The 59,939-nt window shown below is 41.9% G+C and overlaps 2 protein-coding genes across 2 annotated transcripts in view; both read right to left on the minus strand.

The window, feature by feature from the left end:
• The window catches only part of LOC120036108 (NACHT, LRR and PYD domains-containing protein 1 homolog), a 13,278-nt gene extending 4,599 nt beyond the window's left edge, over nt 1-8,679 (minus strand). The window contains exons 1-6 of the mRNA XM_038982583.1: nt 8,119-8,679; nt 7,446-7,483; nt 6,831-6,895; nt 6,487-6,701; nt 6,040-6,302; nt 5,751-5,882 (exon numbers count right to left, since the gene is read on the minus strand). Of these exons, the coding sequence (XP_038838511.1) occupies nt 5,751-5,882; nt 6,040-6,302; nt 6,487-6,701; nt 6,831-6,838 (618 nt within the window). The 5' untranslated portion in view covers nt 6,839-6,895; nt 7,446-7,483; nt 8,119-8,679. The remainder of the gene's footprint in view (nt 1-5,750; nt 5,883-6,039; nt 6,303-6,486; nt 6,702-6,830; nt 6,896-7,445; nt 7,484-8,118) is intronic.
• A 2,539-nt stretch (nt 8,680-11,218) lies between these two features.
• Nucleotides 11,219-45,359, minus strand: LOC120036114 (NACHT, LRR and PYD domains-containing protein 12-like; the record flags this gene model as incomplete). The annotated part of the gene is made up of 8 exons (XM_038982589.1): nt 11,219-11,802; nt 11,939-11,985; nt 15,134-15,307; nt 15,571-15,744; nt 15,824-15,997; nt 42,888-43,061; nt 43,333-43,506; nt 43,588-45,359. Coding segments are annotated over 8 exons (3,273 nt in total), but the record flags the coding sequence as incomplete, so codon positions are not given.
• Nucleotides 45,360-59,939: the final 14,580 nt, after the last annotated feature.

The raw sequence follows: 59,939 nt of genomic DNA on the forward strand, positions 1-59,939 counted from the left end.
TAACTACTACAGTAGAGCTCAGATACATACAACCTGTCTAACCTTGCTTCACCGACACCACCTTCATTAACTACTACAGTAGAGCTCAGATACATACAACCTGTCTGACCTTGCTGCACTGACACCACCTTCATTAACTACTACAGTAGAGCTCAGATACATACAACCTGTCTGACCTTGCTGCACCGACACCACCTTCATTAACTACTACAGTAGTGATCAGATACATACAACCTGTCTAACCTTGCTGCACCGACACCACCTTCATTAACTACTACAGTAGTGATCAGATACATACAACCTGTCTAACCTTGCTGCACCGACACCACCTTCATTAACTACTACAGTAGTGATCAGATACATACAACCTGTCTAACCTTGCTGCACCGACACCACCTTCATTAACTACTACAGTAGAGCTCAGATACATACAACCTGTCTAACCTTGCTGCACCGACACCACCTTCATTAACTACTACAGTAGTGATCAGATACATACAACCTGTCTAACCTTGCTGCACCGACACCACCTTCATTAACTACTACAGTAGTGATCAGATACATATAACCTGTCTAACCTTGCTGCACCGACACCACCTTCATTAACTTCTTGGAACTATAGGGGGTGCTGTTCCGCATTAGCATATTTGGGTCTCCAAATTAAACTGCCTCGTGCTAAATTCTTGATCGTACAATATGCATATTATTGTTATTATTGGATAGAAAACACCTTCTAGTTTCTATAGAAGTTGGAATTTTGTCTCTGAGTGGTACAGAACAATATCTACAGCACTTTTCATGACAGGGGTCAGATTTCAGAAATTTTTACCCCTGATCTGGAGTCTGTTTTTAAGGCGACAGTGAATGCTATGAAGAAACCGACACTGCCTACGTCTTCCTCTGGGTGTCTGTACGTCATCACGTTTTGAATGGAATCGATTGCACAATCACAGCCATTATAAAACCACAAAATGTATAGGGACCTCCCTTTCTCGTCGCGCGCCTGAAGCGTGAAGGACATCGGACTTGCCTCATTCCAAATCGTTGTCTAACCAGCAATATTTCTCCGGTCATGTTTTCAGTCGTTATAGTTGTTAAAAACATCATAATGTAGTTAATTTGAACCGTTTTATAGCAATTTATATCCGTTTAGTGCGATTTTGAGGAATTTCTTTGTTGTGCACTCTGAAACTTTGGACACGTTTTGTGGTCCCGTTCGATCGTTAGTGGATATTTCCAAGGACAGAGGACATCTATCGACCAAAAGACGTTTATAACATAGAAAGGATACATTGCCCAAGAATCTGATGCAAGAACAGCTCAAAGTAAGCAATATTTAATATGATAAATCGTTGTTCTGTCGAAATATTTTAAACGCATATTTCGCCATTTTGTTTGGTATAGCTTCACTTGGCGAACCCTGTATTGAAAAGTAAGGATAATTTTAAAAATGTAAATCAGCGGTTGCATTAAGAACTAATTTGTCTTTCGATTCCTGTCAACCCTGTATTTTTTAGTCAAGTATATGATTAGCTTTCGATTAAACTAGATCACTCTGAAAGCTGACGTTCCTCATTTTGAGGCTTGAGTTGTGACTATTTCCATTGTATAACCACGGTTTTGTATGGCTAAATATGCACCTTTTCGAACAAACTGTATATGTATGTTGTAAAATGATGTTACAGGAGTGTCATCGGAAGAATTCTGAGAAGGTTAGTGAAAAAAATAATATATTTTGGCGGTGATTACGTTATAGCGCTCTTTGGCTGGAATCGATGCTCTGGTAACGTTTTCACATGTGGTATGCTAACTTATCGATTTATTGTGTTTTCGCTGTAAAACGCTTAGAAAATCTGAAATATTGTCTGGAATCACAAGATCTGGGTCTTTCCATTGCTATGCTTTGTCTATTTTTATGAAATGTTTTATGATGAGTAAATTGGTCATACACGTTGCTCTATCTAGTAATTCTAGTCGATTTGTGATGGTCGGTGCAATTGTAAACTGTGATTTCTACCTGAAATATGCACTTTTTTCTAACAACACCTATCCTATACCATAAATATGTTATCAGACTGTCATCTGATGAGTTTTTTTCTTGGTTTGTGGCTATCAATATCTTAGATTAGCCGAATTGGTGATAGCACCTGAAGTAGTAAGAAACTGATGGAGTTAGAAAAGTGGTGTATTTTGCTAACGTGTTTAGCTAATAGATTTACATATTTTGTCTTCCCTGTAAAACATTTTAAAAATCTGAAATGGTGGCTTTATTCACAAGATCTGTATCTTTCATCTGGTGTCTTGGACTTGTGATTTAATGATATTTAGATGCTACTATCTACTTGTGAAGCTATGCTAGCTATGCTAATCAGTGTGTGGGGGGGGGTGGGGGGTGATCCCGGACCCGGGGTAGAGGCTCGTGAAAGGTTAACTTCTTAGCACTAGGGGTCAGATTTTATTTTTTCTTAAAATAACGTTCCCAAGGTAAACGGACATTTTCTCAGTCCAAGATCGTAGAATATGCATATAATTTACAGATTAGTACAGGAAACACTCCAAAGTTTCCAAAACTGTCAAAATATTGTCTGTGAGTATAACAAAACTGATTCTGCGAAAACCTGAGGAAATCTAACCCAGAAGTGATTATTATAATTTTTTTAAATCTGTGCTTCCTGGCCCGTCTTTCTTCCATTTAAAGGGGTATTAACCAGATTCATTTTCCAATGGCTTCTTCAGGCTGTGACCAGGCTTTAGACATAGTTTCAGGCTTTTATTTTGAAAATTTAGCGAGATTTTTCAAAACTAGTCAGGTGTCCTCTGATTAGTTCCTGCGCGCGAGAGGGGTAGCTCTCCATTTTCTTTCTCTCTTTTATTGAATAGGTTACGGTCCGATTGAAATATTATCGATTATGTTTGTTAAAAACAACCTGAGGATTGATTATAAAGAACATTTGACATGTTTCTACGAACATTACGGATACTTTTTGGTATTTTCGTCAAACGGAACGAGGCTTTGGTTTTCTGAACATAACGCGCAACCCAAATGGCGTTTTTTTGTTATAAAAGTAATATTTATCGAACAAAAATAACATTTATTGTATAACTGGGAGTCTCGTGAGTGCAAACATCCAAAGATTATCAAAGGTAAGCGATTCATTTTATTGCTTTTCTGACTTTCGTGACCATGCTAATTTGGGGCTAGCTGTTGTAGCATTGATTGATAAACTCACAAAAGCTTGGATTGCTTTCGCTGCAAAGCATATTTTCAAAATCTGACACGATAGGTGGATTAACAACAAGCTAAGCTGTGTATTGGTATATTTCACTTGTGATTGCATGATTATAAATATTTTTTGTAATATTTTTGAATTTGGCGCCCTGCAATTCAGCGGTTGTTTGGGAAAATGATCCCGCTAATGGGGATCCGTAGCGCAGAGAAGTTAACTACTACAGTAGTGATCAGATATATACAACCTGTCTAACCTTGCTGCACTGACACCACCTTCATTAACTACTACAGTAGAGCTCAGATACATATAACCTGTCTAACCTTGCTGCACTGACACCACCTTCATTAACTACTACAGTAGTGATCAGATACATATAACCTGTCTAACCTTGCTGCACCGACACCACCTTCATTAACTACTACAGTAGTGATCAGATACATACAACCTGTCTAACCTTGCTGCACTGACACCACCTTCATTAACTTTTAACCATGTGTAGTGACTAATTTCTGCATTCCTTACTCTCCACACACCAGAAAGCTCAAAACCTCAGTTAGTAGACCAGACAGACAAGTAGCTGACCGCATGTGAGGTTCTTCAGCAGTGTGATCAACAGTAAAATCCAGTGTACCGTTCCAGTCCCCCCCTAAAACGTTACACCCCTCTTGGTCACACTGTCTTAAGGTTTCTTTTATTTGATCAAATACAGCAATACGCTCTGTACCCTCATTAGGAACATTACAAAAAAACATTGACCAATAAAACCCAACCCTTGACAATCTCTGTTGTGAATACCACAGTGACCCTTAAGCCTGAGGAAAACAAAATTGCCATCCCAGCACTGAAGGTAGTACTATGACTGAGTATATGCTGCCCCTCCCACCATATTCCCCAGTCAACTTCATTAGCCTCATCACTATGTATCTCCTGTTGAAAAACTCCATGAAGCCTTTTCTGTTTTATTAATTCTAATACCCAAGCCAATTTAACAGATTTCCCAAAAGTCTGGTCCAGAAACCCATTTACCTCACCTAGATTGTAAATTGAGTCATCGCCAGCTGCTATCATATCAACAAGGATATCATAAATATCCATATCCTTCTCCTGATACTCCTCAACTGAGGCTACAGACCCCTGACTCCCCTCTGCCACATCCCTCTCAACACTCGTACCACATCACTAGTACCGGGCATCTCCACTACCTGGGAGACTAGCTCCACCTGAACCCCCCTCCTGTACCCCATTACTCGTAGTGGGCATCTCCACTACCTGGGAGACTAGCTCCACCTGAACCCCCTCCTGTACCCATCACTCGTAGTGGGCATCTTCTCACCAGTCTGGGAAAATGGCTCCCCTGATCCATCCTGAGCTCCTACAACAATATGTTTCTGCTGCACATCAGACTGCACATCCCATCTGGTACAAGCTGCAACTCAGTACCCTCAACACAAACAACTTGTTCCTCAGCAACAGGTGCTTGTGGCTGCTCTACCACTGTCAGCCCACCTCTCCCTACATCAGTGAGCCCAGGCGTTACGAGGACCACCTGCAAGCATGTCGCTTATGGCCAACATCCCCACACTCAAAACACCGTTGACTACCCGTACTAGCATAAGCCATATACAGTCTGTTGTCATACTTGACATTAAACGATAACTCCAAAGTCTGCTCCGGTGAGTCCAAAAACATAAACACCTGTCGCCGAAACAACAACCTTTTTCAGAGCCGAGTGTTTGAAACCCAACTTCCCAAACCGCAATAACTCGCGTTCCAATCGCTTATTTGCAACAAAAGGCGATACATTCAAAATCGTAACCTTTGTTGACGGAGAAAAAGCGGCATAACTTTTTCATAGCCTACCTTCTCTCCTACTGCGACCAGTGACAGTAGCTCCAGTACCACACCTCAAGCCGTGCCCAAGTGGCAGGGACGCCGACCCCATGTGGGTCGCCATCCCCACCAAAACCAGGACAATTCAACAAGAAATACAATATATCTAATTCTACCACTGAAAAAAACCTGAATCAGCAGAAAAAGGAAAACCACCAAGAAAAGTAAACAAGAAAGAAACCACAGGCGATCTAACTCCAGACAACACTCACACTCATACAATACCCAGCATGCACCAAACACTCCCAACACTCACTCGCTCATACAATACCCAGCATGCACCAAACACTGCCAACACTCACACTCGCTCATACAATACCCAGCATGCACCAAACACTCCCAACACTCACTCGCTCATACAATACCCAGCATGCACCAAACACTCCCAACACTCACACTCGCTCATACAATACCCAGCATGCACCAAACACTCCCAACACCCATTGCTCATACAATACCCAGCATGCACCAAACACTGCCAACACTCACACTCATACAATACCCAGCATGCACCAAACACTCCCAACATGCACAGAGACAGTGACACACAGAGAGAGAGACAGAGACAGAGAGAGATGTGACTTGTGACTTAAATGTCAGATTCATGTTCTTAGTCTACCGAAACTGTACCTGTGGAGTGATGGAGGAACAGGGAATGTTAATGTTCAGTCTGAAGTAATTATTCAGTTTGAAGGACTGCTCTGGTCTTGTGATGGGAAACCTTTTAGACCCTTGAAACTTTGATTCCTGTTGTTCCACAGCCTGCGAAACGAGGCACGGAATACACAGCCAGTCAATGTATAGTCTTATTCAAACATTATTCAGAAAACTAGCAACACACGTATCTTCATTTAATGAGTGTCAACATAAACTGCACCACTGGTTAGTTAAGGTCATCTCTAAAATAATGGTCCCTCACCTGTATTTGGCCGGGGTTACTGGGGAACAGGTATAGGCGTGGAATTAGTTTATTTATGTCCTTAATCACTGTCAGATAGAGCATCAGCTCACAGTGGACATGTACGTTCCAAGACAGTAATCTCAGTATCAGAGAGATAGCTGAGAACTTGGGATGGAGAATCTTAGCATGGAATCTGGTGACCTCATGCACTTCCTCTAAAGACACTCCATGTTCCTCTACATGAAGAATCTTCATCTCATTCCTTAGGGAAGGGTTGGTCCCTGAACAACACAGTACAAAGGAGACAGAAAGACAAATATTGTATTATTCATCCTACTAAAACACAAATAATGTGCAGTACCAGATCACAGTAAACTCAAACTCCCAGAATAGTTAATTAATTCAGGAAGTGAAACTCAGTTACATGGAAATGTCTTTCTGAATACTACTTCTATGTGGTTTTACCTAAACAGACAAAGTGTGGCAGATGAACTTCCTCCAGTTCACCTAACTCCATAGTGATGTCCAGCAATGGACCACCTTGTGTGTACTGCATGTCTTTCAGAAGTTGACTGTAGGGTTCCCAGTTCCTGAAGTGATAATTCAGAATGACATCTCTCTCACACAGCCAGCGGAGACCAGACACTGTGCACTCATAACTCCCTTTGGGTGTCCTGTGTCTGAGGGCAACAACAAGATATGGTAGAGAGGGTCAATGGTCAAATGGAGAGGTTGGATTAGAAGACTATTCCCAAAGGTAATGGGGAAATACACTGGCAAGTGGAATGAAATGTTAAAAGTTATTTTACCTGAACATTGTCACTCCCTGGACAGTGGAAGTCAAGGGTTCAATCTGAAGCCAGTGTGTAGAGTCCTGAACAAGGACAAGCATGTCAGTAATACATATGGGGCCTGTTTCCTGGACACAGATTGAGTCTAGTGCTGGACTAAAAAACCTCTATTGAAGTTTCAATAGAAAGTTCTTTAAGGTCCAGGACTAGACTTAATCTGTGTCTGGGAACCTGGCCCATTAACCAAAGTAAATAATCTAATGTATTTATTCAATGTTACATGGAATGCTTGGGGATTTATGAATTAAACTGTCTAATGGCAAAACAGCTAAAATCCTGCATGCCTACAAGCAGAACACAGGACTGTCTATATCCCAGTATGAATGGTTGGTCAGTACACACCTGGCTTTGAGACTGTGTTTATATTACTAAAGCAGAACACAGGACTGTCTATATCCCAGTATGAATGGTTGGTCAGTACACACCTGGCTTTGAGACTGTGTTTATATTACTAAAGCAGAACACAGGACTGTCTATATCCCAGTATGAATGGTTGGTCAGTACACACCTGGCTTTGAGACTGTGCCGGACTCCTACATGTATGTAAAAGTAAGAATTGACATTATGACTTACCTTAACATGGTCACAAGTCTTACAGCTCTGAGGAATCCCTGAAGTTAAAAGTAGTTGTAATTTAAAATGGGCAATCTCATGTAATAATTAATTAATAATTATTAAATAGACTTTTAATAAAAATGAATATAAATGATCAACAGTCTCAGAATGTACACTCAATAGCATACCATAATCTGACATTAGTGTTATATTAATTAATGTTTGTGGAAGCAGGAAACAACATCGTTCTGGTCCATGTTTTGTAGATGTTGGGGGCCTGATTTCTGGTAAATCCTAGGATGAGAGCTTAAAGGTAGAGTCAGCTAAATGATGATGTACGAGCAGCACCACAGATATTGTGATGAGCAAGATGCCTGACTTCTCTCTCACACAGTCACACACAGTATCTGCCCATGTGCAAGGGTTCTCTTCACTCTCTTACAGAGTGTTAGTCACTGGACCAAAACAGCAGAGAAGTTTAGCCTTGTGCTCCACCACTCTTAGTTGTTGTAGAAATTGACCCACTACGCTGTTTACTTTGTGCATCTACGTCATATCGCTGACTCTACCTTTAAGTTTGTTTTGACCAAATAGATCATGATTGTGTTCCTTGCCTGGGACTAAACTAAAATGAACGCTTTTATCGTATTTTGATTTTCAAACAATTATCAGTTAATCAATTAACACTCACATTTCTCAGGTCCAGACTTGATCCAACACTCTCCACCATGGTCTCTGGTGTTGGTAAAGCAGAAGGAAAAACTGATTAAACTAAATATAACTTATAAAGGCTTTATATAGCATACATACAGTCTTCATAAGACATACAACAAGTTTATAAGGGGTGAGAGAACAACCCCCTACATAGGACGTATGTCAACTTTCATAGAGGCAATACCAACAGGTGACATTGCATATCTTGAGGAAATCCATTAGAGATGTGAAGTCACCAGGTAGTGAATATAGAGAGAATGACATTACAGAGAGGCTGTTCTATTTAACAGGTTCTGATGCCCTCTAGTGGTTAGAGAGAGAATGACATTACAGAGAGGCTGTTCTATTTAACAGGTTCTGATGCCCTCTAGTGGTTAGAGAGAGAATGACATTACAGAGAGGCTGTTCTATTTAACAGGTTCTGATGCCCTCTAGTGGTTAGAGAGAGAATGACATTACAGAGAGGCTGTTCTATTTAACAGGTTCTGATGCCCTCTAGTGGTTAGAGAGAGAATGACATTACAGAGAGGCTGTTCTATTTAACATTTAATTTGATGCCCTCTAGTGGTTAGAGAGAGAATTACATTACAGAGAGGTTGTTCTATTTAACTGGTTCTGATGCCCTCTAGTGGTTAGAGAGAGAATGACATTACAGAGAGGCTGTTCTATTTAACAGGTTCTGATACCCTCTAGTGGTTAGAGAGAGACTGACACATCGATCGAGGCTGTTATATTTAACAGACTGAAAATAAATAGAGGACAGGAATCTACTAATACATTAAAACACGCCACTACTACTAATCTAATTGTCTGTAGGTCCAACAGAACACATTAAAACACGCCACTACTACTAATCTAACTGGCTGTAGGTCCAACAGAACACATTAAAACACATGACTACTACTAATCTAACTGTCTGTAGGTCCAACAGAACACATTAAAACACACATCTACTACTAATCTAACTATCTGTAGGTCCAACAGAACACATTAAAACACACCACTACTACTAATCTAACTGTCTGTAGGTCCAACAGAACACATTAAAACACACCACTACTACTAATCTAACTGTCTGTAGGTCCAACAGAACACATTAAAACACACCACTACTACTAATCTACTGTCTGTAGGTCCAACAGAACACATTAAAACACACCACTACTACTAATCTAACTGTCTGTAGGTCCAACAGAACACATTAAAACACACCATTACTACTAATCTAACTGTCTGTAGGTTCAACAGAACACATTAAAACACACCACTACTACTAATCTACTGTCTGTAGGTCCAACAGAACACATTAAAACACACCACTACTACTAATCTAACTGTCTGTAGGTCCAACAGAACACATTAAAACACACCACTACTACTAATCTAACTGTCTGTAGGTCCAACAGAACACATTAAAACACACCACTACTACTAATCTAACTGTCTGTAGGTCCAACAGAACACATTAAAACACACCACTACTACTAATCTAACTGTCTGTAGGTCCAACAGAACACATTAAAACACACCACTACTACTAATCTAACTGTCTGTAGGTCCAACAGAACACATTAAAACACACCACTACTACTAATCTAACTGTCTGTAGGTCCAACAGAACACATTAAAACACACCACTACTACTAATCTAACTGTATGTAGGTCCAACAGAACCCATTAAAACACACCACTACTACTAATCTAACTGTCTGTAGGTTCAACAGAACCCATTAAAACACACCACTACTACTAATCTAACTGTCTGTAGGTCCAACAGAACACATTAAAACACACCACTACTACTAATCTAACTGTCTGTAGGTCCAATAGAACACATTAAAACACACCACTACTACTAATCTAACTGTCTGTAGGTCCAACAGAACACATTAAAACACACCACTACTACTAATCTAACTGTCTGTAGGTCCAATAGAACACATTAAAACACACCACTACTACTAATATACTGTCTGTAGGTCCAATAGAACACATTAAAACACACCACTACTACTAATCTAACTGTCTGTAGGTCCAACAGAACATAATAAAACACACCACTACTACTAATCTAACTGTCTGTAGGTCCAACAGAACACATTAAAACACACCACTACTACTAATCTACCTGTCTGTAGGTCCAACAGAACACATTAAAACACACCACTACTACTAATCTAACTGTCTGTAGGTCCAACAGAACACATTAAAACACACCACTACTACTAATCTAACTGTCTGTAGGTCCAACAGAACACATTAAAACACACCACTACTACTAATCTAACTGTCTGTAGGTCCAACAGAACACATTAAAACACACCACTACTACTAATCTAACTGTCTGTAGGTCCAACAGAACACATTAAAACACACCACTACTACTAATCTAACTGTATGTAGGTCCAACAGAACCCATTAAAACACACCACTACTACTAATCTAACTGTCTGTAGGTCCAACAGAACACATTAAAACACACCACTACTACTAATCTAACTGTCTGTAGGTCCAACAGAACACATTAAAACACACCACTACTACTAATCTAACTGTCTGTAGGTCCACTAGAACACATTAAAACACACCACTACTACTAATATACTGTCTGTAGGTCCAACAGAACACATTAAAACACACCACTACTACTAATCTAACTGTCTGTAGGTCCAACAGAACATAATAAAACACACCACTACTACTAATCTAACTGTCTGTAGGTCCAACAGAACACATTAAAACACACCACTACTACTAATCTACCTGTCTGTAGGTCCAACAGAACACATTAAAACACACCACTACTACTAATCTACCTGTCTGTAGGTCCAACAGAACACATTAAAACACACCACTACTACCAATCTAACTGTCTGTAGGTCCAACAGAACACATTAAAACACACCACTACTACTAATCTAACTGTCTGTAGGTCCAACAGAACACATTAAAACACACCACTACTACTAATCTACCTGTCTGTAGGTCCAACAGAACACATTAAAACACACCACTACTACTAATCTAACTGTAGGAATGATTCCAGAGGGAAACAAATGATAAAACATTGCTATGACTCACCTTTGAATGTGTTGGTCATTTATCTGACACAGGGTCACTGAGGATGAGGATGAGAAGGAGTAAACCCCAAACCCAAACACAGGATAAAGGGGTTCAGTGAACGTGGTGTGTTCTGTGTAGAGGTGTGTCAGTGTACCAGAGGAGGACACACTATAGAAGGACAAAGTACCAGCTGACCAGTCCAGATACACTCCAACTCGCTTAGATTGAGGACGAGGGATGGATCTCGTACGGACTCCAGCATGGTAAAAGTGATAACCTTTATCATAGCAGAATAAACACCAGGACTTCCTATTGAATCCAATCCAACATTCACTGTCCTGTCCCTTCCTCTTCATTCCTTTGTACACCACACCAATGAAAGCCACGTCACCATCCCTGTCACCATCCCTCTCCACCTCCCAGTAATAACGACCTCCAGATAAGCCTTCTCTGCAGAGAACTTGGTGACAACAGTCAAATCTGTCTGGATGGTCTTCATAATGCTGCTTCTCTTCCACCCGTGTCACCTTCCTGTTCCCCTCAGACAGTATCAGGAATGGGTGTGCTGTATTTGGGTCCAGGTTGAGATGACAGGCATCTGTAGATAAAAGGAGAGTTCAATCAAACCACATCTTCATATAAAATGTTGTTTTGTAGGTACAGAACAAGTATTGATTAGTTACTATGTTACTATAATTCTGAATATGCAGTTAATTAGGATTAAAGAGACTTACATTTCCTCAGCCCTGATTTCAGCCTGCACTCTCCACCATGATCCACACTGTAGGAGAAACAGGTTATTGACTGACAAAGACCTAATAAAGCAGTCAACATTTAAACCATATTGTTGTGTTCTGGTGCACTATCCAAGTTCATTACTAGAGACATACAGGTATTCTATCCTACCTACTGCATACAGAACGGAGTACAATTCATTACAAGAGACATACAGGTATTCTATCCTACCTACTGCATACAGAATGGAGTACAATTCATTACTAGAGACATACAGGTATTCTATCCTACCTACTGCATACAGAACGGAGTACAATTCATTACTAGAGACATACAGGTATTCTATCCTACCTACTGCATACAGAACAGAGTACATTTCATTACTAGAGACATACAGGTATTCTATCCTACCTACTGCATACAGAACGGAGTACAATTCATTACTAGAGACATGCAGGTATTCTATCCTACCTACTGCATACAGAACAGAGTACAATTCATTACTAGAGACAAAAAGGTACTCTATCCTACCTACTGCATACAGAACGGAGTACAATTCATTACTATAGACATACAGGTATTCTATCCTACCAACTGCATACAGAACAGAATACAATTCCAACAGGATATTAGAGATGCAGAAGAAGAGTATTCATGTGGTGATATACAGTTGAATTCGGGAAGTTTACATACTCCTTAGCCAAATACATTTAAACTCAGTTTCACAATTCCTGACATTTAATGCTAGCAAAAATACCCTATTTCAGTTAGGTCAGTTAGGATCACCACTTTATTTTAAGAATGTGAAATGTCAGAATAATAGTAGAGAGAATGATTTATTTCAGCTTTTATTTCTTTCATCACATTCCCAGTGGGTCAGAAGTTTACATACACTCAATTATTATTTGGTAGCATTGCCTTTAAATTGTTTAACTTGGGTCAAACGTTTTGGGTAGCCTTCCACAAGCTTCCCACAATAGGTTGGGTGAATTTTGGCCCATTCCTCCTGACAGAGCTGGTGTAACTGAGTCAGGTTTGGAGGCCTCCTTGCTCGCACACGCTTTTTCAGTTCTGCCCACAAATATTCTTTCAGATTGAGGTCAGGGCTTTGTGATGGCAAATCCAAAACCTTGACTTTGTTGTCCTTAAACCATTTTGCCACAACTTTGGAAGTATGGTTGGGATCATTGTGCATTTGGAAGATCCATTTGCGACCAAGCTTTAACTTCCTGACTGATGTCTTGAGATGTTGCTTCAATATATCCACATAATTTCCCTCCTCATGATGCTATCTATTTTGTGAAGTGTGTCGTAGCAGAATCAGAATTAGTTAGGTAACATTGATAAATAAGATGTTTTATTTACATAATAATGCTTATGTGAGATATTTGTCATTAGAATGTCTTCTTTTGGATAATACTGTTGGCAGTTGCATTTTCCTCTTTCTTCTCCAGGGAAAAGTCACTTGGGGCCCAGAGAGGGGAGAGGCTTGTCTTTTATGGTTATTTTATGGTAATATGCAGAATATCAGAAAGGGAAGTCAGAATTGAACAGTGTCTTCCAATGTATCTGTTAAACCATGTGAAGGGCTCCACAATGTCTGTGTGCCAGTCACTCCCCTCTGTGAGTTTATCAAGAAGGGGGTGTACTTGAGATGGGAGTATCTAGAATTGACAATTGATATATGCCATTGGATGAGGTAATGTTTTGGTAGACAGTGAAGTACCAAGAACGAGATAAGAACTTCGTTTAGGAGACCAAACTGAACAATAATTTATAGCTAATGCTGTCTGGCTATGGGATACTCCTCTCTCAAGTAAAAGTCTTCCTTTGTGCAGTTTTCCTAAGACATGTGGTTCGTCATTGTGAGCTGGGAGGGGTGGATCTTTGCTATAAAAGATCTCAGTTGCCATTTTGTAAGCACTCTCAGAATTCATTTATAGACACTGAATTGATCTGAGAGTCAAAGGGCTATGGTGAAGCTCATATTATTAAAAGATGGAGTTTAAAGTATAACTCTGACTTGTGTATGGTTTGTAAACTCTCCTTTCACTTAGTAATACAGGAAATACCACGACAAGTGCATCAGACCCTCCTGCAGCAAAGCACCGCCACAACATGATGCTGCCACCCCCGTGCCTCACGGTTGGGATGGTGTTCTTTGGCTTGCAAGCCTCCCCCTTTTTCCTCCAAACATAACAATGGTCATTATGGCCAAACAGTTCTATTTTTGTTTCATCGGACCAAAGGACATTTCTCCCAAAAGTACGATCTCTGTCCCCATGTACAGTTGCAAACCGTAGTCTGGCTTTTTTATGATGGTTTTGGAGCAGTGGCTTCTTCCTTGCTGAGCGGCCTTTCAGGTTATGTCGATATAGGACTCGTTTTACTGTGGATATAGATACTTTTGTACCTGTTTCCTCCAGCATCTTCATAAAGTCCTTTGCTGTTGTTCTGGGATTGATTTGCACTTTTTGCACCAAAGTACGTTCATCTCTAGGAGACAGAACGCGTCTCCTTCCTGAGTGGTATGACGGCTGCGTGGTTCCATGGTGTTTATACTTGCGTACTATTGTTTTTACAGATGAATGTGGTACCTTCAGGCATTTGGAAATTGCTCCCAAGGATGAACCAGACTTGTGGAGGTCCACAATCTTTTTCTGAGGTCTTGGCTGATTTCTTTTGATTTTCCCATGATGTCAAGCAAAGAGGCACTGAGTTTGAAGGTAGGCCTTGAAATATATCCACAGGTACACCTCCAATTGACTCAAATGATGTCTATCAGAAGCCATGACATCATTTTCTGGAATTTTCCAAGCTGTGGCACAGTCAACTTAGTGTATGTAAACTTCTGACCCACTGGAATTGTGATAGTGAATTATAAGTGAAATAATCTGGCTGTAAACAATTATTGGAAAAATGACTTGTCATGCACAAAGTAAATTTCCTAACCGACTTGCCAAAACTATAGCATGTTAACAAGAAATTTGTGGAGTGGTTGAAAAACGAGTTTTAATGACTCCAACCTAAGTGTATATAAACTTTCGACTTCAACTGTATGCTGTGTTGGAGTGCCTCGCCTGCTGAGTAAACTTCCCCTTAATTCTACCATCATGTGCTCATGTTACTGACCCTACTACACTACATATGACACAACCGCTGCTCACACTATTAGGACATCTATTCTGACTTACTTCAGCTTCATCAGTTTATATGTGGGATCCACCAGAGCAGCTGAAAGCAGTCCCCCTGCAGAGTCTCCTGGGTGATTGTAGCTCAGGTCCAGCTCTTTCAGGTGGGAGGGGTTTGACCTCAGAGCTGAAGACAGAGCAGCACAGCCCACCTCTGTGACCAGACAGCCAGACAGCCTACAGAGAGACACAAAACATCTGTCTAGGTTGGTGTACTGGTGTCAATCATCTTGTAGGACACCCATCCATTTGTCCATGACACAAACATTGTGATGAAATATTAGATTTTCAGAGTATTCGTTTTACTCAGCTCAGTACCGACCTGACTGAAACAGCTGTACTTACCCCAGTTTGTGTAGTTTACAGTCTGGATCCTCCAGTCCAGCAGACAGCAGTGTAACTCAGCTCAGTACAGACCTGACTGAAACAGCTGTACTTACCCCAGTGTGTGTAGTTTACAGTCTGGATCCTCCAGTCCAGCAGACAGCAGTGTAACTCCTGAGTCCTGCAGGTCATTGTCTCTCAGCTCCAGTTGTTTCAGTTGTGAGTTGGGTGAACTCAGGACTGAGGCCAGATGTGAACAGCAACCCTCTGTCAGACCACACTGACCTAGACTAGAGGGCAGAAGAGCACATGATTAACACATGTTTAAAACATCCACATAATAACTCATACTGAAGAAAGTTAACTCACACTAGTGTCTGTATGTTGCAGAGTGGACTGGTTAGTCCAACACAGAGCAGCTCCACTCCTCTGTCTCTCAGGTTATTGTAGCTGAGGTCCAGTTCTCTCAGGGGGGAGTTTGGTGTCTGCAGAGCTGAGGCCAGAGTCCCAAAGGATTCATATGTGAGGTAACAGCCATCCAGTCTGGAGAGAGGAGATATGTTGATATACTGTTAAATATGCAAAGTTTTAAGAATACAAGCTTTAAGAAGACAATAACAGAAGGACATGCTTATTATTATAGACATTATTATGCAGCGAACTGAAAAGAGGAGCGACCCAGGGATGTGTGTGCTTTGGGGACCTTTAACAGAATGTGACTGGCAGAACGGGTGTTGTATGTGGAGGATGAGTGCTGCAGTAGATATCTCAGATAGGGGGGAGTGAGGCCTAACAGGGTTTTATAAATAAGCATCAACCAGTGGGTCTTGCGACGGGTCTAAGGAGATGACCAGTTTACAGAGGAGTATAGAGTGCAGTGATGTGTCCTATTGATAATGGAATTTGTTTAAATTAATGATTAGAATATAATATGAAATTGATTAGAATCATGAAATTATAATCTGATGATGGTCTAGATTTAACATGCCTGATGGAGGAAACCAGGTCTAGATTTAACAGGTACAGGCCTGATGGAGGAAACCAGGTCTAGATTTAACAGGCCTGATGGAGGAAACCAGGTCTAGATTTAACAGGTACAGGCCTGATGGAGGAAACCAGGTCTAGATTTACCAGGCCTGATGGAGGTAACCTGGTCTAGATTTAACAGGCCTGATGGAGGAAACCAGGTTTAGATTTAACAGGCCTGATGGAGGAAACCAGGTCTAGATTTAACAGGTACAGGCCTGATGGAGGAAACCAGGTCTAGATTTAACAGGTACAGGCCTGATGGAGGAAACATGGTCTAGATTTAACAGGTACAGGCCTGATAGAGGAAACCAGGTCTAGATTTAACAGGCCTGATGGAGGAAAACAGGTCTAGATTTACCAGGCCTGATGGAGGTAACCTGGTCTAGATTTAACAGGCCTGATGGAGGAAACCAGGTTTAGATTTAACAGGCCTGATGGAGGAAACCAGGTCTAGATTTAACAGGTACAGGCCTGATGGAGGAAACCTGGTCTAGATTTAACAGGTACAGGCCTGATAGAGGAAACCAGGTCTAGATTTAACAGGCCTGATGGAGGAAAACAGGTCTAGATTTACCAGGCCTGATGGAGGTAACCTGGTCTAGATTTAACAGGTCTGATGGAGGAAACCAGGTTTAGATTTAACAGGCCTGATGGAGGAAACCAGGTCTAGATTTAACAGGTACAGGCCTGATGGAGGAAACCTGGTCTAGATTTAACAGGTACAGGCCTGATAGAGGAAACCAGGTCTAGATTTAACAGGCCTGATGGAGGAAAACAGGTCTAGATTTACCAGGCCTGATGGAGGAAACCAGGTTTAGATTTAACAGGTACAGGCCTGATGGAGGAAACCAGGTCTAGATTTAACAGGTACAGGCCTGATGGAGGAAACCTGGTCTAGATTTAACAGGTACAGGCCTGATAGAGGAAACCAGGTCTAGATTTAACAGGCCTGATGGAGGAAAACAGGTCTAGATTTACCAGGCCTGATGGAGGTAACCTGGTCTAGATTTAACAGCCCTGATGGAGGAAACCAGGTTTAGATTTAACAGGCCTGATGGAGGAAACCAGGTCTAGATTTAACAGGTACAGGCCTGATGGAGGAAACCAGGTCTAGATTTAACAGGTACAGGCCTGATGGAGGAAACCTGGTCTAGATTTAACAGGTACAGGCCTGATAGAGGAAACCAGGTCTAGATTTAACAGGCCTGATGGAGGAAAACAGGTCTAGATTTAACAGGCCTGACGGAGGAAACCTGGTCTAGATTTAACAGGCCTGATGGAGGAAACCAGGTTTAGATTTAACAGGCCTGATGGAGGAAACCAGGTCTAGATCTAACAGGTACAGGCCTGATAGAGGAAACCTGGTCTAGATTTAACAGGTACAGGCCTGATGGAGGAAACCTGGTCTAGATTTAACAGGTACAGGTCTGATAGAGGAAACCAGGTCTAGATTTAACAGGCCTGATGGAGGAAACCAGGTTTAGATTTAACAGGCCTGATGGAGGAAACCAGGTCTAGATTTAACAGGTACAGGCCTGATGGAGGAAACCAGGTCTAGATTTAACAGGAACAGGCCTGATGGAGGAAACCTGGTCTAGATTTAACAGGCCTGATAGAGGAAACCAGGTCTAGATTTAACAAGCCTGATGGAGGACACCTGGTCTAGATTTAACAGGTACAGGCCTGATGGAGGAAACCTGGTCTAGATTTAACAGGTACAGGCCTGATAGAGGAAACCAGGTCTAGATTTAACAGGCCTGATGGAGGAAACCAGGTCTAGATTTAACAGGCCTGACGGAGGAAACCTGGTCTAGATTTAACAGGCCTGATGGAGGAAACCAGGTTTAGATTTAACAGCCCTGATGGAGGAAACCAGGTCTAGATTTAACAGGTACAGGCCTGATGGAGGAAACCTGGTCTAGATTTAACAGGTACAGGTCTGATAGAGGAAACCAGGTCTAGATTTAACAGGCCTGATAGAGGAAATCAGGTCTAGATTTAACAGGCCTGATAGAGGAACCCTGGTCTAGATTTAACAGGTCTGACGGAGGAAACCAGGTCTAGATTTAACAGGTACAGGTCTGATAGAGGAAACCAGGTCTAGATTTAACAGGCCTGATGGAGGTAACGTGGTCTAGATTTAACAGGCCTGATGGAGGAAACCTGGTCTAGATTTAACAGGCCTGATGGAGGAAAACAGGTCTAGATTTAACAGGCCTGATGGAGGAAACCTGGTCTAGATTTAACAGGCCTAATGGAGGAAAACAGGTCTAGATTTAACAGGCCTGACGGAGGAAACCTGGTCTAGAGTTAACAGGCCTGATGGAGGAAACCAGGTCTAGATTTAACAGGCCTGACGGAGGAAACCAGGTCTAGATTTAACAGGCCTGATGGAGGAAACCTGGTCTAGATTTAACAGGTACAGGCCTGATGGAGGAAACCAGGTCTAGATTTAACAGGTACAGGCCTGATAGAGGAAACAAGGTCTAGATTTAACAAGTACAGGCCTGATAGAGGAAACCAGGTCTAGATTTAACAGGCCTGATAGAGAAAACCAGGTCTAGATTTAACAGGCCTGATGGAGGAAACCAGGTCTAGATTTAACAGGTACAGGCCTGATGGAGGAAACCAGGTCTAGATTTAACAGGCCTGATAGAGGAAACCAGGTCTGGATTTAACAGGTACAGGCCTGATGGAGGAAACCAGCTCTAGATTTAACAGGACTGATAAAGGAAACCAGGTCTAGATTTAACAGGCCTGATGGAGGAAACCAGGTCTAGATTTAACAGGTACAGGCCTGATAGAGGAAACCAGGTCTAGATTTAACAGGTACAGGCCTGATGGAGGAAACCAGGTCTAGATTTAACAGGTGTCGTGGAAAATCACTTCAAATATAACTCTTACAAGAACGTTGTGAACTCAAATATGATTTTTAATACAAATTGTATCGCAATCTGGAATGTCCGCGGAACACACACCGCTTCCCAACCCCGGTTCCAACATTTATACATAAATAGCATATGGGTCCACCCCATATGCAAATAAGCATACTTCCCCTAATTCTTCCTGCCATCATTATCTTTTTAGTTCAGGCTTCCTGCTTGTTCACGCCTACTAACGCCCATTATCTGCTTTCAGTTAAATTATAATAGTGGCCAGACCCATGCTTGTCTTAAAAATAATATATGTCCATCTATCCTCTAGGCCTATGACTCAACCCTGTATTTAATTCAATACCCCAGCATGTTCTCTGGTATGTCCTTATTGGAATTGGCAGACTCTATGTCTCTTCTTATCATTAGTGTCCAGTTGCCTTAGGCATATTTCTCTGGTATGTGTGCTTTTAGTGGAATGTGTAGACTATAAGTCTAGTGTGTCCAATTGTTTTAGGTGCCCATGTGTCTGGTCAGTCTGTCAGCACAATGGAGAAAATAAGAGGGCCAGAACGTCCCTTAGTATATCTCCATTACCACAGTCTCATGATCAACGTGAACATGTGGTTCGTTACTTTAATGTTCAGCTGTCTTATGTCTTTATATGTTATCCATGTGTCTTATGTTACTACTACAATCCCCCCTCTGGGGCTATTTAGCCACATAAATGATACAAATAAGACTTTGGGATAGTAAAAGAAAATACCTATGATAAACAAGAAAATACAAAAAATAAAAACAAAGTGAAGCATATAAACCAACTAGACCAAACATCTCCAATGTGAAATAGGAGTAAAAGATCCAATCAGAAACATTAAAGAAAACCAACTAGACCAAACATCTCCAATATTCATAAGAGTAAAAGATCAAATTTGGTATAAAAATATAAAGATAAAATATTACATATTTGATGAAGCATGAGCGTGTAGGTACTTAGCCTTGCCTGAGGTTATCTCAGTTATGTGAAAATTAAAAATTTAAACAATACAATGAGTATAATAATAAATGAATAATCAAAAAAAATCAAAGACCTACATGCAGTTACAAAAGAAAATTGACACAACATCATTCTAAATTTAAGCATTTCAACATGATCCTCCCTCGCAGACACCTCTCTAATAAAGTGATATCAATGATACCAACCTTTGTTTAGAAGATTAAGGACATGGTCCATAGACACTTGTAACCGGAATACCCTCTGTTACCTAACATGTTTTTGAAATTAACCTAGTTTTTAGAAGGCATAACTAGCTTTAATTAAAGGAAACCATATATATATTCATTGATATACATATCTAAAAATTCAACCAAACATACAAAAACACAAGGCCTTAAACAAAAATAGATATACTAAAATCCTTACATAGGAGCACAGTCCTCATCCTGACAGATTCTACAATCACCTCTTTGACATTTTGCGCAAAACACAGGGTCTCCGTGATGGTCATGGCCTTCCACATTAAATTTTGTGCACCACTTGCACTTACGGCGCAAATGACACTCTTTGTGGACATGTACCAGTAGACATTCGTCTGAATTTGGGAATACAGCATATACAGGTAGACCATCCTTACTGAAATCATGGCAAGCATAACCACCTCCCGGCATCACTCCATAGAGACAGTTTGGATTGCCAAAGGGGCAGTCCAGAGGTCCACCAACCGCATTGCAAAGCTTTCCATATTTATTGGTATAATGGCCTGGGCTCCCAGGTACAGGATTAATTATCACTGGAGGGTCAGCACTCCTTACAGACATCTGTTTAACTGTTGTCTGGACCACAAGTGATTTTACCAAGGGTAAAACACAACAAAATACAATACCCAGAGCCAATAACCCTCCTCCCAACACAATAGCCATCCTAGCAAACATAGCTCCCCACTTTCCTAATGTTAGATCCAACCAATCCCAAACATGAGAGTCAAACCCAGCATTTGCCTTAACCTCTGCTCGTAAACCTTTAAGTTTAGCCATAGCGATTGCGAAGGATCCATTAGGCGCAGTGTTATTGGGAATAAAAGTGCAACAATCATCTCCAAACATAACACAAACTCCACCCTTCTCCGCTAATAGCCAATTAAGAGCCTGTCTGTTTTGCCAAGTCATTTTACTGGTAGCCTGTACCTGTTCCCCCAATGCTGTTAGAGCCGAGTCGGTATAGTTAATGAATCTCTGTTGATTATAGTAAATATAATTAATCCACTCTAAATTCTTATTAGGTGTTATCCACAAAAAGATTGATTCAAATCCTGATTTAATCTCATCTCTTGCTTTGTACTCGTTAGGAACACCTCTAGGTTGGCCTATTGCATCCAAATAGACCTTGGGGTCAGACTCATATTCTCTTTTTACTCTATTTTTAGTATTTTGTTGCCTAGCATCACTAGGATCCCATTCAGTGATAGTTATCTGTTGAATCAACCTAACTCTTGCACAGAGGCCTGTCCATCCCTTTGGCAATGTTACCCTTAATCTCTTTCCCCCACATATCCAGAAGAAATCTGCAACTACCTTGGTCTGTTCTTCATACGGTGCAATTAAGGGTAGTGCTAGAGTTTGATTTTGACAACTATCATGAATGACTATTTTTCCCACCCAACTTCCAGCTGCTTGATAAGTAGCCCTTCTTGGAGTGTCTGCATTCCATGTGGTATCCGTAGTTAAGTGCCATGTGATCTCGCATTGACCTTTAAACTTCCCCATCCCATTCTGTCCTTTTGTGCTGTTAAAACATTCATATGTTTGTTGATAATCTATCCGATATTTATGTGGGACCTCTAGCTTCTGTACTTCCATCCTTATATCCAATTCTTTACACCACTTTCCCCAACCAGTTTGATTGTAATACTGATGATAATATGGATTACCCAAATATGACAAACATTCAGCTGGGCAATAAGGCCTTTCTGGTCTACTTAAATGACAAAAGTTCTTATTAAAATCAGCACAGTCCTTATAATCATAAGGACTTGGTACCACCACTAATTCTGTCAGCGGAGAGGGTGCACATAGTAAGCAATTTGTCAGTTTTAATTTCATTGCTGTATATTGAGCCCATTCATACCATTCATTTCCTACTAATTTCTTCAATGATTTGTCCTTGTATAGTTCTGGGGTTAAAGCATCAGTTGGAGTCACATTGTCCTTTTCTCGAGGCAGATTGTTAGTGTTTTTCAGAAAGTTCCAAATGTCAGTAAAAAACCCTTTTGGTTCTGATGCCTCAGGTTTCTTTGTGGGTACATTGGACTGCTTGTTAATAGCAATGGATGGTACCTTGGTAGTAACCGCTATAATCCTTGCAGCAGTTTCCACTGTTGTTGTCGTTTTAGTTATCACCGGCTCTTCCTGTTTAGGTATTGGCGTAGGACCAATTCTAATGACTGTGGTGCTACTCCCTTCGGTCAATCTGGTTCTCGTTATTTCAACTATTAATTCTTCACCTTCAACTGGTTCAATCGGATTCATGGTGAGCACCCACTCATCTACTTCTTTGGTTATTTTCAGGTCACATCCTTTTGGGTCCCAAATGACTTCTCCCTTTGTTTGGTGATGTGTCCATCCACAGAATGCAATCTCAGGTAGAGGCTTAATCTTTTTGATTGAGATTGTCTTCTGTTCTCCTGTTTCAGTTATGAGTTGAGGTGGAACAGAGATTCTAACCTTGTCAGTCTTTTTTAATTGTTCGGCTGATGCCTCTCTTCTCTTCCTGCTTCCCCCATACTTCTTGATTGTGTGTGAGTCTGTTGTTTCTGTACTAGTGTTCATTATTACTTTTGCTATGTCAATGTCTTTCTTCTGCCATTCTAACTTCAATTGTTTGTTAGGGGGACCCTTCAAGAGTTGAAAAGTCAATTGTGGGGAAATCCCCTTCCCTCTCTTGTGAGGCTTCTCTTCCTCTTTCTTCCCCTGAGGCTCCCTCCTCAGGCCGGACTGGGCTTTCATCTGGAAGGGTATCAATTTCAGGGAAGAGATGTTCCCATTCTGCAGGTGGTACTTCGGGATCCCATTGTGGAGGGCTTCTATCAAAGAGGTCTGCCACAGCAGGTATGTCATCAGGAGTAGCAGGCATGTTACTCCCCCCCATTTCTGGGCTCTCTGACCATACCTGAGGAAGCTTTGGTTGTTTTTCCCTTTCCTGTTTAGACTTTTTTCCCCTGGTACTTCTTCTGAGAGCTTTAGTTGATGCACTCGTCGTATCTTGGCTTGAATCTGGTCTGCCATTTTCTTGACTCCTCCCTGGTGTTTTGATCGTTTCCTCTGCTCCTGCTCCCTCCGGGCTCCCGCCTGGTATATCAGCATCCTCTGTGTTCTCATCTCTATGTGGTTGTATCCTTTTCTCTGTTGGGACTCGTGTGCAGTGGTTTAGATGATACCACGTCTTGCTTCCTTTCACCTGGACTGCTGTTTTTGTGGCTGTTGCCACCTCGTAGGGTCCTTCTCTCCTCGGCTGATCCCACTTCCTTCGGAACACTCGAACGTAGACCAGATCTCCTGGTATCACTGGGAGAGGTCCTTCAGGTCCAGGCTCCGGCACCGTCTTTTTCTCCTGTGAATATATAGCTTTGTGTATTTTGGTTAGATACATCACATACGATTTTAATTCACTTTGCAATATATCCAAGGAGGGACCTTTATACAGTCCTCCTAACATTGGTATAGGCATGGGTCGACCCGTAAGCATTTCATGCGGCGATAGATGCGTGTTTCTGTTAGTTTCCATGCGGCAACTCATTAGTGCAAGCGGTAAAGCATCCACCCAATTAAGCCCTGTAGATCTACAAATCTTTGTTATCTTGTTTTTCAGAAAACCGTTAACTCTCTCAACCATCCCCTGCGATTGGGGATGATAGACACATCCCAGCCTTTGTTTCATCCTTAGCTGCTGTATTATTGTTTTTACAACTTTTTGTATAAACGCTGAACCATTGTCTGAGCTAATTTCAGACGGAATCCCGAATCTGGGAATTACTTCTGTTGATAAGAATTTTATCACTGTTCCTGACCCCTGATCCACTGATGGTACTGCTTCTACCCATCTGCTGAACCTGTCTATGATAACTAACATGTACCTTTTACCCCTTATAGGTTTTATCATGTCTACATAGTCCATCACAATATGTCTAAACGGGCCTTCTGGAACCGGTATGTGACCTATAGGCGTAGCTATACCTTTACGTATGTTGTTTTTTGCACATATTTCACATTTTGACAAAATCTCATCTACTGTTGCCTGTAGATAAGGTGACCAAAAACCTTGTTTTTTGATTTTTCTTATCACCTCCCCCCTTGCACAATGATCAATATCATGTGCATCATTAATAAGTAGCGTCAGTAGAGTGGTGGTGGCTAATATGGCACCATCATGTGTTCTCCATATCCCATGTCTATCTACAGAGGCCCCCCTCTGTAGCCAGGTATTCTGTTCAGTAATTCCAGCACGAGCCTGAATTTGAATTAGCTCAGCCGGAGATGTAATAGGTGCAATAGCAACCATGTCCATTAATGGTGCAATGAGAATTGGAACAATGCATTTGGATGCTCTTTTGGCAGCTTCATCCGCTGCATTATTGCCCCTAATTACAAAATCATTACCTTTTTTGTGCGCCTGACACTTGATTATTGCTAATTTCCGAGGATACATTAATGCTGTCATTAATTTAACAATTTGAGCATGATGTTGGATGGGAGTTCCATCACTCTTTCGAAATCCTCTCTGTTTCCAGACAGCACCAAACAAATGACATACGCCGTGTGCGTAAGCGGAATCAGTATAGATATTAACTGTTTTACCTCTTCCTAGCCCACATGCTGCAGTCAGAGCCTGTAATTCAGCTAGCTGGGCAGAACAAGGCTGAGGACAATGCTCTAATATTTCCTCAGTGAAAGCTTTCCCCTTTTGCTTAACTACTGCAAACCCTGCATGATTACCTGTATAATCTTTAAAACAAGAACCATCTACAAAGTAACTTTCCAGGTCATATCCCTCTTGACCTATTAATGGAATTGATTCTAAGTCTGGACGTAGTTTGGTAAATGTTAAAGCCTCGGCTACACAATCATGTGCTTCTCCTTCAAAATCAAATGGAATCCTTTCTGCTGGATTCACAGTGTTACATCTTTTAATGAGAACGTCTGGATACGTGAGTAAGCTCATATAATCCATCGTCCTTGCATTAGTTAACACAAATTTACCCTGTTCTATCAACTCCACTATTTTATGATGAGTGCTGATAATTACCGGATACCCCATGGTTATAGTTGATGCTTTGTCATATGCATAATGCAATGCTGCTAATCCCTGATAACACGGTGGGTATCCCTGAGCTACCGGATCCAATTTAGAGCTATAATAAGCAATAGGTTGTTTCTTCCTACCACTACACGTTTCTTGCATAAGAACAGCTGCTGCATAATTGTTGCACCTGTTTGCGACGTATAACAAGAATGGTTTAGTGTAATCTGGGGTGGCTAGAGCTGGTGCTGTTTGCATTTCTGTTTTAAGTGTTTCAAATGCAACCAACGCATCAGTGTTCCAATCTAGTCTTGCTCTTAGATTAAGCTGTCCAGCTTCTTTCATCATATCTCTCAGAGGAGCTGTTTTAACTACATACTCTTCAATCCAATCAGAACTAAATCCAGTCATTCCCAAAAAGGTCATCATTTGAGCTACCGTTTGTGGTAACGGTGCTTTGCTAATACCCTCTAGCTGTCCAGGAGCTATTGCTTTAGTTCCATGAGCTATTGTTCTGCCTAAGTACTCAACCTGAGGTTGACAGTACTGTAGTTTTGTTTTAGAGACTTTGTGTCCTCCTTCTGCTAAGCGTTGCAGTACTTTTAGTGAGTCAGAATGACATTGTTCCAAAGTTGAGGCACAGATCAACAGGTCATCCACATATTGGATCAGTGTGCCATCTAACATTAATTCTTCCAGGTCTGCTCTCAATATCTGATTGAAAAAATGTGGACTATCCTTAAAACCCTGTGGGGTCCTAGTATAAGACAGAGTTTTGCCCCTATATCTAAATGCAAACAAATGTCTGCACTCCTCCGCCAGGGGTATACTAAAAAACGCTCCACATAGGTCAATAACCGTGAAGTATTTGGCCTCCGGGGGAACATTGGTCAGCAGTGTGTGAGGGTTTGGGACTTCAGCAGGACAATCCTGCACTATATCGTTAACAGCTCTTAGATCATGGACCAGTCTCCATTTTTTACCATCGGCTTTAAGAACAGGTAGCAAGGGTGTATTGCAATCACTGGGCATCTCTATCAATACTCCTGCCCTGAGCAGTCCTTCTATAGTCAATCTAATTCCTTCTTCAGCCTCAGGCTTCATAGGATACTGGGTTTTCCATGGAAGTATGGCATTAGGTTTTATTTTGACAGAAACGGGACTAGCAGATTTAACTAGTCCTACGTCTGTATCGTGTTGCGACCATACCTCAGTTGGTATGGTTTTCTCCATTTCTGCTCTAAGTTCACTGATTAATCCTATTCCTTCACCTAACACTACCTGCTGGCCTGCACTAACCTCTACCTCCCTTGGATCACCAATCAACATAGTAGTGGTAACTATTTTGATGAATGATTTATCCTTTGAATGAAAGATTAGTGGATTGTCAGTTTTATCCCACTTCTGTTTCCCAACTTCCTTCATCATCGATCCTAGATCTTTAGATGTATAACCCTGATTTACCAGTAAAGTAATGTGAGGAACAGAGTCAGAGACATTGAACCATGTCTGCACAAAGTCAGACCCGTCTCCATCCATCACATCCATTGCGGCTCCCTGCTTTCCAATAACTATAATTTGAGACATTATTGGCGCTTTCCTTCCATATGCCCCCATAACCCAAAGTTGTTCAAGCAATGGGTCCTGATGTGGGTCAAATTGCATTGTGCAATGATATTCAGATTTAGCTCTAACTGCTTTAGGTATTTGGGCCTGGATGAATTTACCCCATTTCCTGACAGTTCTATCCACATCTGCTTCAATGCCTCCTAGCCAATATACATTAGCCGTTCCTTCTGTACCCATCACCGGTAATTGTAATCCTGTTTTTTCAATTATTACTCCATCAGGAGAACATTTAATTTGTAAGCCCAACTTGCATAGTGCGTCTCTTCCTAATAGATTAACTGGTGTGTGATCTGACACTAAAATTGGAATTGTGACTGATTTACCATCAGTCGTTAGCCGAACTGGAGCGGTCATTGGAATTAACTGCGTATTTCCCGAGAATCCTATTGTTTTGGCATATTTACCAGACATGGGGAGATGAGAGGCATAATTTGGACTCACACATGTGTAAGTAGCTCCAGTATCTATCATCATGGGTGTACCTCTGTTTTCTATTTGAACCTGCAGTATAGGTTCTTGATCAGCCCTTGTTGTTATTATTGGAAACTGACCCTCCCCTTTGGGATTCCCTGGGCATCCCTAGTTTTGTTGATTAGGCCCTGACCATGTGTTCACAGGACCTGAAGGTTGGTTAGGGTTGCCTCGCCAATCATTATTTTGATTCCAACCATTCTGATTTTGTTGGAAGTTTGGGGTATTATTCGTCGGTGGCGATCTACTATTTCTATTTCCCTCAGTCCGATTCTGCCATGGGCGTGTAGGGCACTCTCGCCTGTTGTGTCCTGTTTGCCTACATCCCCAACAGGTGCCTGGTGGCCCTCGAGAGTCTACAGATCCCTTGCTTTTATCAAATTGTACAGTTTTCTGTTGTTTTTTCCCCCCATTCCAAATCGGGGGCTGTGTGTACACATTTACTACTGGCGGTGCAGGTAACACTTGAGCCCGACCAGGGCCGAACAGCTGTGGCTCTCCTGGGGAGACAGCAGCCATTGTTCCCATCTCTGGCCCAGGGGTAGTGACGACAGCCTGGACTTTCTTTTTCCCTTTGTTGGTTAGTTCATCCAACTGCAGCAGGGTCAGTCTTCTCTGAATGTCTTTGCCTTGATCTATCTGTCTCTGTTCATCTTTTCTGTGTTTCTCTACTGCATGGACCACGTAGTCACAGAATTCCCTGTAAGGTTTTGATGTAAGTCCCACCACATCCTCCAGCCTTCTCCTTACTGGCTGGGGCATGGCTTCTATTATTGAATTTCGGAACATAGTTGTCATTAGTTCATTGCCCTCAGGGTCTTGCTCTGTTTCCATCCTCCACCTTTTCAACTGTCCATGTAGGTAGGTAGCTGGGTTTTCTGTGTCCCCGATAATTCCACCTCTTAGTGCTTTGGGATCCACTTTTGTTGGATATGTTTCTCTTAAAGCACGCCAGATGGCTGGTCTGTATCTGTCGAACAGTAATCCATCATTTATCACTCCCCCATCTGTACCATCGATGCCACCGTCCTGCATGATCTCTCCCATAGTATGCATGCTCGTCACCCTGGCCAGTAGTGCCCTTATGTCCCCCACCGCCAGCAATTTCCCCACTGTATGTTCTTCAAATGTTCTGATCCATTTACCTGCCCCCTCATGTAAATCAGGTAGACGGACAACCAAACCCTCCAAATCCTGTGTAGCCCATGGCGTATAATGTCCCTGATCGCCTTTTATCAGAATCGGACATTGTTTTCCATAAAAGCCAGATTCTTTTCTTGACCCTTCTCTACGAGCCCTGGGGTAGTTTTCCACCAACTCATCAGTTAAGTCCTTATTGGTGCTGCGGGCCCGAGCTTTTTCTTGTTTTTCTAGTCTTCTCTTACTTTCTTCTAGGTTTGACTTTAATAGTCCCAATTCCTTATCTATTTTTTGTCCAAGTAATTGACCCTCTTCTTCTAGTCTGTCCCTATATTGTCTATCACTATCTTCCTCTTCTTCTTCTGATAACTCCTTATCTACTCTTGCTGTTTCTAATGCTGCCAGAGCCTTTCTTAAACCCCCATAACAATTGAAGCCATCTCCCTCAATCCTAGAATCTTTTGTAGTCTTTCTCTGGTCCTTTTCTGTTGAATAATATGATGCACATGCTGCTTCAGGCTCAGCCCTTTCTTCTCCATCAGTTAAGTCTATTTCGCCTTGTATATCCAAATGACCCTTTATCATTGGAAATTGTCCATTGAAATAAGGTGGGGGGTTAGGCATCCATTCTTTTTTCCTTTTCATTGTTTTGTCATCTTTCTTCAGCATTTCTCTTGCCGTTTTCATGCTTTTTAACAAACCAGATCCTTCTTCTTTGAACATTTTTAGTATTTCATTCTCTCTTTCTCGTTTATTTCTTCTTTTTTGTTTCTTGTCATTTGGTTTGTGGTTCTTTATTAGTGTCTCCATTTCCTCACACACCGAGACATCCAACGTTCCCACCGCTGGCCATTTGGTATTTAGTTTTCTTGTGCGTTTCTCCCATTTTATTGAAGTTTTTATTATTTCTTTTTTACTCAAGGGATGCCTTGCCCCTAAGATCTCTACTGGTGTTCTATTCATTTTATTATAGTTCTAATCAATTTTATGATTTCTTTTTAATACCTTATCTTTATCTTTATTTATTTATATTGTTTATACTTTCTTACCTCTACTTCATGTTCCTTATTGCTTGATCCTATATTCAATTGATTAGTGTATCAAGCCTCCCCTTGTCTCCTTTTTATCCTGGCCACTCGATTTTGCACCGCTGTCTACTCATCAGGCTATTTTTAGACCGTAGCTTCTGTAGACACAGAGTGTCTGACGGCCTGTTTTTTCCTCTTTCTTTGTTACACCGTACGCGAATTCTTAATGTGTCCTGGATTCCACTATTTATCTTAACCAACCTAGATTCATTATTAACTTTATAGTATAATTTCAATTTATTGGCGCTCCTACTTTCTGTTTTGTTTCACACTTTTCTATCCGTATTTATACTATTCGGTTAACGCCTTTTTAAGTATTTTTATTTATTCTTTGTTTTGACACCTTTTTTTAGTAATTCTACTATGGTCGCTTATTACTTTATCACATCAGTGTTTTTATCCTTGATTACAACTTATTTTACTTCGATGTTTCTTAATTCCGTTCCCTCTGCCTAATAGCAGTTAACAGCACCCTTCCTCAACGTTCTACTCTATTCACAGGAAGGCTGCGAGCTCCCTCTTCTGGACGTTCTGCCTACACACACACAACTTGTCTTTCCTAATGTTCTATTTTTACACAGATCCACTCATTTCTTACAACATTCTCATTCATCCTTTTTATTTTTCACCTGTTCATTCAATCCCTTTGTTTTTTACCTCAAAACAACTTAGTCTTTCTTTATTGACTTAATTCACTTCCTCCTACATAAGCCTAGACTGCTAAGATTTCTACAATATGACGAGACTACTGTCTAATCGGATCAGCTTGTCTTCATATCCTATTCACCCCCCCAATACTGATCTTTTCTTCTATTATTAGAGTAGTATTGTGGCGTGACCTACTGAATTACAAAACCCTGTTAGCTAGACAGAGCGGTTTTTTATTCGCAGGATTTCTTTTGCATTTGAACGCCGCACAATCGGGCTAACGTTCTTCCTGCCTTCTAAATATTCATCCGTTCAGTCCCCCGTTCTGGGGCGGTAGCCATGAAATATTTATTTAACTACTGATTTATGCTTTGACCGTATAAGTTACTTTTGCAGTTGAACGCCGCACAATCGGGCTAACGTTTTCCTGCAACCTAATATTTCACCCGTACAGTCCTTCTTTCAAAGCGGTAACCATGAAATATTTATTTAACTACTGATTTATGCTTTGACCGTATAAGCTACTTTTGCAGTTGAACGCCGCACAATCGGGCCAACGTTTTTCCTGCAACCTAATATTTCACCCGTACAGTCCTTCTTTCAAAGCGGTAACCATGAAATATTTATTTAACTACTAAATATTCACCCACAGATTATTCTGCCGTGAATATCCCACCCAAGCAGACCTCTTTAAAAATGTTCCTTTTTTTTTTTTTAAAGAGCGGTATCGTGGCTTCCTAACTACTTATTTATGCAGTTCTCTACTACTTTTAGAGCCGTTATTCATAAGTAACCTGTCCAAGCATTCCTTCTACTAATTTTATTGAAGAGGTATCACAGGATGTTCTACCTACATTATCTGTTTTGACCGTATGAGCTGCTAATTGTAGCCCTGCGCCTGAGCCCAGCCGCTCAACTAGAGAGTACAAACAGTCGCGCCGATCAGCCCACACAAGGCTGCTCAAAATGAATGGTCCGACGAGAGGGGCAGTCCGAATCACACACACCCGACACGAGTCGCCCGCTCAGGTTGACTGAGGTGTGTTTACGCACATCCCAAAACAGATCCTGATACGGTCGAACCCGGCCAAGCAGAATCAGACGGAACAACTCCCCCAATCAAACCAGACACATGAACCTGTCTCGAGCAGTCCAACCAGAACAAATGCCCGCTCCCCCCAGCCAAACACCCAACACAAGCGAAGTTCACAGTTCCAGTTCACTCAATCTCTAGACATGCGCATTCATACAAAACCCAAACTCACACATGCATGCACATTTATTTGAATTCAAAAGTTCTTTCGTTTTTATCGTTTTTAGGAAATTTGAGAGAGAGACCTACATGACATTCCTCCCGCTGAGACAGGACTCTGAAGCAATCTACACAAACATTTCAACTATTGTAAGAACTTGCTTACCTCATATAGTTGGGTGGCCACCTCTGTTTGTTAGATTGTCCAAAGAACCCGTCATCAGCCAAGAACGTCCCCGTCCCTGTCACTCCTGGACCAGCTCGCCAATTATGTCGTGGAAAATCACTTCAAATATAACTCTTACAAGAACGTTGTGAACTCAAATATGATTTTTAATACAAATTGTATAGCAATCTGGAATGTCCCGCGGAACACACCCCGCTTCCCAACCCCGGTTCCAACATTTATACATAAATAGCATATGGGTCCACCCCATATGCAAATAAGCATACTTCCCCTAATTCTTCCTGCCATCATTATCTTTTTAGTTCAGGCTTCCTGCTTGTTCACGCCTACTAACGCCCATTATCTGCTTTCAGTTAAATTATAATAGTGGCCAGACCCATGCTTGTCTTAAAAATAATATATGTCCATCTATCCTCTAGGCCTATGACTCAACCCTGTATTTAATTCAATACCCCAGCATGTTCTCTGGTATGTCCTTATTGGAATTGGCAGACTCTATGTCTCTTCTTATCATTAGTGTCCAGTTGCCTTAGGCATATTTCTCTGGTATGTGTGCTTTTAGTGGAATGTGTAGACTATAAGTCTAGTGTGTCCAATTGTTTTAGGTGCCCATGTGTCTGGTCAGTCTGTCAGCACAATGGAGAAAATAAGAGGGCCAGAACGTCCCTTAGTATATCTCCATTACCACAGTCTCATGATCAACGTGAACATGTGGTTCGTTACTTTAATGTTCAGCTGTCTTATGTCTTTATATGTTATCCATGTGTCTTATGTTACTACTACACAGGCCTGATAGAGAAAACCAGGTCTAGATTTAACAGGTACAGGCCTGATAGAGGAAACCAGGTCTAGATTTAACAGGCCTGATAGAGGAAACCTGGTCTAGATTTAACAGGCCTGATAGAAGAAACCAGGTCTAGATTTAACAGGCCTGTTAGAGAAAACCAGGTCTAGATTTAACAGGCCTGTTAGAGAAAACCAGGTCTAGATTTAACAGGTACAGGCCTGATGGAGGAAACCAGGTCTGGATTTAACAGGTACAGACCTGATGGAGGAAACCAGGTCTAGATTTAACAGGTACAGGCCTGATGGAGGAAACCAGGTCTAGATTTAACAGGTACAGGCCTGATGGAGGAAACCTGGTCTAGATTTAACAGGTACAGGCCTGATGGAGGAAACCAGGTCTAGATTTAACAGGTACAGGCCTGATAGAGGAAACCAGGTCTAGATTTAACAGGTACAGGCCTGATGGAGGAAACCAGGTCTAGATTTAACAGGTACAGGCCTGATAGAGGAAACCAGGTCTAGATTTAACAGGTACAGGCCTGATGGAGGAAACCTGGTCTAGATTTAACAGGCCTGATAGAGGAAACCAAGTCTAGATTTAACAGGCCTGATAAAGGAAACCAAGTCTAGATTTAACAGGTACAGGCCTGATAGAGGAAACCAGGTCTAGATTTAACAGGTACAGGCCTGATAGAGGAAACCAGGTCAAGATTTAACAGGCCTGATAGAGAAAACCAGGTCTAGATTTAACAGGTACAGGCCTGATAGAGGAAACCAGGTCTAGATTTAACAGGCCTGATAGAGGAAACCTGGTCTAGATTTAACAGGCCTGATAGAGGAAACCAGGTCTAGATTTAACAGGCCTGTTAGAGAATACCAGGTCTAGATTTAACAGGTACAGGCCTGATGGAGGAAACCAGGTCTGGATTTAACAGGTACAGACCTGATGGAGGAAACCAGGTCTAGATTTAACAGGTACAGGCCTGATGGAGGAAACCAGGTCTAGATTTAACAGGTACAGGCCTGATGGAGGAAACCAGGTCTAGATTTAACAGGTACAGGCCTGATGGAGGAAACCAGGTCTAGATTTAACAGGTACAGGCCTGATAGAGGAAACCAGGTCTAGATTTAACAGGTACAGGCCTGATGGAGGAAACCTGGTCTAGATTTAACAGGCCTGATAGAGGAAACCAGGTCTAGATTTAACAGGCCTGATAGAGGAAACCAAGTCTAGATTTAACAGGCCTGATAAAGGAAACCAAGTCTAGATTTAACAGGTACAGGCCTGATAGAGGAAACCAGGTCTAGATTTAACAGGTACAGGCCTGATAGAGGAAACCAGGTCAAGATTTAACAGGCCTGATAGAGGAAACCAAGTCTAGATTTAACAGGCCTGTTAGAGAAAACCAGGTCTAGATTTAACAGGTACAGGCCTGATGGAGGAAACCAGGTCTGGATTTAACAGGTACAGACCTGATGGAGGAAACCAGGTCTAGATTTAACAGGTACAGGCCTGATGGAGGAAACCAGGTCTAGATTTAACAGGTACAGGCCTGATGGAGGAAACCTGGTCTAGATTTAACAGGTACAGGCCTGATGGAGGAAACCAGGTCTAGATTTAACAGGTACAGGCCTGATAGAGGAAACCAGGTCTAGATTTAACAGGTACAGGCCTGATGGAGGAAACCAGGTCTAGATTTAACAGGTACAGGCCTGATAGAGGAAACCAGGTCTAGATTTAACAGGTACAGGCCTGATGGAGGAAACCTGGTCTAGATTTAACAGGCCTGATAGAGGAAACCAAGTCTAGATTTAACAGGCCTGATAAAGGAAACCAAGTCTAGATTTAACAGGTACAGGCCTGATAGAGGAAACCAGGTCTAGATTTAACAGGTACAGGCCTGATAGAGGAAACCAGGTCAAGATTTAACAGGCCTGATAGAGAAAACCAGGTCTAGATTTAACAGGTACAGGCCTGATAGAGGAAACCAGGTCTAGATTTAACAGGCCTGATAGAGGAAACCTGGTCTAGATTTAACAGGCCTGATAGAGGAAACCAGGTCTAGATTTAACAGGCCTGTTAGAGAATACCAGGTCTAGATTTAACAGGTACAGGCCTGATGGAGGAAACCAGGTCTGGATTTAACAGGTACAGACCTGATGGAGGAAACCAGGTCTAGATTTAACAGGTACAGGCCTGATGGAGGAAACCAGGTCTAGATTTAACAGGTACAGGCCTGATGGAGGAAACCAGGTCTAGATTTAACAGGTACAGGCCTGATGGAGGAAACCAGGTCTAGATTTAACAGGTACAGGCCTGATAGAGGAAACCAGGTCTAGATTTAACAGGTACAGGCCTGATGGAGGAAACCTGGTCTAGATTTAACAGGCCTGATAGAGGAAACCAGGTCTAGATTTAACAGGCCTGATAGAGGAAACCAAGTCTAGATTTAACAGGCCTGATAAAGGAAACCAAGTCTAGATTTAACAGGTACAGGCCTGATAGAGGAAACCAGGTCTAGATTTAACAGGTACAGGCCTGATAGAGGAAACCAGGTCAAGATTTAACAGGCCTGATAGAGGAAACCAAGTCTAGATTTAACAGGCCTGATAGAGGAAACCAAGTCTAGATTTAACAGGTACAGGCCTGATGGAGGAAACCAGGTCCAGATTTAACAGGTACAGGCCTGATAGAGGAAACAAGGTCTAGATTTAACAGGTACAGGCCTGATGGAGGAAACCAGGTCTAGATTGAACAGGCCTGATAGAGGAAACCAGGTCTAGATTTAACGGGTACAGGCCTGATAGAGGAAACCATGTCTAGATTTAACAGGTACAGGCCTGATAGAGGAAACCAGGTCTAGATTTAACAGGTACAGGCCTGATGGAGGAAACCAGGTCTAGATTTAACAGGCCTGATGGAGGAAACCAGGTCTAGATTGAACAGGCCTGATGGAGGAAACCAGGTCTAGATTGAACAGGCCTGATAGAGGAAACCAGGTCTGGATTTAACAGGTACAGACCTGATGGAGGAAACCAGGTCTAGATTTAACAGGTACAGGCCTGATGGAGGAAACCAGGTCTAGATTTAACAGGTACAGGCCTGATAGAGGAAACCAGGTCTAGATTTATCAGGCCTGATAGAGGAAACCAGGTCTGGATTTAACAGGTACAGGCCTGATGGAGGAAACCAGCTCTAGATTTAACAGGCCTGATAAAGGAAACCAGGTCTAGATTTAACAGATGAATCCAAGATGGCGTAGCAGTCGGACGTGTGTTGTCTTGTCTTGTCCCGTGTAAATAGTCTTCGTATTTTTCGTATACATTTCGTATATATTTTAATTTCACTTTCCATCTAGGAACTGAATATACATTCCTACATTCCGCCTCACCCAATGTGGTACGGACCTGCTATTTTTTATACTTTAGAACCGTAACCCCAATCAGAAGCTAGCCAGATAACTAGCTACTAGCTAGTAGTCAGTTAGCCACTGCTGCGGTCTTCACCCTCAACTCGGACACAGCCAGCTTCAATACCGGGCCAATACCTGCCAGTCTGCAAGCGCGATATCAACCCAGAGCATATAGGACTGCTTTTTCTCTACCACATCACCGGATTCCTGACGCAAGCTCTGGACAATTACACCGTATCATCACAGCTAGCTAGCTGCAACCGAGTGGCTACTACTGGCTAACACCTCTGTCCCGAAGCAAGCACCAGTTAGCCTTGAGCTAGCCTCGAGCTAGGCCCATCTGCCGGCTAGCCGAAGAGGTCTACCAGCGAATTCTTGGGCTACAATACCTCTTTTGCCAATTGGACTGGACCTTTTTTTACCGACACAGAGCCCTGCCAATCCATCACAACTGGTCTAAATCAGCTACAAGCTAATTTAGCCATTTTTTTTGCCGCTGCTAGTAGCTTTTACCTTCTGCACAGACACCAGCCCTGTTATTAGCCTGGATATTACTCACCAATTTACCAGCATCGGACTGTCTCTCGACAACAACGCCGGATTCCTGCCGTAATCCCTGAGCCACTACTTCTGATCCTCACAGCTAGCTTGCAGCTAGCGCAGCTAGCGCCACTGCCACGAAGCTAGCACCAGTTAGCAAACACAATTCTACAATTCACAACCTCTCTTTCGCCATCCGGCTTGGATTCTCTGTCGACACGACCACGTCTGAGCAGACCCCCTCCGTCTGAGCAGACCACCCCCCGGGCTACTAACTTTAAACGCCGCGTGCTAGCTTAGTGGAGGCCTCCCTGCTCCATCTACGGCTGCCCCCTGGACACTATGATCACTTGGCTACATAGCTGATGCATGCTTGACTGTCCATTAATTCACGGTACTCCATTCTGTTTATTTGTGTTTTATCTGTCGGCTCTGTGCTTTAACTCAGGATCTGTGTGTAGTTAATCCGACCCTCTCTGCCTAGTCGTCGCCATTTTTACCTGTTGTTGCTGTGTTAGACTAGCACCCTGTTATTGCTGCTGTTATCTTACCTGTTGTTTTAGCTAGCTCTCCCAATCAAGACCTGCAATCACTTTATGCCTTATTGTATGTCTCTCTCAAATATCAATATGCCTTGCATACTGTTGTTCAGGCTAGTTATCATTATCATTGTTTTGGTTTGCAATGGACCCTGTAGTTCCACTCTCCGTACCTCTGATACCTCCTTTGTCCCACCCCCCACACATGCGGTGACCTCACCCATTGAGACCAGCATGTCCAGAGATACAACCTCTCTTATCATCACCCAGTGCCTGGGCTTGCCTCCGCTGTACCCGCGCCCCACCATACCCCTGTCTGCACATTATGCCCAGAATCTATTCTACCACGCCCATAAATCTGCTCCTTTTATTCTTTGTCCCCAACGCTCTAGGCGACCAGTTTTGATAGCCTTTAGCCGCACCCTCATCCTACTACTCCTCTGTTCCTCGGGTGATGTGGAGGTAAACCCAGGCCCTGCATGTCCCCAGACACCCTCATTTGTTGACTTCTGTGATCGAAAAAGCCTTGGCCTCATGCATGTCAACATCAGAAGCCTCCTCCCTAAGTTTGCCTTACTCACCGCTTTAGCACACTCTGCCAACCCTGATGTCCTTGCCGTGTCCGAATCCTGGCTTAGGAAGGCCTCCAAAAATTCTGAGATTTTTCATACCCAACTATAACACTTTCCGTCAAGATAGAACTGCCAAAGGGGGAGGAGTTGCAATCTACTGCAGAGATAGCCTGCAAAGTTCTGTCATACTTTCCAGGTCTATGCCCAAACAGTTCGAACTTCTAATTTAAAAAATTAATCTCTCCAGAAATAAGTCTCTCACTGTTGCCGCCTGCTACCGACCCCCCTCAGCTCCCAGCTGGGCCCTGGACACCATCTGTGAATTGATCGCTCCCCATCTAGCTTCAGAGTTTGTTCTGTTAGGTGACCTAAACTGGGATATGCTTAACACCCCGGCAGTCCTACAATCCAAGCTTGATGCCCTCAATCTCACACAAATCATCAAGGAACCCACTAGGTACAACCCTAAATCCGTAAACACGGGCACCCTAATAGACATTATCCTGACCAACCTGCCCTCCAAATACACCTCTGCTGTCTTCAATCAAGATCTCAGCGATCACTGCCTCATTGCCTGTATCCGCCACGGGTCCGCGGTCAAACGACCACCCCTCATCACTGTCAAACGCTCCCTAAAACACTTCTGCGAGCAGGCCTTTCTAATCGACCTGGCCCGGGTACCCTGGAAGGATATTGACCTCATCCCGTCAGTTGAGGATGCCTGGTCATTCTTTAAATGTTACTTCCTCACCATATTAGACAAGCATGCTCCGTTCAAAAAATGCAGAACCAAGAACAGATATAGCCCTTGGTTCACTCCAGACCTGACTGCCCTCGACCAGCACAAAAACATCCTGTGGCGAACTGCAATAGCATCGAAGAGCCCCCGCGATATGCAACTGTTCAGGGAAGTCAGGAACCAATACACGCAGTCAGTCAGGAAAGCAAAGGCCAGCTTTTTCAAGCAGAAATTTGCATCCTGTAGCTCTAACTCCAAAAAGTTCTGGGATACTGTAAAGTCCATGGAGAACAAGAGCACCTCCTCCCAGCTGCCCACTGCACTGAGGCTAGGTAACACGGTCACCACCGATAAATCCGTGATAATCGAAGACTTCAACAAGCATTTCTCAATGGCTGGCCATGCCTTCCTCCTGGCGACTCCAACCTTGGCCAACAGCCCCGCCCCCCCCGCTGCTACTCGCCCAAGCCTCCCCAGCTTCTCCTTTACCCAAATCCAGATAGCAGATGTTCTGAAAGAGCTGGAAAACCTGGACCCATACAAATCAGCTGGGCTTGACAATCTGGACCCCCTATTTCTGAAACTGTCCGCCGCCATTGTCGCACCCCCTATTACCAGCCTGTTCAACCTCTCCTTCGTATCATCTGAGATCCCCAAGGATTGGAAAGCTGCCGCGGTCATCCCCCTCTTCAAAGGGGGAGACACCCTGGACCCAAACTGTTACAGACCTATATCCATCCTGCCCTGCCTATCTAAGGTCTTCGAAAGCCAAGTCAACAAACAGATCACTGACCATCTCGAATCCCACCGTACCTTCTCCGCTGTGCAATCCGGTTTCCGAGCCGGTCACGGGTGCACCTCAGCCACGCTCAAGGTACTAAACGATATCATAACCGCCATCGATAAAAGACATTACTGTGCAGCCGTCTTCATCGACCTGGCCAAGGCTTTCGACTCTGTCAATCATCATATTCTTATCGGCAGACTCAGTAGCCTTGGTTTTTCTAATGACTGCCTTGCCTGGTTCACCAACTACTTTGCAGACAGAGTTCAGTGTGTCAAATCGGAGGGCATGTTGTCCGGTCCTCTGGCAGTCTCTATGGGGGTACCACAGGGTTCAATTCTCGGGCCGACTCTTTTCTCTGTATACATCAATGATGTTGCTCTTGCTGCGGGAGATTCCCTGATCTACCTCTACGCAGACGACACCATTCTATATACTTCCGGCCCTTCCTTGGACACTGTGCTATCTAACCTCCAAACGAGCTTCAATGCCATACAACACTCCTTCCGTGGCCTCCAACTGCTCTTAAACGCTAGTAAAACCAAATGCATGCTTTTCAACCGTTCGCTGCCTGCACCCGCACGCCCGACTAGCATCACCACCCTGGACGGTTCAGACCTAGAATATGTGGACATCTATAAGTACCTAGGTGTCTGGCTAGACTGCAAACTCTCCTTCCAGACTCATATCAAACATCTCCAATCCAAAATCAAATCAAGAATCGGCTTTCTATTCCGCAACAAAGCCTCCTTCACTCACGCCGCCAAACTTACCCTAGTAAAACTGACTATCCTACCGATCCTCGACTTCGGCGATGTCATCTACAAAATAGCTTCCAATACTCTACTCAGCAAACTGGATGCAGTTTATCACAGTGCCATTCGTTTTGTTACTAAAGCACCTTATACGACCCACCACTGCGACCTGTATGCCCTAGTCGGCTGGCCCTCGCTACATGTTCGTCGTCAGACCCACTGGCTCCAGGTCATCTACAAGGCTATGCTAGGTAAAGTGCCGCCTTATCTCAGTTCACTGGTCACGATGGCTACACCCACCCGCAGCACGCGCTCCAGCAGGTGTATCTCACTGATCATCCCTAAAGCCAAAACCTCATTTGGACGCCTTTCCTTCCAGTTCTCTGCTGCCTGCGACTGGAACGAATTGCAAAAATCTCTGAAGTTGGAGACTTTTATCTCCCTCAACAACTTTAAACATCTGCTATCTGAGCAGGTAACCGATCGCTGCAGCTGTACATAGTCCATCTGTATATAGCCCACCCAATTTACCTACCTCACCCCCCATACTGCTTTATTTATTTAATTTTCTGCTCTTTTGCACACCAGTATCTCTTCTTGCACATGATCATCTGATGATTTATCACTCCAGTGTTAATCTGCTAAATTGTAATTATTCGATTTATTGCCTACCTCATGCCTTTTGCACACATTGTATATAGATTCTCTTTTTTTTCTACCATGTTATTGACTTGTTTATTGTTTACTCCATGTGTAACTCTGTGTTGTCTGTTCACACTGCTATGCTTTATCTTGGCCAGGTCGCAGTTGCAAATGAGAACTTGTTCTCAACTAGCCTACCTGGTTAAATAAAGGTGAAAAAAAAAAAAAAAAAAAAAACAGGTACAGGCCTGATGGAGGAAACCAGGTCTAGATTTAACAGGCCTGATAAAGGAACCCAGGTCTAGATTTAACAGGCCTGATGGAGGAAACCAGGTCTAGATTTAACAGGTACAGGCCTGATAGAGGAAACCAGGTCTAGATTTAACAGGTACAGGCCTGATAGAGGAAACCAGGTCTAGATTTAACAGGCCTGATAGAGGAAACCTGGTCTAGATTTAACAGGCCTGATAGAGGAAACCAAGTCTAGATTTAACAGGCCTGATAGAGGAAACCAAGTCTAGATTTAACAGGTACAGGCCTGATGGAGGAAACCAGGTCTAGATTTAACAGGCCTGATAGAGGAAACCAAGTCTAGATTTAACAGGCCTGATAGAGGAAACCAAGTCTAGATTTAACAGGCCTGATGGAGGAAACCAAGTCTAGATTTAACAGGTACAGGCCTGATGGAGGAAACCAGGTCCAGATTTAACAGGTACAGGCCTGATGGAGGAAACCAGGTCTAGATTTAACAGGCCTGATAGAGGAAACCAGGTCTAGATTTAACAGGCCTGATAGAGGAAACCAAGTCTAGATTTAACAGGTACAGGCCTGATGGAGGAAACCAGGTCTAGATTTAACAGGCCTGATGGAGGAAACCAGGTCTAGATTTAACAGGCCTGATAGAGGAAACCAGGTCTAGATTTAACAGGTACAGGCCTGATGGAGGAAACCAGGTCCAGATTTAACAGGTACAGGCCTGATAGAGGAAACCAGGTCTAGATTTAACAGGCCTGATAGAGGAAACCAAGTCTAGATTTAACAGGCCTGATAGAGGAAACCAAGTCTAGATTTAACAGTTACAGGCCTGATAGAGGAAACCAGGTTTAGATTTAACAGGCCTGATAGAGGAAACCAAGTCTAGATTTAACAGGTACAGGCCTGATGGAGGAAACCAGGTCTAGATTTAACAGGTACAGGCCTGATAGAGGAAACCAGGTCTAGATTTAACAGGTACAGGCCTGATGGAGGAAACCAGGTCTAGATTTAACAGGTACAGACCTGATGGAGGAAACCAGGTCTAGATTTAACAGGTACAGGCCTGATGGAGGAAACCAGGTCTAGATTTAACAGGTACAGGCCTGATAGAGGAAACCAGGTCTAGATTTAACAGGCCTGATGGAGGACCCCAGGTCTAGATTTAACAGGTACAGGTCTGATGGAGGAAACCAGGTCTAGATTTAACAGGCCTGATAGAGGAAACCAGGTCTAGATTTAACAGGTACAGGTCTGATGGAGGAAACCAGGTCTAGATTTAACAGGTACAGGTCTGTGCTTAAGGATGACGATAGAACCCAGCAACAGTCAAGGAAGAGCTATTTGAAAGTTTAATGCTTAAAACCACTAAATCAAATTGTTTGGGGACAGACTTGGTGGAGACACCCGAGCACTGAAGGTGATTTCCACTTCAACATCTTTGAAAGATGACTGTCATTCTGCTGTAGAATTGGTTAATTTTGTCCCATGTAATAAATTCTATACATTAGTTTATACTGGATTAAACGTACATTTTTGCTAACTTTAATTTCGTTAGTTATGTTCCAACATTCCCTCCATCTTGTGCCAAAATCAGTTATTTTAAAGTCTTGGTTCCAATAGTGTATATTTTTTTCTAAAAACACATACTAACTCACTCAAGATATTTAACCTTAGTTTGATATGTTTATCACATTTGATGTATGTTTCTGCATATTTACCAAGATGTTCAAATAATGTTAACATAACTACAAATATATAAACACTATAAAGACAGTGGATACGGAAGATATTTAACTCACACTAGTGTCTGTATGTTGCAGAGTGGACTGGTTAGTCCAACACAGAGCAGCTTCACTCCTCTGTCTCCCAGGTCATTGTAGCGGAGGTCCAGTTCTCTCAGGGGGGAGTTTGGTGTCTGCAGAGCTGAGGCCAGAGTCTCACAGGATTCATATGTGAGTTTACAGTCAGCCAGTCTGGAGAGAGGAGATATGTTGACATACTGTTAAATATGCAAAGATTTAAGAATAATGAGATGCATTAAGACAATAACAGAAGGACATGATTAGACTATGTTAAAAACATACTAACTCACTCAAGATATTTAACCTTAGTTTGATATATTTATCGCATTTGATGAATGTTTCTACATATTTACCAAGATGTTCAAAAAATTGTAAAAAACATAATAACACATAATTACTACAAATATATAAACACAGTGGATACTGAAGATATTTAACTCACACTAGTGTCTGTATGTTGCAGAGTGGACTGGTTAGTCCAACACAGAGCAGCTCCACTCCTCTGTCTCTCAGGTTATTGTAGCTGAGGTCCAGTTCTCTCAGGGGGGAGTTTGGTGTCTGCAGAGCTAAGGCCAGAGTCTCACAGGATTCATCTGCGAGGTTACAGCCAGCCAGTCTGGAGAGGAGATAATCTGTTAGATATACAAATCCTCCAGAGTAACGATACTGTAAACATCAACTCAATAACAGAACTTACAGTGCTCTCTTGCAGGTTTTCACGACCGGCAGCAACCTCTGATAACCTTTCTCTGATGTGTTGTATGTCTTCAGGTCAAACTCCTCCAGCACCTCCTCTGACATCAGTAACAGGTAGGCCAGGGCTGAACATTGGTCAGGTTTTAGCTCTGTTTCTGAAAGAGTTCCTGATCGCAGGGAGGTCTGCATGTCTTCAACTAGAGAGTTGGCACCAAGTTCATTCAGACAGTGGAACAAGTTGATGATCCTTTCTGGTGAGGATTCCCTTTCGATGTTGTCTGAAAGGTACCTGACTGTTCTCTCAACTGTTTCCTCATTGGTCTGTGTTGTACTTCCTGTCTGTGTCAGAAGGCCTCGTAACAGATTCTGATTGGACTCCAGTGAGAGACCCAGAAGGAAGCGGAGGAACAGGTCCAGGTGTCCATTCTCACTCTTCAAGGCCTGGTCCACTGCGCTCCTGTGTAAGTAAGACAACTGGATTGACTCCTCCTCCTCCTCATCAGTAGGGATTGCTTTAGGAGGGAAAACAATTTCCTGCTTGTCCAGATATGATTCTAAAGCATGCACTGATGCTAGAAACTCCTGAATGCTCAGATGCACAAAGCTGTAGACCTTCTCTTGGTACAGCCCAGATTCTTCTTTAAAGATCTCTGTACACAATGCTGAGTACTCTGATGCCTCTGTGACATCAAGGCCACACTCTCTCAGGTCCTCCTCATAGAAGATCAGGTTTCCCTTCTGCAGCTGTTGGAAAGCCAGCTTTGCCAGTTTCAGGATCATCTCTTTGTCTGACTGAGACAGTTCCTTTGGGTTTGTCTCTGTGGCTTTGTTGTACTTCTTGTTCTTCACAATGATTTGGATGAGAATGAAGTGTGAGTACATCTGGGTCAGAGTTTTGGGGACTTCATCCTTCTCTGCCTCTTTCAGTATCATCTCAAGGACAGTGGCTGATATCCAACAGAAGACTGGCATGTGGCACATGATGTGGAGGCTCCTTGATGTCTTCATGTGTTTGATGATTTCATTGGCCATATTCTGATCTGTGATTTTCTTCCTGAAGTACTCCTCCTTCTGTGGATCATTGAACCCTCGTACCTCTGTCACCTGGTCAACACACTCAGGAGGGATCTGATTGGCTGCTGCAGGCCGTGTGGTTATCCAGAGGAGAGCAGAGGGAAGCAGATTCCCCTCGATGAGGTTTGTCAGCAGCACGTCCACTGAGGTTGGCTTAGTGACATCACAGCACTTCTCATTGTTTTTGAAGTCTAGAGGAAGTCGACACTCGTCCAGACCATCAAAAATGAAAACAGTTTTGATTTCACCAACTTCAATGCTGTCAATCTCTTTCAGCTCTGAGAAGTAGTGGGAAAGAAGTTGCATCAGACTGTATTGGTCCCTTTTCAGGTTCAGATCACGGAAAGGAAGAGGAAACATGAAATGAACGTCCTGATTTGCTTTTCCCTCTGCCCAGTCAAGGATGACCTTCTGCACAGAGACTGTTTTTCCAATGCCAGCGATTCCTTTTGTCAGCACAGTTCTGATAGGTTTGTCTTGTCCAGGTAAAGGCTTGAAGATGTCGTTGCATTTGATTGGTGTCTCTTGTGTGGTTTGTTTCTTGGATGCCATCTCTATCTGTCTAACCTCATGTTCATTATTGAGCCCTCCACTTCCACCCTCTGTGATGTAGAGCTCTGTGTAGATGTCCTTGAACAGACTTTGGTTTCCATGGTGTCCAATTCCTTCAGATATGTGTTGATACTTGTGTTTCAGTTCAGCCTTAATGTCTTGTTGGACTGTCAGCAGAGTTTGACCTGTAGGAAAACAATGAGAGTTGGGACTCATAAGTTTGTGTGTGTGTTTTATAAGGTCCTTTGTACCGTTCTTTGTAATATTGTATGAAACACAGTCTTACTTCTTCTGTCCAGAAGGTTGTGTGTGATCTTTAATGCATCCTCACTGTCCAAACTCTCCACTTCCTTATTGTCATCTGGTAATGGTTCCTGGCTGAAAACAGGTGGCTGATCACTCTTCATTGATAGCAGACTGGTTGTAGGGGACACTGCTCTGGGCTTCTGGACACTGAACAAAACAGGGAGACAGATCACCTCATCAATATCACATCAATACTTCATCTACTTCCTTTTAACAACTGTATATAGGAACTTCTAGAAGTCCTGATGTTTCTTTATAAAGCTACAGTCTGCAATTGGTAAATCCATTGTTGGCCTTTAAATGAATGATGTAGACCTACATTTGATGTAATTTGGGAACACTTTTCCCTTTAGTTTTATATCTTTAAGAGAACTGTATATTTTACATTTAATCTCTTACCTCTTAGAACTGGTGTCTTGAGTCATTTTAGAGGCAGTGGTCTCCTCTCTCTCCCCAGAGAGACTCATTTTAGAGGCAGTGGTCTCCTCCTCTCTCTCCCCAGAGAGACTCATTTTAGATGTAAGTCACAACTCACTCAGCTACAATAAGAAGAAACAGAACAGTCAATATTTCTGAACATTGTTGAAGAACCATTAACAATGACAACACCTTTTCTATCTGTGGTCAAAGAGTACAATCAGCGACTTCATATTGTATTCCAACAATATGTTATTAAACATACACTGTCCAATATGTTATTAAACATACACTGTCCAATATGTTATTAAACATACCCAGTCCAATATGTTATTCTTTTGATTTGACTTGGATCCCCTGACTGCATAACAACAGCTAGTCTACCTGGTTGGATCCCCTGACTCCATAACAACAGCTAGTCTACCTGGTTGGATCCCCATTAGCTGACTCCATAACAACAGCTAGTCTACCTGGTTGGATTCCCATTAGCTGACTCCATAACAACAGCTAGTCTACCCGGGGTACACACAACTAAAAATATGTTACAGTTTAGATTGACAGATGTAGTAGACATTATAAACATTCACCAAGTAGACATTACAGACCGTTAAATAGCTGACAGGTATTTATTCTATACCAAGGGAAGCCAGGCTTCCCCAAAACATTAACCAAGATCATGTTTATATAATGTATCTTTCGTCTCTCTGTGCTTCATAATTGTCCTTCAATTAGCAAGAGGCTGAATGTATCTCACAGGAGAAATTATCTGAGTGAAACAGAGCCCCTCTGTCTCTCTACATGTAGACCATGTATCTGATGCTGTCTGGTCAGTGAAACAGGGACCCTCTGTCTCCCTACATGTAGACCATGTATCTGATGCTGTCTGGACAGTGAAACAGGGCCCCTCTGTCTCTCTACATGTAGACAATGTATCTGATGCTGTCTGGACAGTGAAACAGGGCCCCTCTGTCTCTCTACATGTAGACAATGTATCTGATGCTGTCTGGTCAGTGAAACAGGGCCCCTCTGTCTCTCTACATGTAGACCATGTATCTGATGCTGTCTGGTCCAAACGAGTATGACACTGTTGCCCGTAGCATTGAAAGTAAGGGAAGCCAGCGAGCATTTGGCCCTTGATAATAAATAAAAAATATTAGAAATTAGCCAATCGGTGTTGAGCTAACCTGAGCGAGCTCAACTGTGAATGGTCCTGGCGCACCAACAAAAGGTGTCAAGGTAAACCAGTTTGGATTTTGGAGTCATTCCTCTCAAATTACCATTGAGGGCATAAGTGATCCGATTCAGGAAACTAGGCGTATGTCGCAAGTCACAAGTCACGACTTAACAGGAGAGCCGTTTGAACATAATTTATTTTATTTTTATCAAAATGCATTTTTAGGCAGAAATGTCTTCTTGAATGTGTGAACTTTCATCTGCCTGAATAACAAACTCGTATGCCATCTGTAAATATGAATAAAATTGTTAAATTAAGAGCCTTGTTGGTTAAGCCACAGAAAAAGTTAGCAACCTTCCCACTAGCCATGATTGGCTGAGATGATGAGTGGGCTGGACATGCCGAGAGAGGAGTTATGATTGGTCTGCCATAGAAGCTGGTCAGTCTGTGTTGGTCATCCTGTCGAACGCGGCTTTTTAAAATAAATGTACTGTGTAGTGGAGCTGCATAAGTGTTGCTCTCCACTTTCTGGAGGATCAAGTTGTGAAATCAGTGGAATTAGAGTATGATAACTAAAGAGATGGAGAAAACACCTGTCTCCGGATTACATCTTCAAAAACTAAGGGCAAACGTGGCATGGAATTCCTGACAGGGAGACGCGTCCATACACGATGATGTATACAGGTAAGATAGTCTAGAGTTAGCTAGCAAACATTACAATTTCAGATATTACACATTTTCTAATTTTGACAGAAAGTGGTTTAATTTCGAGCTAAAGTGTACTGTTAGCTAGCTAGCTGATGTTATTATTAGTTTCCCAGAGCCATTTGCTGTTCTAGTTAGAGCCTAATGTTAGCTAGCTAACATTGAACATGGTTGGTTAGCTCCCAGCACTGTTTATTGTTTAACTAGCTAACGTTGGCTGGCAGACTCGTTAGCTAACTTTACGTGAAGTGTGTACAACATCCGGTGAATATGGCCGGTGTCAGTAAACGTCTGCAAAAAAGCGTAATGAAATTGTTGCCAGCAGAGCTGGTTAGGCTGTTTTCATTTTATCCAGAGGTAAACAAATCATCGGCCAGAGGGTCAAGTGTGCACTTCGAGAGGACAAAGAGGGGTGGGGCAAAAGGTCAGGGTGAAAGTGTAAATGATAACATTGTGCATGACACAAGTAATTTTTACAACAATTGTTTACAGACAGATTATTTAACTTGTATCACAATTCCAATGGGTCAGACATTTACATACACTAAGTTGACTGTGCCTTTAAACAGCTTGGAAAATTCCAGAAAAGGATGTCATGGCTTTAGAAGCTTCTGATAGGCTAATTGACATCATTTGAGTCAATTGGAGTCGTACCTGTGGATATATTTCATGGCCTACCTTCAGACTCAGTGCCTCTTTGCTTGACATCATGGGAAAATCAAAAGAAATCAGCCAAGACCTCAGGAAAAAAATTGTAGACCTCCACAAGTCTGGTTCATCCTTGGGAGCAAGTTCCAAACGCCTGGAGGTACCACGTTCATCTGTACAAACAATAGTACGCAAGTATAAAGACCATGTGACCACACAGCCGTCATACCGCTCAGGAAGGAGACGCGTTCTGTCTCCTAGAGATGAACGTACTTTGGTGCGACAAGTGCAAATCAATCTCAGAACAACAGCAAATGACCTTGTGAAGATGCTGGAGGAAACAGGTACAAAAGTATCTATATCCAGAGTAAAACAAGTCCTATATCGACATAATCTGAAAGGTCGCTCAGCAAGGAAGAATCCAGTGCTCCAAAACCACCATAAAAAAGCAAGAATACGGTTTGCAACTGCACATGGGGACAAAGACCGTACTTTTTGGAGAAATGTCCTCTGGTCTGATGATACAAAAATAGAACTGTTTGGCCTTAATGACCATTGTTATGTTTGGAGGAAGGGGGATGCTTGCAAGCCGAAGAACACCATCCTAACCGTGAAGCACGGGGGTGGCAGCAACATGTTGTGGGGGTGCTTTGCTGCAGGAGGGACTGGTGCACTTCACAAAATAGATGGCATCATGAGAAGGAAAATTATGTGGATATATTGAAGCAACACCTCAAGACATCAGTCAGGAGTTAAAGCTTGGTCGCAAATGGGTCTTCCAAATGGACAATGACCCCAAGCATACTTCCAAAGTTGTGGCAAAATGGCTTAAGGACAACAAAGTCAAGGTATTGGAGTGGCCATCACAAAGCCCTGACCTCAATCATATAGAAAATTTGTGGTCAGAATAAAAAAGCATGTGCGAGCAAGGAGGCCTATAAACCTGACTCAGTTGCACCAGCTCTGTCAGGAGGAATGGGCCAAAATTCACTCAACTTATTGTGGGAAGCTTGTGGAAGGCTACCCGAAACGTTTGACCCAAGATAAACAATTTAAAGGCAATGCTACCAAATACTAACTGAGTGTATGTAAACTTCTGACCCACTGGGAATGTGATGAAAGAAATAAAGATTGAAATAAATCAATCTCTCTACTATTATTCTGACATTTCACATTCTTCAAATTAAGTGGTGATCCTAACTAACCTAAGACAGGGAATTTTTACTTTGATTAAATGTCAGAAATTGTGAAAAACTGAGTTGAAATGTATGTGTATGTAAACTTCCGACTTCAACGGTAATTCTCCATACTGGCCAATGATTATAACTGCGATTCTGATCCAACCATTTATTCATACTTTGTTGTGTTCTGGCCTGAAAGGATGGAAGTTAAATATGAAGCTAAATGTAGAAGGCTCGTGTTAACTAGCTAACGTTGACCATGAATGGAAGTTCAATATGTAGCTAGATGTAGAAGGCTCGTGTTAACTAGCTAACGTTGCCCATTATTGGAAGTTAAGTTAGCGAGCAAGCATTTTAGCCAGGTAGCCTAGGACGACAAACAAGAAAAGCGTGTACTGTATGACAGAGTGATAGACCGTGTACTGTATGACAGAGTGATAGACCGTGTACTGTATGACAGAGTGATAGACCGTGTACTGTATGACAGAGTGATAGACCGTGTACTGTATGACAGAGTGATAGACCGTGTACTGTATGACAGAGTGATAGACCGTGTACTGTATGACAGAGTGATAGACCGTGTACTGTATGACAGAGTGATAGACCGTTTTGTCAACATGACAGAGAGGAGGATGTCATTGGTGTTTCTCTACAATTAGGGTGAGTCAACATGTTTTTTCTACTTGCACGAACGTGCACACACAGACATCAGTACCATGAACCGTTCTTTACAACGTGCAGTAACTCTCTGTGGTTGTAAATTAATAGTTGTTTCGTGGTCCAAAAATGTCGGAAACATTAACTTGCTTGACCTTGCTGTAGGTCATGTAACTGTCTGTTAAATACAATACGCTTTGTGGACTTAACCGGACAGATGTTGCTCTCTGGTTTTGTGATAAAGACAAAGGTGTGGTTTGAATTTATTCTGCCACTGTGTCTTCTTATTGTCTCAGACTTAGTACTTATATATTAATAACAGTGATTTTACCCACGCACCGATACTGGTGTGACCTCATAATTGGCGTGGATGTAATGTGGACACCCCCGCTTTAGGCATCTGTAGGACTGAACCTGTTGATGTAAGAGCTACGGAATGTTTTAATTATAGGCTATGTCCGGGCGTTCTCCGTTCTATTTTACAATCTGTATCATGTCATTAAATATCAGCCACTATCGAGAACCACGGTCAGTAATACCCACATACATTTATAACCCCACCTATTCAACCCCTATTGAACACTTTTTTACACCTTCCAATGTTTCATGGATTCAACTTGAATATGAACATTTTCAGGATGAATCAAACCGCTGTATTTATTATTTATCAATATATTTCCTGTGAAAACGCTGTTGAATGAAAACTCCACCAGTAAATCTGTTGGCCAGCAAGTGGGGTTTTTCAGTGATTAAATGACATTTATTCAGCGCACGCGAGGGAACCACGTCTGCAAAGCCCGTTATGCAACTTAATATGGTAAGTATGAATATAAACTGATGACAAGTGCGTTGGAAAGGCGTGCATAAGAAGGGTGTAATTTCATAAGTTGAAATAGTGCCCATAGTGAATACACACATGCACTGCTTGAGTTCACATGAGGCGCGATCAGTTTCTCGTCCGTTGTACCGGGGCTTGTATTCAGAAGAAATGTGTGCCGACAACGACTGAACCAGTGGGTAACATTACGCAACGGTGCACCGGCCAAGTTATATCGATTGCACAGCAGTGAGCAAAACGGACCACCACTTTCCTGATCCTTCGTCACTTTACTTGACTGACTTGTCGAAACAGAGTGTTTTCTTTAGTGACAGCTTTACATAATTCCGATTCATGTCTTCTAACGTAGTTTCATCATGCGGATAATAATCACGATAATGCGCTGTCCGTCGCCTTTACCAATAATACCCTACCTCATATCCCTGTAGCCTATAACATCACATTGGATCATATTGATTAGGCTAATCAATACGAATCAACACCAATGTAAATAAGATGTGACTTATCATTTTGTAAAGTTGACATCAGTATTGTATTAACTTAACAATTATTCAGACGTATTTCCCTTAAATCATCTGTCTCTCTATGAAAGCCTAACTTCTCCACAACACTTTTCTACATAAAATTATAAAAGAACGTAACAAACCTCCGATGTTTTTGTCTTCTACCCGTAAAGTCCATTTCTTCCTCTAGGTCTTTATACGTATCCTTCCTATGTTGAGATATGAGGTGGTGGAGGGAGGGAGAGGTGGAGGTGGAGAGGGAGGAGACAGGTGGAGTAGAAGAGTGGGAGAGAACTTGAATGGGAGAAACTCCCCAAATACAGGTGTGCCATGCTTGTAGTGTCATACCCAAGAATACTCAAGGCTGTAGTCACGAGTATTCTTGCTTCAACAGAGTACTGATTAAAGGGTATGAATACTTATGTAAATGTGATATTTCTGGTAGTTGTTTTTAAAATAAATTTGCAAAAATGTCTGAACCTGTTTTTGCTTTGTTATTGTGTGTAGATTGATGAGAGGAAAAAAGCATTTTAATCAATTTTAGAATAAGGCTGTAACGTTTGAGTATAATTCCTCCTTTCCAGTGGTCCAGTGGTGGGAGAGGGAGATATCATGAAGGTCTACATTTTCATCGTGACTATGTACATGGTTGGGGTCACTTCCATTTCTCAATATCCATTTCTCAATATATTTTTCAATTATGAATTCTAACACCCAGGGGCCATTTAAATCAAATGTTATTGGTCCATACACATATTTATCAGATGTTATTGGTCCATACACATATTTAGCAGATGTTATTGGTCCATACACATATTTAACAGATGTTATTGGTCCATACACATATTTAACAGATGTTATTGGTCCATACACATATTTAAACCTGTTGAGGACAGAGGGCGCTGTTTTCACTTTGGGGGAAAATCGTGCCCAATTTAAACGGCCTCGTACTCAATTCTTGCTCGTACAATATGCATATTATTATTACTATTGGATAGAAAACACTCTCTAGTTTCTAAAATCGTTTGAATTTTGTCTGTGGGTAAAACAGAACTCATTTGGCAGCACACTTTCTGACCAGGAAGTGGAAAGTCTGAATTCGATGCTCTGTTCAAGGACCTGCCTATAAATGGGCATGATACGTATGACTATACGTGCACGTCATACACCTTCCCCTAGATGTCAAGAGGAAGTGAGAGAAGAAATTAGTTGATTATCTTGGTCTGAGATGGAATGAATCCTCTTGGAATGACGTGTCCTCCATTTTCGGTTTTCTGGAAGGTGCGTGGAGGGACCTGTAATTGCCTTCTGAAAAGCTGTCGTTATAGGCGAATACTATCTCCGGCTTTGATTTTATTTGATACATGTCACAATATCATCGTAAAGTATGTTTTGTCAATATAGTTTTATTAGATTATTGACATTTTTTCGGGACGTTAGGCGTGTTGCTTTGTCTGCATATGTTCAGGAAGGATAGCTTCGCGCCACTTGGCCAGTGTGCTTGCTAATTCAAGAGGGAAAAACGACGTTCTAAATCCAAACAACGACTGTTCTGGACAAAGGAACCCTTGTACAACATTCTGATGGAAGATCACCAAAAGTAGGACCCATTTTGTGATGCTATTACATATATCTGTCGAACTGTGTACTAGTAGTTTTGCGCCCAGGTTTTGGGCATCTCTCTGGCTATAACGTAAGCTGGATGTCGTAATGAAGATATTTTTAGAATTCTAACACTGCGATTGCATTAAGAACTAATGAATCTATCGTTTCCTATACAACATGTATTTTTTTGTAATGTTTCTGAATAGCTATTTGGTCAGAATAGGTGAGAGTCTAATAGAAATATCTACACATTCTGGAAAAAAGATGCTACGTTAGCACATTGTATAACCACGGATTTCAGCTCTAAATATGCACATTTTTGAACAAAACATAAGTGTATGTATAACCTGATGTTATAGGACTGTCATCTGAGGAAGGTTTATGAAGGTTAGTGAAATTTAATATCTTTTGCTGGTTTATTCGCTAACGCTAACGTGCCTATTGCTATCGCTAACGTGCCTTGATGAATGAATGCGGTTGTGTGGTAGGCTATTGTAGTAAGCTAATATAATGCTATATTGTGTTTTCGCTGTAAAACACTTAAAAAATCGGAAATATTGGCTGGATTCACAAGATGTTTGTCTTTAATTTGCTGTACACCATCGATTTTTCAGAAATGTTCTATGATGAGTATTTAGGTATTTCACGTTGGTCTCTATAATTACTCTGGCTGCTTCGGTGCTATTTTTGACGGTAGCTGTGATGGTAGCTGCAACGTAAAACTGATTTATACCTCAAATATGCAAATATTTCGAACAAAACATCGATTTATTGTGTAACATGTTATAGGACTGTCATCTGATGAAGTTGTTTCTAGGTTAGTTTGGTTGGATCTTGGTTAGTTATGTTGGTTTTGTGCATGCTACCTGTGCTGTGAAAAATGTCTGTCCTTTTTTGTATTTGGTGGTGAGCTAACATAAATATACGTGGTGTTTTCGCTGTAAAACATTTAAAAAATCGGACATGTTGGCTGGATTCACAGGATGTGTATCTTTCATTTGCTATATTGGACTTGTTAATGTGTGAAAGTTAAATATTTCAAAAAAATATTTTTTGAATTTCGCGCTCTGCCTTTTCAGTGGAATGTGGGAGGAGTTCCGCTAGCAGAACGCTGGGGCTGTAAAGGTTTTAACAGATGTTATTGTGGGTGCAGTGAAAATGGTCTAAAGTTGGCAGGAAGGTGAGTGTGTGTTTGTCTGCGCTTGTGTCTGTCTGTCTGTCTGTCTGTCTGTCTGTCTGTCTGTCTGTCTGTCTGTCTGTCTGTCTGTGTGTCTTCACATATATCTATATTTCTTAATTATTTTAGATTTGTCGGTATTGTTGTGTATTGTTAGATACTACTGCACTGTTGGAGCTAGGAACACAAGCATTTAGTTTAGCAGCTGTGAAAAGGGTTGAGGGTTTGAATGGTGCATCAGAAGAGTTCATGGTGGTGGATTGGCCTACACTGCAGGATGCAGGGGTTTCCTTTCACCAGCAGGATCCTGACATTTTAAAGGTCAAGAAGGTGGACTTTGTGGCCTTTATAGCTGTGGTAATTAATGGCACTGCCAAGGTGGAGAGAAGGTGGACTTTGTGGCCTTTATAGCTGTGGTAATTAAGGGCACTGCCAAGGTGGAGAGAAGGTGGACTTTGTGGTTTTTATGGCGGTGGTGATTAATGGCACTGCCAAGGTGGAGAGAAGGTGGACTTTGTGGTTTTTATGGCTGTGGTAATTAATGGCACTGCCAAGGTGGAGAGAAGGTGGACTTTGTGGCCTTTATAGCTGTGGTAATTAAGGGCACTGCCAAGGTGGAGAGAAGGTGGACTCTGTGGCCTTTATAGCTGTGGTAATTAAGGGCACTGCCAAGGTGGAGAGAAGGTGGACTTTGTGGCCTTTATAGCTGTGGTAATTAATGGCACTGCCGAGGTGGAGAGACAAAAAGTGAGTAAAAACACCCGAAACATGTTTAGAACTACAAATGAACTTTCTTCTGTCGATTCTTGATTTTTTTTATGTCACAATTCCAACCCTCTTATCCGGGCTTGGGACCCAAAAGAGACGCTGTGGCGGAGCTACTTAGTTTTTTTTCGTTTTCTTAATGTGGTTTGTTTTTTAACCTTATGGTCCACTTAGGAGCCTACAACAAGTCACAGTAAAACATGAACGTTTTTAATCATTACATTTTTTACATTGTATACAAAAACAATCTAAATGGACCAAAAAAAGACAATAGAATAAACTGTCAATGGCAAAGTGAGAAAATGATGGTAACTATTCTGGCCCTAATTCAGGTTAATTTTTTATTTTAATGTAAATCAGGGCGGGATCAGCCAGCGGCGACTTCCTGCATACGCGATTCATTTGCAGTCTGGACGCGGAGGGGTGAACATCTCCTGCTCTGACTGCAGCGCGACGACTGGGCCGCCTGTGAGTGCTTTGGGACGGGGGTGGGGCCCACGGCAGCACCCGCTGCTCGTTGAGAAGAGTGAGAACGATACGTGCTTTCACGTCAGAGTCTCCAAAAGTCTCAAATAACACCAGAAAAAGTTGCTAGTTTTGTCACTACTTTTTTGAAAATGTGTCGCTAGAGGGGTCTGAATACTCGCTAAATATAGCGACAAAGTCGAACCCAAATTGGCAACACTGTGTCGTTCTGCCTCCCAGGTTTGATGCACGAAGGTTATAAATTGTAATAAATTCCGTTGTGAAATTGTAAACTAATGATTTGAAATTACAGGTAATTTTCAGTCATTCTGTCTATATCAGAAAATCTAACAAGCTATTCGATTTTATTTTATTTTAAATTAATATATTTTATTATATTGTGAATATCAAAATAATAATCAAACTTATACTATATTCAATATTGTATAATTGTATTGGTGTATCTCATGCATTTCAATGAGTACAAGCTGATCAGGCTGACCTTCGGCTATATTTGGACCAAAACGGACGGACTAAATACAGCCCAGTTTTCGGGAAGACAATTTTGTGGGAAATAAAGTCCATGACTAACGGACCTGATATAGTCCTGATATAGTCCTGATATAGTCCTGATATAGTCCTGATATAGTCCTGATATAGTCCTGATATAGACCTGATATAGTCCTGATATAGTCCTGATATAGTCCTGATATAGACCTGATATAGTCCTGATATAGTCCTGATATAGTCCTGATATAGTCCTGATATAGACCTGATACAGTCCTGATATAGACCTGATATAGACCTGATATAGACCCTGATATAGTCCTGATATAGTCCTGATATAGTCCTGATATAGACCTGATATAGTCCTGATATAGTCCTGATATAGACCTGATATAGTCCTGATATAGTACTGATATAGTCCTGATAGTCCTGATATAGACCCTGATATAGACCTTATATAGTCCTGATATAGTCCTGATATAGTCCTGATATAGTACTGATATAGTCCTGATAGTCCTGATATAGACCCTGATATAGTCCTGATATAGACCTGATATAGTCCTGATATAGTACTGATATAGTCCTGATAGTCCTGATATAGACCCTGATATAGTCCTGATATAGACCTGATATAGTCCTGATATAGTACTGATATAGTCCTGATATAGACCCTGATATAGACCTTATATAGTCCTGATATAGTCCTGATATAGACCTGATGTAGTCCTGATGTAGTCCTGATATAGACCTGATATAGACCTGATATGGTCCTGATATAATCTTGATATAGTCCTGATATAGACCTGATATAGACCTGATATAGACCTGATATAGACCTGATATAGTCCTGATATAGACCTGATATAGTCTTGATATGGTCCTGATATAATCCTGATATAGGCCTGATATAGTCCTGATATAGTCCTGATATAGTCCTGATATAGGCCTGATATAGTCCTGATATAGTCCTGATATAGTCCTTATATAGTCCTGATATAGACCTGATATAGTCCTGATATAGTCCTGATATAGTCCTGATATAGTCCTGATATAGACCTGATATAGTCCTGATATAGTCCTGATATAGTCCTGATATAGTCCTGATATAGTCCTGATATAGACCTGATATAGTCCTGATACAGTCCTGATACAGTCCTGATATAGACCTGATATAGTCCTGATATAGACCTGATATAGACCCTGATATAGACCTGATATAGTCCTGATATAGACCTGATATAGTCCTTATATAGTCCTGATATAGACCTGATATAGACCTGATATAGTCCTGATATAGTCCTGATATAGTCCTGATATAGTCCTGATATAGACCGTGATATAGACCCTGATATAGACCTTATATAGTCCTGATATAGTCCTGATATAGTCCTGATATAGTCCTGATATAGTCCTGATGTAGTCCTGATATAGACCTGATATTGTACTGATATAGTCCTGATATAGACCCTGATATAGTCCTGATATAGACCTGATATAGTCCTGATATAGTCCTGATATAGTCCTGATATAGTCCTGATATGGTCCTGATACGGTCCTGATACGGCCCTGATACGGCCCTGATACGGTCCTGATACAGTCCTGATACAGTCCTGATATAGACCTGATATAGTCCTGATATAGTCCTGATATAGACCTGATATAGTCCTGATATAGTCCTGATATAGTCCTGATATAGACCTGATATAGTCCTGATATAGTCCTGATATAGTCCTGATATAGTCCTGATATAGTCCTGATATAGTCCTGATATAGTCCTGATATAGTCCTGATATAGACCTGATATAGTCCTGATATAGTCCTGATATAGTCCTGATATAGTCCTGATATAGTCCTGATATAGTCCTGATACAGTCCTGATATAGTCCTGATACAGTCCTGATATAGTCCTGATATAGTCCTGATATAGACCTGATATAGTCCTGATATAGACCTGATATAGTCCTGATATAGTCCTGATACAGTCCTGATAGAGTCCTGATATAGTCCTGATACAGTCCTGATATAGTCCTGATATAGTCCTGATATAGTCCTGATATAGTCCTGATATAGTCCTGATACAGCCGAAAATTAGCCGTACGTGGACGTCACGTGCTGAGTGGGACTCGTCATGGCCAGAAAAGGTGAGGAATTTATTATGATGTATTATGTTTATAAATTAAATATTGTCTAAGCAAGAAATGTCACATAAGAGTCTCGTCATATATTCCCCATCTGCACCAGGCTACTACTAGTCTACTTTTGTCTTCTTGCAATGCAAGACTTCCACCACTAGAAAGTGTAAGGACGCCTGGTCTAAAGTTAGCGGGAGGATTAGCAAATTCTCATGTCAAGTTCAGTTTTTATCAATGACAACATTTGCGTGAAAACTGGCACATGGATGTTTTGTGGCATATTTTGTGTGTAGATAACGTTTACAAATGAGGCATCTGGTATTCTGCATGCAGCAAAATACTTGAAATAGCTTATCTATTTACTGCTGTGAAGTGGGTCCAATTAAACGAGAGATGGGACGAATGGTAACCTCGTTGTAGGCCTGTATGCTACCTCGTGAGAATGAAACCATCACAGAAAAGGTGAGGGATTTATTATGCAACGATCATGGAAACTAAATAAATAATAACCTAGGAAATAAACGGCTTTTTCTAATTATTTTAAAATGCAAAGATAAACTGAATGGATGTTCTCTCTTCTCACTAACGGTAAATGATTGCATCTTGTTATCAACCTTGTTATTGTTATGAATAAGCGTGTCCATCATATCCCACATTTACATTAAATACTAATCTACTGGCCTGCTTGAAATGCAATACTTCAACCACTAGAAACGGTGCATACGCATGGTCTACAGTTAGCGGGAAGGAGAGTGTGTGTGAGTCTGTGTCGGTCTGCGCGTGTACTTTGTGTGTGTGTGTTGCAAAAACAAGAAAGATCTTAGCTGAGAATTCATCAAGGATTCTAATATTTTAGCTAGGCAAGAAAGTTGAGAAATAGGGCTGATTTACAGTGGGGAGAACAAGTATTTGATACACTGCCGATTTTGCAGGTTTTCCTACTTACAAAGCATGTAGAGGTCTGTCATTTCTATCATAGGTACACTTCAACTGTGAGAGATGGAATCTAAAACAAAAATCCAGAAAATCACATTGTATGATTTTTAAGTAATTAATTTGCATTTTCTTGCATGACATAAGTATTTGATACATCAGAAAAGCAGAACATAATATTTGGTACAGAACCCTTTGTTTGCAATTACAAAGATCATACGTTTCCTGTAGTTCTTGACCAGGTTTGCACACACTGCAGCAGGGATTTTGGTCCACTCCTCCATACAGACCTTCTCCGGATGCTTCAGGTTTCGGGGCTGTCGCTGGGCAATACGGACTTTCAGCTCCCTCCAAAGATTTTCTATTGGGTTCAGGTCTGGAGACTGGCTAGGCCACTCCAGGACCTTGAGATGCTTCTTACGGAGCCACTCCTTAGTTGCCCTGGCTGTGTGTTTCGGGTCGTTGTCATGCTGGAAGACCCAGCCACGACCCATCTTCAATGCTCTTACTGAGGGAAGGAGGTTGTTGGCCAAGATCTCGCGATACATGGCCCCATCCATCCTCCCCTCAATACGGTGCAGTCGTCCTGTCCCCTTTGCAGAAAAGCATCCCCAAAGAATGATGTTTCCACATCCATGCTTCACGGTTGGGATGGTGTTCTTGGGGTTGTACTCATCCTTCTTCCTCCTCCAAACATGGCGAGTGGAGTTTAGA

The sequence above is a fragment of the Salvelinus namaycush genome, unplaced genomic scaffold (genome assembly GCF_016432855.1).
Source record: "Salvelinus namaycush isolate Seneca unplaced genomic scaffold, SaNama_1.0 Scaffold121, whole genome shotgun sequence".
Classification (NCBI taxonomy): domain Eukaryota; kingdom Metazoa; phylum Chordata; class Actinopteri; order Salmoniformes; family Salmonidae; genus Salvelinus; species Salvelinus namaycush.